The 72,089-nt window shown below is 38.7% G+C and overlaps 1 protein-coding gene across 6 annotated transcripts; it reads right to left on the reverse strand.

The window, feature by feature from the left end:
- Positions 1 to 1,519: 1,519 nt before the first annotated feature.
- Positions 1,520 to 53,393, reverse strand: GPCPD1 (glycerophosphocholine phosphodiesterase 1). 6 transcript variants are annotated; one of them, XM_080814546.1, is made up of 21 exons: positions 53,199 to 53,393; positions 47,875 to 47,951; positions 45,064 to 45,160; positions 40,394 to 40,478; positions 34,550 to 34,625; positions 32,610 to 32,651; positions 30,674 to 30,797; positions 26,031 to 26,262; positions 24,180 to 24,342; positions 23,728 to 23,860; positions 22,736 to 22,790; positions 19,420 to 19,512; positions 16,897 to 16,974; positions 16,160 to 16,199; positions 14,005 to 14,066; positions 11,955 to 12,020; positions 10,088 to 10,224; positions 9,455 to 9,590; positions 8,784 to 8,944; positions 3,948 to 4,019; positions 1,520 to 2,731 (listed from the first exon to the last, which is right to left on the reverse strand). In XM_080814546.1, exons 2-20 carry the CDS (start codon positions 47,921 to 47,923, stop codon positions 3,995 to 3,997), a joined length of 1,854 nt encoding a protein of 617 aa, XP_080670672.1. In that variant the 5' UTR covers positions 47,924 to 47,951; positions 53,199 to 53,393; the 3' UTR covers positions 1,520 to 2,731; positions 3,948 to 3,994. The 6 variants fall into 6 exon arrangements, with proteins under 6 accessions (XP_080670672.1, XP_080670669.1, XP_080670670.1 ...); XM_080814543.1 differs by lacking the exon at positions 3,948 to 4,019; XM_080814544.1 differs by lacking the exons at positions 3,948 to 4,019; positions 53,199 to 53,393 and adding an exon at positions 49,465 to 49,682.
- Positions 53,394 to 72,089: the final 18,696 nt, after the last annotated feature.

The following is a 72,089-nucleotide window of genomic DNA, read 5'->3' on the forward strand; positions in this document are numbered from 1 at the left end:
CATCAACAAACTATTCCAACTGTCAAAATGTAAACCAAAGTTTACCTTCTTAGTAAACATAATTAAATCTCTTAATTCAAAAGGACATTTGATACAAATTATATTATCCCAACAAGTCCAACATTTATTTTCTACCGTGTTACACGCACTGTGGAAATAGAGAGTAAGACGAGTTCCCTGCCCTTGAAAGAGCCCGCAGCCTGGTAGGTGAGACAAACAACTACGCCTGCTTAGAATGTGCTAGGACGCGAGGCATGATCAAGGTATGAACGTACGGCTGTGGAGTAAGAGACGGAGTCACACCCTTCTGCATAACTTTCAGCAAGAACTCGAGAGAGGCTGACGGCTCAGGAGAAAGGAGTGTGGCAGGGAGAGAGTGTCTGTGGGGAGGAGAGGGCTTCCAGGCAGAGGGCACATGGCTACAGACAGGGCATAGTGTAGGAGCATGGCATGGCCAGGGCCTACCATGGGTATAATGTGGCCGGAGCAGAGGGTATAGGGCAACAGTTAGTGATAAGGAAGCCTAGACTCAGTCCTATAGCAATGGGGAGCTACTGCTATGCTTTAACTGTCTGCTAACCCTGGTTTGCAAGGTTGGGAAGGGACAGGAAAGAAAGGGAGCAGTGAGGTTCTGTCTGGGGCATAAGCAGTCCTTGTAAGTTCTTCGCAGCAAATTACACTGTTTGGGAAACTCCCCCCTCTCCCCATCACCTCTCCTTTTCTTTAATGATCTGTGAGTCTTCAACATGGAGCTGCATTGCCACTGGATGGAAAGGCAGAGGGGAGGAGAGCAAACAAACAAGATCAGAAACGCACACCTATGGCTAATCAAGTTACCATAAGGTAATGGTCACTGTATTGTACAAAGGTCTACAGACAAAGAAAATGAACTCCTTTTTAGGAGTTTTCTAAAACTGCCTAACTCACACCAAAGCATGGGAAAATCTCAATCAACATGGGAAAAGTATATAGAACACTTGCAGAAGACTGCATTTCCTAAACTCTTTTCCATTAAATAATGGTGTTACAGCCCAACACCACAGGAGTTCAAAGCCTGTCTTCACACAATTAAGACTAAACCACAATTGCATTGTTTGGCTTAAAAAAATAAAAAGATACAACATGTAATTCCAAGTCTTAGGTTCTCAGCTAGTACTAAAATATGTCAATGCATGAATAAGTTGCCTAGTGAAGAACATGCAGTAAAAAGTAGATGCAAATAAACCATCACTTTAGGGTAGGATTCCAATTCTTAAATTCCAATTTCTCATAATAATAGTATAGAATCAATTCTATAAAAGTAATACCTTCTTGAAATTTTGTTTTATAAGGAAGAAAATAAATCTGTATATTTTATTTAACATTCATTCTTAAGTTACAGTTATGCCAAAACAATCAGCATCTAATGAAAGAAACCTTAGTATAATCCTAAAAACACGCATATACATTTAGAAGGCTCCTCTACATTTCTAAATAAATTACATGCCTCATATACATTAACCAATAAAGAATACCAATATGAGAATTCAGGACATTTATTTTTCTGCATGGAGATTTAACTACTGTACAACACACACACAACAAACCCACAAAGCAACGGTGTGTAATAGGTAGTGAGAGACACTTAAAATAAGCATACTGAAAATGCCTACAAACAGGCTTTTTTTTTTTTTTTTAGCAACAAAATATTTTCAGTCCTTGACACCTTCTCACACTCACCTAGCACCACAGATGCAAGGACTTACAGTAAACGCGTACAATCTCATGCTTAAAACCTAAAGCATGCACTCAATAGGATTTATACATTATGATCTACTCTATTAACTATATAGACATACTTCTAGTATTTTATACATTAAATTACCCTGCAGCATTTTAACATTTATGCAAAACAATTTGAAAGACTTATGAAACAAGTTTTCAAGGATCACCTCCAGGCTGTTTACACAGGCATTGGTTTGGTTAAGTGGGAGAATGGCAGCAGCCTCAAGGTTCATACTGAATGGAAATGTTGTCTGTGCATGTCAATCCATGTAAAAAATACATATATACATACATGGCACAAAGATTTGTGCAGTTGGAATCACCAGTGCAAATGCATGCATTTGAGGTACTTATTTTTTCCACGGTCAGGTATAATTATGCATAGTCATGTTCCCCAAGTGCTAAATGTTTCAGACCTGATCAAATGAAAGCTGTAAGAACTGTAAATATAAGATATTTATATAGTTAATTTCAAAGCACTATGCTTTTAATGAACATCTGTTTAACATTATATGTTTATATATTTCATTTAATATGTTTGCCAACCAATAAATTTTCTCATTGGAAAGAGACTGACTGGTAATTATACCTGGCCAAGTGATTTAAATAGCATACTTGAAATTCGAGCAAGAATTGTAGTGAAAAGAGTAAAATACTTCATTATTGCTTCATTGGACTGAGAAACCTAGAAGGCATAGATAAGACGATGCTCGACGATGAAAAGGGAATACCCAGAACAGTGGTGCATGCCCCCAAATGGCCTCTGTCCAATAAGAACTAAGCACTCTCAACATTATCGATGCCATTGGCATCCACATGGATATCAGGCTCCCCACACAGAGATGAGGGAACAAAGCGGCTAACAGTGGGACACAAACAGCTCTTAAGCTCTGGCAATTCTTGCTTCAGGCGTTCCAACTGCTCCACTTGGAATATATTTGGCTGTTCAGGCATCCAATCATATATCCTATGATGAAACAAACACAAAACACAAAAAATAGTGTAATTTTATGGTTTACTTAAGATCCGTCTGCCTTAACCTTTTCAGGGCAATCTGATTACAGAATGCCTGGAATATCCATTGTACAAGAGCCCACCTCCCTTTTAAAAGATGTAAGTTATCAGTTCAGTTTAAAAATACTTCTCTTCCATCTTTCCAACAACACAGAATAGCAGCATTTCCTTTTGTGCCCATAATGAAAAAGAACAGATTACAAAGCAACTGAATCAGAAAATGAAATAAACCTGTAGTTTACTAGTGATTGATTCGTCAGGTATCTTCTCTCCAAGCCAAGCAACCGGCAATGCCGCATTTTACCAATGGGAAGCTATTAAGAGGCAGAGTTGGAATTCATACCCAGTTGTGACTTCAAAGCACTGAAGATATGCACTGTGAGAACTGTCCTAAAGTTGTGCAGCCTAGGCCAAGGTACCTCTAGTTGAAAGGCCAGAAAAAGTCCCATGTGACAATGGCAGCACTGCACTGCCCATCAGCAGAGAGAGGATGGCCTTTCAGGCCTAAATGTGAGGGCCAGGCAACTCATGCTACAACAGAGGTCGTTGTGACATCATAGTAGGAAAGAATTTCTAAGAGAGTGAGAAGTGACCTCTGGGTCAAGATATCAGACCAAAATCAGAAGCAACTATATGTTCTCTGTATATCCCATTAAAAAGAAAATAAAAGGATTAAAAAAGAATCCATGCGTATGGGGGGAAAAAAAAGAGACACACAGCAACAAAATTTTGGAAGCCAGAAAACAGATGCATAAGTAATAACAAAGTGTTTCAGTTAGCAGAACAGAAAAGGCCAAATCATAAGCCAGTAGTGGAAAACATGAAAAGGCTGAGTTAAAAGCAGCACCAGATTCCCCTAGAACTGGGGAAGGAGGAGGGTGGCAGCTAAAACAGGGAGGACGAGTGAAGACTCTTGAGCAGCATTAAGCATCTCCCTTTCTTCTAACTTCCTGCTATGAAGGCTGCCCGGCATCCCACTCCCCCACTTAGGTTGATTTGATTTCGAGAACTTAACAGAAAACCTCTTGGAATGGAGGACTAGAAGACCAGGTGAGGGTTTGGGCGTTTTACAAAAGCCACCAGCACCAGGGGAATTAGAGACAGTCCATACATATAACACATGCAAAATTCAGAGACATGCCCTCCCTTCCCCAGCTCTCTTCCCTTACCTGAATCCCAAGAACCCTGGGAGCCAGATCTGGGTCCTCTAGGTAGTTTATATAGACTCTTCTGTGAGGAATCTGGTCAGCCAAAAAGTAAAGTTCTAAATCTACTGACAGTAGAACTATGACCAAACAGGCCACCCAGATCACCCCTCAGTGAAATCCAAGTTAACAAGCCCCATTCACACATTCAGGAGCCTCCAACAAGCATTTAGATCCCAGTTTCTTACCATGAGAAGCAGCCAAGGATTTCCCAACAACCGAGGAAAGCTTCTAACATGTAAGATAGTGAGTCAAAGAGAAAAAAATTCCAAAGACACAAAAAAAGTCCTTGATGCCTTCACAGAAATAGTTCACTGAACCCAAACAGGATGTTATACATAGAAGAAAAAAGAGCATTCAGAGAAAAAAGACAGTTCTTAAAATTAAAGACAGAAAAAACTCAATAGAACGGTAGATGATAAGGTTGGCGAAATCTTTCCAAGTAGAGCAAAAAGACAAAGATAGGAAATAGGAGAAAACATAAGAATTAGAAGTCTGGTCCAAGAATGAATAGTATGTAAACTAAAGGATTTCTGTAATGGGTGGGAGGGGGGAGAACCCAGAAAAACAGAAGAGATAAAAATCAAAGGATAATTCACAAAATCTCTGCATCTTCAAAGACACATATCAACAGATTAAATGGGCTGCTGTGTGCCCAGCACAAGGGATGGAAGGAGACCCACACCAAGATCCATCTCTATGAAATTTTGTAACACTAGTGACAAAAAGAAGACTCTGTAAGCTTCCAGACAGGAAACAAAGAAGTCACATGTGCAGGAACAAGAATCAACATGGCTTCACACTCCTCAATAGTAACACCGAAACTGTGAATGTGATGGAGAAATGCTTTTAAAATTCTAAAAGAAAATTATTCCTAACACTAAATTTTATGCCCAGCCACAATACTTCCAGACATGCAAGACCAAACATTTACTTCCACGTCTTCCTTTCTCAAGAAGATACTATACTAAAGGATGTGTTCCATAAACATGACAGGAAAGGGGAAAGATCCGGACTACAGGAGATGGGAGCTCTGGCACAGGAACAGTCAGGGAGCAGTCTTCACTCAGGATGACAGCAGTACCCAAAGAAGTCAGTGAGTCTAGGAGCAGTCTGAGTAAAAAGAAAGCGTGTGGGGGACTACCGTCACTCCAAGAGGGCCAATGCCACTGGACCAGCATTGTACCCTAAGGACAGAGCGCCCTAGCAGGCCTGATTCAGAATCCTACTTACACGTGGCTTAACCATGTGTTGATGATAATAAACTGTCAGGTAGACAGTTTGTTATGCACTGGCCTCCTCCTGAGAACTGGTAGCAGGCTACAATGGGTACAGAACCAAGAATACAGAACCATCCACTCCACAGGACCATAATCCTTACATACTCTTCCAATACATAACCCACAGACAGACACCTTACAATGGGTTGCAAAACAACTTTGTTTTTTTGTTTTTTTTTTTAAAAGATTTTATTTATTTATTTGACAGAGGTCACAAGTAGGCAGAGAGGCAGACAGAGAAGAGGAGGCAGGCTCCCTGCTGAGCAGAGAGCCCGATGCGGGGCTCGATCCCAGGACCCTGGGATCATGACCTGAGCCGAAGGCAGAAGCTTCAACCCACTGAGCCACCCAGGCGCCCCGCAAAACAACTTTGGAAAGTTAAGGCTAGCATTTAAAAACATGAAGGCCAGTGGCAAAATGGACTAGCATTTCAAAAGTACACATACAAACAGAAAATGTCCGAGGGCCATTATTTTTAAAATTCTGTTTCGGGTACTTACTTGTAGATATCTGTATCAATGTGTGCACCTGGTCGTAATGCTGAATGCATTTCTAGCTGGGTTGGGTCAAGAAGGTTTGAAAGTCATTGGCCTAGAGAAACTCTATACATGTATTCTAGAAGGCCTGGTTCAACAATGTTTACAGCAAACACTTGCAAAAGCAAAAACCTGGCAACTACCTAATGTTCTCATACAGAATAAATTGTAACAGAGACATAGCCATGATTAGCTATTATATAGCTACAAAGATGAACAAATTATAGGTATATACAACAAATAGATCAATTTTAAGAACATTATCACAAATGAGAAAAAAGTACAAATAAAGTTTAAAGATAGTATATTATTTAGTGATAGAAACAGAATTTAAAATTTTTACAAAGAGAGTAGTAATTTGATAAGCAGTTATATCTGAGGGAGGAGATAAGGGAATTGGATTAGTGAGAGGCATATGGGAGACCTCAAATCTAATGATAACATTCTTTACTTTAAACCTGGGTGTTTGTTACTGGATTTATTTTTTAATCATTTGAGCAGACACAGTAATTTTTTTAATAAAAAGAGGAAACACTGCCTAATTATTGAGGCAGTATTTTCCCCATACCAAGATGCGACAACAACCAGTTGAAAAAGGTAAATTTAAAGGTCATCTTACTCTTTATCACAAATGCAAAAATTCCAAATATCAGCAAATCAAACATAGCTCTTTATATGAGATAATGTACCATAAAACCATGATTAAATGTAAAATCTATAATATGTTACTGCCTTTGGAAAGAAGAGAAAAAATCAGTTTTGATCAACTAAAACACCCACTCTCATCAACAATTCCCCCAATGTAAAAGAGATCAAAGGCTCCAAAATCATGAATCATTCAAAACCTTCCCTGTTATGTCTAGATTTGACAATAAGAAAAATAATAGCATAAACACATTATGTGCCAAAAGAAACAGCTAAAAAAAACATTAGGGTGGGGCACCTGGGTGGCTCAATTGGTTAAGTGTGATTTTGGCTTAGGTCATAACCTCAGGTCATGAGACAGGTTTCACACACTGGGCAGGAGTTTGCTTAAGACTTCCTCTCCCTATGCCCCCCACTCCGTGCCTGCATGTGCTGTGCACTCTCTCTCTCTCAGTAAAAAACATCCAGGCACAAGAAGTCAGCTAAAAACAATGAAAGGGATAGGCATAGGGAACTGCTGGTTTTTACTGTAAACCTTGCATACGCACACACTTCTTTAATTAAAACATTTTAAAAAAACCCCAAACTTTTGCATGTAAACACAACCTTAACAGACCCTAGCAGAAGCCCCGTCCTAGGCTATCTCCTCAACGTCTTCCACACCTTCAACACAGTCCTGCCCTGAGTCACACTATTCCTTCTGCCTAAAACTCAAATCCTGTCAAAGCAAACAGCCACTCTCAAAATCCAAATCCAGGCTTCCTCTTTAAAGTTACTCTTACTGACCCAGGCCAGAAAGAGCTCACTTTCTTCAGGGCCTTTAATATCGCAAAGTATCTTCCTATTCTCCATTACATGTCACAATTTGGTTCCAACCAAGTAAGGCCCTTCAAAGGATCTGCCTAAAATCTGTACGTCCTACAAAGTCATACCATAGTAATAAGTCTCACAAACCGTTTTCTTGCCTGAATATACTTGCAATCATTCCTTCCTCTTCCTCCAAGAAAAATCTTCAAAAATTTTGCTAAAGCCAGCACTTCTTTCAAATGGTTACTGTGAAAATTTTATCTTCTTTTAATTAGTTGGAAGGGTCTATCATAAGTGGTATTAACTACACAGGACAAACAGTAAAGTGAACTAAATTCAGGGAAAGTATTTTTTAAAGCAGGCCTGCAAGAATTTCATCACTTATTCTTTATATGATGTTGCTCAAGTATTACGAAGCCTGCTAATCCCTTAGCAGACTAAATGACATCCCTCCTAATCCAAACTTTCTTTATATTAAGAAATCTTTTAATCTCTCAGATCAGTGGCTCTCAAACTTCTATCATAAACACCTAGGGAGCTTATAAAAAAAGGAAAAAACTTTTGTCCAACAAATATTTGAGCCCCTACTGCGTGTCACACATTGTTCTAACTTTTGGAGATACAGAAGTGAACAAAACAGGCAAAGAGCCTGTCCTCATGGAGCTTATGTTTGTGTGGATGTGTTGGGGTAGGAGATGGAGGAAGAAAGACGTCAGTCAGCTCACATGGGGCCTTGGAAGGACCTTGGATTTTACTCTAGGTGACAAAGAGAACTGTGGGGAGAGTTTTAAGCAGTAACAGGATCCGACTTCAGTTAGAACAGGCTCCTCTCTGGCTGCAGCGCCGGGAACAGAGAGCAAGGAGGCGTAGATAAAGGAGTGGATGGTAAGCAGACAGACTTCAATAAGCCACATGAGAAATGAGCTTGTCTTAGCAGACAGTGACAGTAGTAAATACGGTGAGTGCATACATTCAGGTTCTATTCTTAAGACAGAATCAAAAAGATTCTGTCTGACTGGTTTTAGAGTATGAGTTTAAGAAGAGAGCCACAAAAGTTTCCAAGGATTTGGAATGAGAAACCAGAAAGAAAGAGTTGCCATTTATATTGAAATCAGGAAGTCTATAGAAAGATTAGGTATTGACAGCTGGATATAAAAGTTTAGGCAGTCAGGGGAAAGACACAAAGGTTGGAGATTAAAAAAAAAAAATTGAAGAATAAAGGTATGAAAGGACACAGAACTGGATGAGATCCCCAAGAAAGTTGGTGCAGAGAGGTCTGGGGGAGACAGCCCCCCAACCCTCAAGATGACAGTACATCTGGTATAGAGCCCAGTTACTCAAATGTTTAATAAGCTTCCCACATGGCTGTGTTATACTCCAGAGTTTGAAAAATTCCACTGACAAATGTTAAGATAAACCTCAGGCTAAACTACAGAATTTTAACTTAACTAAGTTTAATACTATTTTTAATTTTATAAAACAACTATTTTTTTTCTAACAATCCATGGAAACTTTTCATGAAAAACAAATACCTATCATAAATTAGACCATTAACTCCAAGTTCCTTCAGTTTCTTTCTGTTTTCGGGATCATTGGTATCATCACCCCAGCAGAATATGACTAGTCCCTTAGCTTTTGCCTCCTGAATATAGGACGGGTTTCTGAGCAGGTCTTCAGTATGAGCATTGATCCCCTAAAAGAAGAAAAATTAGTTACTCATGAAAAAGTAACTTATTAACTGCAAATGCTAAATGGTCATAATCTACATCAGTGTTCCCCAAAGTAGAGTGAGTAGAGAAAAAAAATGTTAGAACTTTAAATTTGATAAAATAAATTGGAAGAAAAACTTCTAACATTTTTTTTCAGTCCAGCCATTTTAGATGATTCATAAAATACATTTGGAAAACTACAAAAACTCACCAAAACCCAATATTAAATGTCAACTGAACTAACGTTAAAAAAAAAAGACTGAAAGAAAAAAAAAACCTACAAAAATTTACTTAACCTAGGCCTGCAAGAAAATATTTTGTTGCTCATTTAACTGCTTTTCAGTCTGAGATCTAATATCCTTATTTAAGAAGAGCTATCAGCTTGTTATAAATGTGTCAAAACTAACCAATTAGATGTGTAAAATAACATGAAAACATATTTACTACTGCTCTCAGACATTTCTTAAAAAAAAAAAAAAGCAAGCATAACTTACTAGGAGGTTTTCAAACTGTGCAAAGCTCATTGCAATGGGGGTTGTCCGAGATCTGAGGTCCATGAGTTCAGGGTAAATATCAGATTTTCCTTGAGTCAGAAATAATATGGGGTATTTGTTCTGCTTTTGCCGAACCCTAAAAAAGACAATTTAAAAATACTTTTCTCATCAGAGAGAGAATTCTAATATATTGTTTTAGAATTTTAGGAAACTCTAAAAATATAAAGAAACCACCTCCCCGAAAAGAGCATAATCCCATTATTGAGATATAATCACCATTAACATGTATTACACCTTTCAATCAGAAAGAAAGATTTTAAATCATTCTATACAAGAGCTGAAAGATTCTCAGAATGGGCAACAAGAAAGCCTTTGAAGGCTTACAAGTTGGTAAGGAGGATGTTACATGCCTATAAAATGAAACACAGGGAGTGAGGTACTAGGATCCAGTGGGTGTAGAGTTCATTGGAGGAGTTGGGAGGGCATCCTGCACCTAAAGGGATGTGAAAACATATGTAACCTAAGAGGTCAAGTCAAGGGTGAAGTCTGGGCAACCTTCCTACCTTCAACCACAATCTTTGTACCCTAAATCCCAGCTACTATCTAAGGGTGAAAAAACTGAGTATTACTCACATTGTGCAAATATCTGCATCAAATGAAGAAAACACTATTCTCCTCTTTCCAGAATTTTCCAAGACAGTTTTCAAAATTATATCCAAAAACAGATTCATGTCAAAATACGTTGATAAGTTACCATCCCACATTCCATCCTACGTAGAAGAAATAAACAGGAAAACAAAAGTCTTTAGATACCCTAGAATCATAGTGCCAGAAAAAAACCTTGAGAACATCTAATCCAACTCTTATTTTACCTGTGGAAATCAAAGGCCTAAGAAGATTAAGTAACTTGCCCAAGACCACACAGCTACTTAGTGATTGTACAGCTGTCGTAATTCAGGTAAAGACACATATACAAAGTGATTATACCATCAATAAACTTTTGCTTTAATAAAGTTAACAAAATAAAAGCTAAAACTCTGGAACTCTGCACTCTAAAATATTAAAATAAATTAGTATTAAAAATATTAAAATATTTTTATATGGGGCGCCTGGGTGGCTCAGTTGGTTAAACGTTGACCTTGGCTCAGGTCATGATCTCAGGGTGCTAGGATGGAGCCCTGCATCAGGCTCCTCACTCAGCAGGGAGTCTGCTTCTCCCAAACTATCCCCATCCCATGTTCATACTCTATCTCAAATAAATAAATAACATCTTTTTTAAAAATAAAATATTTATATAATCTTCATGAACTGTAAGACAAAAGGACTTCATTTGCTAATTCATTACCAAAAAACCCAGGTAATTTTTTTTTTTTTTAAAAGTAGGCTTCATGCCCAGTGTGGAGCCCAGAAAGGGCTTATAGTCATGGCCCAGAGATCAAGACCTGAGTTGAGATCAAGAGTTGGATGCTCAACCAACTGAGCCACCCAGGTGCCTCCCACAACAAAAAAGCCCAGGTAATTACTAATCAATAATTAAAAGCTTCATTCTTTGGCTCTTAAAGTCATAACAAATAATAAAAATATTCTCTAAATATAGCTAAGACACTAAGAGCCCTGCTGATATTCAAATATTACATGTTTTATATACCAGTCATTAAAATTATCCTAAAACCACAGAAAACTAAAAATCACTTATTAAGAAAAATCACTTACAATGTTAACTGGGACCAGGTTATCATAAACAGCTACTTAGAAGGCAAGATTTGAGGGCAGTTATAGAGTATTCTGACAAAAGAAATCCAGGATATTGCTCTGACTGCCCAATCATACCTGAATTAAACCCTTTCAGCACCCCCCAGGCCCAAGAACCTTCTTCCCATGCATCCCAACCATTTATACATATCCCCATTGATATATTCAATAGTTAATTGTTTTCCTCAACTAGACTGTAAGTTCCAAGAAGGCAAGGTTTATTGTTTGTTCACAACCTGAACCCAGCACCCACAAAATGCCTCATTTTCAATACAAACTTTTGAACAAAAAAATGACTAAATCTGGGAATGATTTACAACACACCTATGGAAATTTCTTTTCTTGGTTAACTATTACTAGCTACTACTGCCACCTAACAGGACACTGCTTAGGGAATTATTTAAAATATATATTTAGATGGAGAATAAGAAAACAAAAACTAATCAGTTATAAAGTTAACTGTCCAGTTTTCACATTCATTTTATAAGTATATTCAGAATAATCCATATTAATGCTCACACAAGACACATGTAAACTGAAATTTATAGTACAATACATTCATCATTACTTTTAAGTACTCATATATAGTATAAGGATAAAGGATGCTTTATTGAAAAGGTCCAATAATGTTGGGAGAAGCCACAGTAAGATTTCAGCTTTACTTTTCCATTAAAACAAGGAGAAGGGAATAAATGCATTTAAAGAAATGAGGGGGAGAGAAGAAGGCATTACATCAAGGATTACTTACCCTCTGTTGGCAGATCCATTTTATTTCTATGTTAAACCCTACATCTTCTGGCAAAGACTCTAAAACCTAGAATTTTGTTTGTTGGAGGTGAATTTTGTTTTGTTTTTGGTGAGATGAATAGCAGAGTAAGAGAAGAAAAAAAAGGAAAAGAGAATTATTACAAAAAGCAACCTATAGTAAAACATATCACTAAGTACGGATAAAATGTTTTGTGCCTTCAGCAGAAACCACTATCTTTTCTCATACCCAAACTGACAACCTGGTTGATGATTAAGTCAAATAAGAAAGTCGACAGAAATTAAACAACAAAAGCAGCAGTCCTGGGTAGCGTCAGTGATGGCAGATGCACTACCATCACAAAGATGTATCTTTCACCTCAAATCCTTCCACCAGCATAGCTCTGGGGTCTATACCAACCCGCTGCATGGAAAGTACAGCACCTAAAACTGTGTACTCAATTTCATGTGGAGCTTTTTGACTTTCTTCTCTGATACCTTTAGCCTTATTTTATTTAATGTACCTACCACGTTTTTACTGGACTAATGCAACATTAGAAAAATAAGGACAATAGTGTATGTTAGTGTTGAGAGTGCTAAACATCAAATTTACTAAGATTCTCCTTTAAATCGAGACACTTAGGGGCACCCAGGTGGCTCAGTCTGTTAAGCATCCAACTCCTGATTTCAGCTCAGATCAAGACCTTAGCATCGTGAAATCTAGTCCTGAGTAGGGCTCTACGCTGAGCCTGAGCCTGCTTAAGATTCTCTTCCCCCATCTGCCCTTCCTCCCCCACCTGGCTTGAGCACTCTCTTTACCTCTTTTAAAAATAAATAGATTTTATTTGGTCTTTTTGGTTTTAAAATTTCTGTGATTAAATTATAGTGACAGTGCCAAAGTACATGAATAAAAGTGTGTTCAAGGTATTTGGCTAAGTAAATGTTAAACCGTTAATACACTTTTTTTTTTTTTTAAAGATTTTGTTTATTTATTTGACCGACAGAGATCACAAGTAGGCAGAGAGGCAGGCAGAGAGAGAGAAGGGGAAGCAGGCCCCCCGCCGAGCAGAGAGCCCGACACGGGGCTCGATCCCACCTGGGATCATAACCTGAGCCGAAGGCAGAGGCTTTAACCCACTGAGCCACCCAGGCGCCCCAATACACAATTTTTTAAAAGTTGTTTTTAATCACAAGTCTAGGAATCATGAGATTTCTCAGAACCAAATGATTTCAGATTTTTGAACCAGAAGGAATGACGTTACTTGGCTGGGCATCATAAAAATCTGGAAAATTATTCCAATCATGTTTTACGAGCTCTCTTATGCTTCTTTTCTGTTGTGTAAATAATCACGATGAACTGTTGCCTAAGACATCTAGTACCTGACATCACCAGAAAAAGGCAATGGAGAAGAACAGAAGTTAGAAATGGAGTCAGTAGGAAAGAAAGCAGACGCAGCATGTGCAAGGAGTGCCTGGCATCCACAGGGACTTGCCTGATACTGGTAAAGGGATTCCTGTATGAATTGTGTCTAGTTTTAAAATCTTTATACTAGTATTTGTTATACTTTTTCAAGTGAATTCTTGATATTTGTGTCTCATTTTGAGTAACAAGGGTAGTTACTTTCTTTGGCTGGAGAATCTCATTTCTCTCTAAGAGCTAAGCAACAGTTTGTTTGTTTGTTTTCCAAGTTTTTATTTAATTAAGTAAGCTCTACACCACCCAAATGAGGCTAGAACTCACAATCCCAAAATCAAGAATCATATGCTCCTCTGACTGAGCCAGCCAGGTGCCCCAGGGACAGTTTTAAATATTGTAAAAATGCTCTCTTACCATCACTAGTCCCTCCCACCCCTTCTTCTGAGCCCTCTATTTCTTGTTTATATACAGAAATATGTGAATTTCCCGTTCTTATTAAATTAACCCATTGAGATGGAGTCTTTTTAGTGCCCATCTAAGAGACTAAATGTAGTGCCCATCTAAGAGACCAAAATAACGAATTCAGTCACAACAGAATTAATGAGACAGCCTTTGCTAGTTTCCCTAAGGAACTTACCATCTTAAGAGAAGGAAACGGCTGATTTTCAGAAAAAGAATTTTCTTCCTCAACCACAGATTCTGAAAATTAAAATTATAAAAATTCAGTAGATAGGATACTATTTTATCACTAAGATCTTATCCTAAACTCTCAGGACAAAAAAAAAAAAAAAAAAAAGAGAAAGAGAGATGTCAAGGTAATTATGAGATCCCTTCATATGCAGCATTTTTGAAGGAAATAAGCATCCTTTATGAAAACCAGTTTACCACATTTCATAGAAACACCAAGTTTGAGGCCCCAACAGTTGAGTACTTTCTTATAGACACTGTAATACTACTTTTTACAAAGTAGTCACCAGCAGTAATTCATTATTTCTCAATGGAATTAAAAGCTGTGTCCTTGTGATAAGGCTTCTTTTTGAAATATTAAAATCAGCTCAGAAGTTAGAAATTAAGAGAATATAAAGAAAAGTTAAAATTGTGCTTTTGTTACCACTACCATTTAATTAAAAATAGACTATATCTCAAGACACCTAAGAATTTTTTTCAAGAGGGGAAAAAAAATTTGATATCAAACTAATTATCAAACTTTTCTTTTGTTAAAAAAAAAAACCCTGTGTATTACGAAGACTAAAGTCATATAAAAATTTCCAACTAAATAAATAATAATAAAAATAATAAATAACATTCATTTTATTATTAACAGTCATGAAATAGCTACAAAGCCTACAAAGTCCTATCAGTGCTCTGGGGATAACCTCTAGAGTCTTTAACACTTTACAATATCTTCATAAAGTCATTCCAACCACTCTGTTACCACAATTGCAGATAAATATCTAATGAGCACCTACTACATACACAGCATTATAAGTGTCTTGGGGAATACAAAAACGTGTTTTCCACCCTAGAGAGATTTACATTCTAGTTGAAGAGACAGGACATATACAGAATAAAGTGTTAAAAAAAAAAAGGAGCCATTCACAGTCGCCAAACGGTGGAAAGAACCAAGATTCCCTTCAACAGACGAACAGATGAAGAAGATATGGTCCATCTATACAATGGAGTATTATGCCTCCATCAGAAAGGATGAATACCCAACTTTTGTATCAACATGGATGGGACCAGAAGAGATCATGCTGAGTGAAATAAGTCAAGCAGAGGGTCAATTATCATATGGTTTCGCCTATTTGTGGAGCATAAGGAATAACAAAGAGGACATGGGGAGATGGAGAGGACAAGTGAGTTGGGGGAAATTGGATGGGGAGATGAACCATGAGAGACTACGGACTCTGAGAAACAAAATGAGGGTTTTGGAAGGGAGGGGGGTGGGAGGTTGGGTGAGCCTGGTGGTGGGTATTATGGAGGGCACATATTGCGTGGAGCACTGGGTGTGGTGCATAAAGAATGAATTCTGGAACACTGAAAAGAAATTTTTAAAAAAATTAAAATTAAAAAAAAAAAGGAGCCATTAAACCTCAAATGAATGGCACAAACTATGAAGTTCTATGAGAGTGCCAAGTAAAGTACAATCACAAAGGGATTTTACAGGCAGGACAAGTTTCAGGGAAACTGAGGGACAAACTGGTTAAAGTAAAGAAACCTGCCCAAGGTCACAGCTGGTAAATGTCAGAGTTGGATTCAAACTCCTGGCTCTAGAGCCAGCTTTCATACTTTATATATCGTCCACTTTGTTCTTTGGTTAAGAATGTTTGGAAAAGGGGGGCCTGGGTGGCTCAGAGGGTTAAGCCTCTGCCTTTGCTCAGGTCATGATCCCAGGGTCCTGCTTGGCAAGGAGCCTGCTTCTTCCTCTCCCTCTACTGCTCCCCCTGCTCATGCTCTCTCTCTCTCTATCAAATAAATAAATAAAATCTTAAAAAATATATATTGGGGGAAAAAAAAGAATGTTTGGAAAAAATGATAGGTACAAAATTACAAAGAACTTTGATCATCAAGCTAAGAAAACTCATAAAAGTAAAAACTCATAATTACTATAGACATGACATAAATGCATTTGAAAATGAATATATGTAAAGACTTCATGTCTATAAAATGATTTAGACAGCCCTATATTATATTCCTTAAAATGACCAAGGGTATGTTAAAAAAAAAAAAAAGGAAACACCATATACATATTAACTATGAAATGAAAATGGTGTCTCCATATTGGTACATACCTTTCAGATCTTTAGATTTTAGAGCAGTCACATGAGCGAGCTAGAAACACACACACAAACACAAAATGCAAGAAAAAAAGCCTTAGTTTATGAAGATATGGTTAATAGAACTATAACTTGAAAAGCTAGCAAGTTAAAGAAAACCATAAAATGTAGACTTAATCAGTTTAGTAAGAATAATCACTAATCACTATATATATTTTACATGCGCACACATACATCTAAGATCATGATCAAATACCCAAGTAGGGAAGAAGAATATAAAAATTCTTAAGAAACTCTTTATACTCAATCAACCATTTATATAGGTATCTAGTGAAAACAGGAAGAGTAATCATATAAAATTACATGGTATAAAAAACATACAAAGATCCTAGTAATGGAAGTATAAAAACCAAGGAGAGAATAAAAGGCCAACTGTAAAGCAGTTCTATAAAGAAGGGCTAATGCAGACCAGAGGCAACCTAGGACTGGATGAGAAGGGTCAGCCCCTATGGTCTACACACAGACTTACAGCCTAGCCTCTTCACATATGCAAAATCAGTGAGGTCTGTGGAAACTGTTAGAGAAGACAGATGGATTAGCACAAACCCATTCTTCCGAATAGAACAGAGAACCAAGCATAAAGTCTACTGATGCTGAATATATAGTCATCTCCATGCAGAAAGAGAACATAAACAAGGTATAAATCATTCTAAAACTAAAAGATCATTTTCATTTTATGTTATCATTACTACCTTTAACAACTGGAGTTGGTCAAATGTTAATTCCTTTACTGGAATTTCAAATAATTCAACTGGATCAGCATCAAATTTCTAAAAAGAAAATAAAGAGAAAAATAGGCCTCAAATTATTACTGAATGTTTAACCCTAGACAGGCCTAACATCCCAACTTAGTGAATGATGAGAACAAATGTTCAGAGCCCACAGCAAGCCCATGCAGGGGAGCCCCTTTAAAAAAAAAAAAACAAAAAACACCTTCCAGCTCTTAAATTCTGGTTTTTGTTTTTGATGTAAGTGGGAGTGCCTGGAAGAAAAAAGCAGCTGGGAGGAGGCTAGGGCCCTACAGACATATTGAGCCAGGAATCAGTCATTTCCCCTACTTCCTGTCATACTGCTGACATTCTGACATATGTATATCCATGCTACATGACAAGGCAATCAACATGTACAAGTACTATACAAAGATTAATTTCTGTCAATAAGTTTCTAAACTTTTCTAAACCTTTTAAACTTAAGTTTGGTTAAAAACAGCCACATTTTTTCAATGGTCATGAAAAAAAAAAGTCTGATTAGACTGAGGCAGTAATACTTAAAAGGAACTCTAATCTATTACAAATGTTTTCCCAATGAAAAAACCTGTTTTATTAGAGTTTACTACCATATCAAACATCACACTATTTAGGCACCCCTATCTTAAGGAAATGAATTAACGGACCACCAATAAATCATCAATCCAACAAATATGCTAAAATCTACTACATTTATATTCATTCACATACATATGGTATAAACCTGTACATATGGCTCTTCTAGAAGACACACAAGAAACTGTTAAGAGTAAGGGAGTGTGACCAAAGACAAAGGGGAAAGGAAGATTTATTTTTTATTTCATAATCTTCTTCAGTTTTATAATGAACATGAATTGATTTTGTTAAGGAAAATAGCAGCTTGAAAATTAAAACTAAAAATACATATAATTTTTTATTTTCATTCTCTAACTCATCCAGATTCAACTTAAGAACAAGACAAAGTCTGGTGAAAACGGGATCAGTAATACTTTTTCCACTAACTCTCATAGGATTTTGAAATTATGGCTTGATTCATTAACCTCAATCTTGGTTACAAAGATCTTTCTGCTCCATTCCTTCCTGTCCACTTTTGCACTGATTTTTTTTCCCAGGGCAAAACAATCTCCTCTTTTTCTACTAAGTTATTTTACCTCTATTATCTAAATAGGTGTATCTCCTTCCCTCTCCTAAGACTATGGACAAGAAGGGTCAGACCCTACGGTCTACCAAGAAAGAGTTACAGCCTAGCCCCTTCCTTATGTAAAAACAGTGGGGCCCACTTCTAGGAATGGAAGCATGCTTTTTCATACATCATAGCAATCTAAACCCCCATGACTGATTCAAATCCACAAGCAGGCAGGCACCTTGCCATGTACACTACAACAATCATGTCTGGTAAAGTGTTGTATGTTAGCAAATTAGCCTTAACTTTAAATCACCTCAACAGAAAATGATACCCAACAGTTTAATAGAAAATGCCAAATGAACCTAGTAAGTTCTTAAGAAATCACTTGGTTAATTTATATACTAAAGTTTAAGCACTATACAATTATCACAATTATGTTTGAACAATAATTACAATTTTTAGGAAATACCCAATTTTAAATCTCCTTCTGGACTTTCTCCTCCATCGTGCCATTCTCCATTCTATCTCCACTCTGGGCCGGCTTACTGTACCTTTGACCACATTACCACTCCCCCTGCCTCTGGTCTCTGTCCTCTTCAATTCCCCTGACATCAGGTACTTACATCTAGAGGTTTAGTTCTGAACATTTCCCTTCTTGACTCAAAAGTCTGTCACATTTCCCTAGCTCCTAAATCTACACCCCTTTCCTAAGGCCCTCTTCTATTTGCTTGAAAGTGCTTTTCCACTGTGGCTCTTCTGTTCTGGCCAAATCATACTAACCTATTAATCTGAGGAAAAGCTTGAGGCAAAACTAGAAGGGAGCCTAGAAAAAAGACACTGTGACAGCTTCCTCTCTTGCTTTACTACAGGGAGAGTGGCAGACTGATATAGAAGCCACCTGGAAGGTTCCTTTGTTAGACAGCAGAAGAAAACAAATCAGCAATACAGAGACACTACTCCAGGCAATTATTATTCCTGTCTCCTTACTCAATGTTACAGGAACTTGACAGAGGAAAGAACTGGCATTAATTGCCCAAAAAAATGAATTGGTCAACTCTAATAAATAACTATACACATATATGTAAAACAAACTTCCTAGCCTTTAAACCTATCTAACTGTAAGAGTTTAAAATGAAGGAATATGGGGGCAACAGGGTGGCTCAGTCAGTTGAGCAACCAACTCTCGATTTCAGCTCACGTCATGATCTCAGGGTTGTGAGAGCAAACCCCGTGTCAGGCTCTGCACTGGGCACGGAGCTTGCTTAAGATTCTCTCTCCCCGCCCTCCCTCTCTCTCTCTCTCTGAAAAAATAAATAAAATAAAATGAAGGAATTTCAACACACCTTTTTCATTGTCAAACAACAGGTGAGATCATGATACACCACAGGCACAAAATCTTTTGAAAGATGTACATCAAATTCCACAAAGGCTGCACCCTAAAAGAAATAAAGGAACTGAGTACTTGAAAAACATTATCTAGCCCACAATACATCTAAAAACTACAAGGACATAAGAAATTTACTGTTCACTATAAACTCACAGACCTGTACACAAAAAAACTTCCTCATGAATTATATTATGCTTCAAGTTTTTCTAAAAAGTAGTTTCTTCTCTTATAATGTTTTTACCGTTCTTCATTGTAATAGCACAGCAATTTTTTTTCCTGGCAAAAACATGGGCACACTGATCCACGTGAACACACTCCAGGGCCACTCTGTGGCAGCAGCCAGCCTGTCACCTCTGCTACTACTATAAGCATAAACGGAGCCGGCCGGAACAGGGAGCAGGGTCACCTTGCACCATATTTCCCCCAAGTACCATAGGCAGCAGACCCTCAGAGATGAGGAGGTTAAAGGAAGAAGCCACTGTCTCAGCTCTGCACCCTGGTGCACTTGGGCGGCATACCTTCCAGCCTTTCCTGGCAAAACCCCAGAAGCAGAGTAAAGAGGAAATGACAGGTGCTGCTGGAAAGATAGAAAGAAGCAAGAGGGTCAAGAATGGTGCCGCACAATCTCCTGACAGAGTGTCAAAAGGAAGGAGGATGATGACAATGAGTTAAGGATGCATTTTTCCAAGTCAGAGCCATTCTGACACAGGAATTAATCCAAATAAAGCTGAGAACATAAACTGACCCACAAAGGTGTGCATTCACGGAAAGAAAGCTGGCTGGGATCAAAGGAAACTAGGTCTGAGCATTCTGTACGTTACTGCAGCCCAGAGAAGTGCTTGTGTAAGGATGAATGACATGCTTCCACCCGTCCCCGAGCTTTAGGTCACGGAAGGGGTGTCCAACTTTTGAGGGCACATGGATCACAGACTAGAATCAAAGGAGCCTATTTCCTTGATGACTTCTGAAGCAGGAAATAAGTTTAGCTCCTTCTAGTGCTATAAACAAGACAGTAACACAAAGCATTTCTACCAGAGAACAAAACCTGCAATCCTTAAATAGTTACAATAATTAAATAAATTATAGCTCTGTAGTTTAAATGTTTAACTTTACCGGATCACCGCCCTTTAGGAAGGTAATTTTACGAACAGATAAAATCTGATCCCTAGATCCATGTGTAAGCTTTAAGAAATAAGCTAATAACATACCAGAACCCCTTCAAGGATATGTTTTTAGTATTAAAATAAACAAGCCATTAATAACTAGCATATGGCATTCTAAAATGCGACCTATACGACTTATGAAGGATCTCAACAGAACATGGAAGAAAAAAAGCTTAATGAAATTTTCTCTCAAAAAGCACAGAGGGGTGCCTGGATGGCTCAGTCAATTAGAGTAACTGACTCTTGATTTTGGCTCAGGTCATGATCTCAGGGTTGTGAGACTAAGCCCTGTGTCAGACTCTGTGCTAAGCATGGAGCCTGCTTAAGATTCTCTCCTCCCTCTCCCAACCTTCCTCTCTTTAAAAAAAAAAAAAAAGCATGGAGACACTGCAAGTTCATTTACATGATCTTCATGTGTTTACACAATAAACCAATGTATAGAATAGTTATTAGCTACCATGAAAACCGGTTCCAAATAATGAAGTAGAGCCCAAACTCATAGATTTAATATCCTTTCAACAAAAAGGCAAAGAAATCCACTATTCATATTTTAAACACTAAAATAATTAATGTAAAATGTCATGAATTATAAAATGCTTCATATACCACTAAAAAGAGGAAAAAATGCTGCCCATGATACCAGGATGCAAGGATAAGAAAGTAGTAAAACCCTTACCAATTGTAGAGATGCTCAAATATGAAAAAAGTATGTCTTGGAATAGATGTTTGCTCATATAAAGCGATAAAATTAAACATCACACTAATCAAGTTTACTTGCTGAACTATTTTATAAAAAGGCAAAAGCTTAAGGCATGAGGTGCACACTGTGGAAAAAATGAAAATAAAAGAATGAGTTGTTCCTCCATTTCCTCCCTAGTTTAACTTCAGAGCATGAAGCTTTTCAGTCAAGTACAAGGGCAGCAGGGGGAGATGTGGAAATCTCAGGTTCTTGATTAAAAATGTCAAGTTGTAGTTGCTGAAAAAAACTAAAAGCTAAAAAGTGGACTCTAACCTTTAATAAATGGAGAAAAGGAATTAAGAAATTTAACATAATCAGGGCACCTGGATGGCTCAGTGGGTTAAAGCCTCTGCCTTCGGCTCAGGTCGTGATCCCAGGGTCCTGGGATCAAGCCCCACATTGGGCTCTCTGCTCAGCGGGGAGCCTGCCTCCTCCTCGCTCTCTGCCTGCCTCTCTGCCTATTTGTGATCTCTGTCTGTCACATAAATAAATAAAATCTTTAATAAAATCTAAAAAAAAAAAAAAAGAAATTTAACATAATCAAGTTGGTATGCAGAAGATAAACTGACAGACTTAAGTGTTATATAAAACCACCATCAAATCCTTCTGTAATCATTATTTCCAAAGTATCTGAATGAGACAATATTCAGTTAATGAAAACCAATGCTTAATGGGGAATGTTTTTCTTGTCCCAATCACTCAAAATTTGTAAACTCAGGGGCTCCTGGGTGGCTCAGTCGGTTGAATGTCTGCCTTCACCAGGAGTCATGATCTCAGGGTCCTGGGATTGAGCCCCACGTTGGGCTTCCTGCTGAGTGGGGAGCCTGCTTTTCTCTCTCCCTCTGTCCCTCCCCCTGCTTACGCTCTCTTGCTCTCTCTCAATAAATAAAATCTTTTAAAACAAACAACAGAAAAAACCTTGTAATCTCAAACAAAGATGCTAATGATTCTATAGTTTTCATCACAATCTTAATCAAGAATCCAAAAACAAGGGGCACCTGGGAGGCTCAGTGGGTTAAAGCCTCTGCCTTCAGCTCAGGTCATGATCCCAGGGTCCTGGGATCGAGCCCCGCATCAGGCTCTCTGCTCAGCGGGGAGCCTGCTTCCTCCTCTCTCTCTGCCTGCCTCTCTGCCTACTTGTGATCTCTGTCTGTCAAATAAATAAATAAAATATTAAAAAAAAAGAATCTAAAAACAAATGCTCAAAGACACTTTACCTTCGCTTAGAATCATAGTCAGAACCATGCATTTTTAACCTACTTAACCTTTTTAAGCTTTTAATGGAACAGACTACCCAGGCCCACATTTCTCTACTTTGCTACCTTTGGATCAACAGTCCCAAGTTTTCAAAAAAAGAGAGGGTCACTTACATGACTAGCAGCATTTCTTAAAGAAGCAATAGTATTTTCTTGAACTTTAGCAAGCCTGAAAGAGAAGAAATATATAGATAAACAGTTATCACCGACTACAGAAAGGATAAAGAAAACAAATGTAATAAAGAAGCCAACTGGAGTCCCTGGAAGGCTGAGTCATTAAGCGTCTGACTTAGGTTCAGGTCAGGATCTCAGTGTTCTGGGATGGAGCCCTGCTGACATCAGGCTCTGTGCTTGGAGTCGGGGGGATAGTCTGCTTGTCCCTCCCCGTGCTCTTGCTGTCTCTCTCTAATAAGTAAATAAAATCTTAAAAAAAAAAAAAAAAGCCAACTATGTCTTTAACAATGGAACCAATTCAAAATTCTCTATTCTGAAGCTACTTCTGCCATCCCCCAATTAAGACTGTGACCATCACTTGGTGATGCATTTATTCCATAAAAACAAGCTCTAACGACTACAAGTACGTATAAGCCAAATATAAACATATCCCACAGCCACACATACCTCCCCCAGTAAGGTGGCCAGTCAAGGAAAACTACCTTTTGCAGTGGCATAAAGTAGAAGAGACACAGAGACTTGCTCCTTGCAATGGTGCCTCAGAGGATTTAATCCTGGCAGACCAGGAGAATGGGAAAAGGCTGAGACCCAGCAGGACAGCAGTATGGAAATGATACCAAGTACGGGTGAGGAAACCGAGACCCAGAGAGGGGAACATGCGAAAAGTTGGGACCACAACACACACACTGAGATTCAGGTTGCTTCCTGCATCAAGCTTTTCCTCCTGGCTTTCTGTTTTAATGTTCCTCTTTGCATCAGTTCAGTAGATTTTAGACAGACTGTCCAGAGTCTTTTGAGAGTTTTTCTACTTAATTTGAATTACATTAAATCCCAGGTAATAAAGGATCCCTGACCTTCAGTGGGCCAACCCAACAGAGCCTTATCGTGCACAAGCTACCAAGCACTAGATGCCACTCAAATATTCAACCTACTGAGCAGTCGTTGTCGAATTCCCTGCACCTCGGTGTCCAACGTCCAATGGTGTTCTCGGCTTCCAATACTTGGAAAATGAAGATTTCATGTCACAACTGTATCCTGGTAATGGCTTAATAATTATATAGTCAACTTCCATAGAAAAAAAGGGGAGAAATAAAGATAAAGCCAATTAAAAAGGCCACAATGAGCATCTAAATAGTATTTACATTTAAGTACTTGAACCAACTTTATCGATCTCTATCAAATAGAAAACAAGTAACAAGCCAAAACTGATTCAAAGCAAAGCTTCCAGAAAATTTCACAGATGCCCCTTGTTGCTACTGTAGTAGATAATATTCTAAAAACAAATACTTTAACACCATTCCCAAAAGCTCAATTTGAAACTAACCAAAATTTGAATCTAACCTTTGCTCATTTATAAAGGGCCCCTCTGTTTCTCTCAGCTTACCTCTCACTTTGCCTATTGTTTTTCTGGAATTTCTGCTCATTATGGGAAGAGTGAGAATTCCAGCGCTCTTCCCACTCTCAGCAATGGTAGATGATAAGAGGCATGCTGTCCCTACATGTCCAGGAAGGGCATCACCCTGAACTACATGTTCACTGAGATCTTCCTGAAATAAAAAATGAGGTTTAAAATAATCCATATTTTTACACTTCAGTATTTCCCATTTAAAGGTCAAAAAACTCCCTTAAAATTAATTCAAAATCTATTGAAGAAGATCAATAATAAATAGGAATCAAATTTATATTCAGGTAATTTAGATAGATTCTTTGTAAAATAAATGATACATTTTCTTTTAGTATATAATATTTTAAGATTTTATATGGTACTTTATTAGTCATAACTGTGGTGATTGGCACTTCTGATTCTCTAACATGTATCAGATGAATTTCAAGCACTGACAAAGTTTCTAAGTATCTTTATATTCAAAGACTAAAAAACAGCTGTAGTGAGCCGTTAATGTGTATTATACTCTCTAAAAATGCTTTCCAACAGAGGACATAAAGGGATAGTTAACTCTCTAGGAAACTGAATACTCATTTGGACATTACACTGGATATTGTATCAGCCCAGTCTATGAATAAAATAGTATTTCCAAAACTGCTAAACAAATGAAAAGCAAGTTAGGACATTTAAGAGTATTAAAAGGTATGTCCTTAAGAAATAGGAAATATTCAACGAAAACCTCACATTTGAACAATAAAGTCCCACAGATCTTCTCACTTAGGTAAGATCGAATTACAGGTTTTTTAAAAAATAAAAATTCTTTATTATAGTTTTTTGAAAGGAAACACTTTAAATTTCATACAATGCAAAGTAGCCAAAAAGCCAGTTGCAAAGGCGATGCATAAAGGCATCATCAAATTAAATAATTCAAAGAGTATAATGATTTTAATTGACAAGTGTAACATATGTTACTTGTGGGTTTAAATCCATTCTGTTTTCTGCTATTTTCACAAAACTGTGGTTGGGTGCCCTCATCTAATGGAAATGGGAGTGGAAGTACCAAAGATCAAGAATCTAAGGAAAGCAATACACATAACCACTAGCTGGGCACAATCAAGCAAGGACCTTAGTTAGCCAAGGACCCAGCAAGACTTGTGAAGATGAGAGCACTTGTACAGCCACCAAGTCAGAGGGCTCTAGTGTTCTGAGTCATGAGTAACTCTGGAAGGCTAGCAGCAGATTTCTGAACAACCTGGCACAATTTTCATAGCAACTCTTTTTTGCTACATATTCACAGTATCAAATAAAGTTGTAAAAATGAGTCCACTGTTATGAATTCTTATAATAAAATGCCTCAATAAACTACACACTTTAGTCATGAGGAGGACTCAATCATGTTGAAGCCTGGGTTGCCTATCAATAGTTACACAGTCTGCTCATCCCTCTGTTTATCCTTGGAGGCTCCTTTGTATATTATTCATTTATACTTAGAATAGGCACAGGGGCGCCTGGTTGGCTTAGTCAACAGAGCACGCAACTCTTGATCTCAGGGTTGTGAGTTCAAGCCCCACGTTGGTTTAAAAAAAAAAAAAAAAAAAAAAAAAAGAACAGGCATAAACATTAAGACATCTGGTCTTGATGTAAAACATCAATTCAACTGAGATTTTTTTATAGTACTTGAGTCTATCAACTCCAAGTTTTTTAAGCCTGCTAAAATGTATAGAAAAATAAACATCTAAAAGGATGTATGAATCATGGGTTTACACTCAGACTAAAATAAAAATCAAAACATTTAAAAATAAGCCCATGCCTGCATTCTTCCTCAACTCTCTCCATGAAATAATTACTCACCTCAAAAAAATCAAATATTAGCTCCAGGTTATCTGGTTCCATTGTCTGTATGCTGTACTCTGTCCAACGATCAGGCTGTAAGCCATATCCACACTCTGGCTGTGAATGCCTGCACTTGAACTCATTGTCGCTTATTAAGGATATCTCTAGGCTGTTGGACATTTTGTGAAGGACGGTGGGAGACACCCTATCATCATCATCTTCTTCCAGGCCCTCTAATGTCAGCTTTACCCTACACCAATGGAAAAGATAATGAAATGCAAAAAAAAATGGAAAAGGAAAACTCATACAAATGTTACCTGAACGCCAACTTTAGAAGTGCACCCTGAATATGCTAATCCTTCAAGTAACAAAAATATGGTATTATATGAGACTACACATATTACTGGTTAAGGCATTAGTTATGTTTTATAAGATATTTTTGTTTTTATCTACATGTATTTCTGCAAAGAATTAAAACAAGATAAATGCTCATTATAGCTAAGGTTATCAGTAATTCTTTTTCTATAGAGGCTTTTACTATTATCTCATTTATATATGGCTATCTCAATTTTTTTTGAAAAGTCTCACAAAAGAATATATGTATAAAAATAAGCACAATACTGAAACCATATTCTGTTAGTGTACATTACAAGACTAGAGTTGGAGGCTGTAAATTAAAAAATTTTCTCCTTTTGGGTGCCTGGGTGGCTCAGTGGTTAAGCGTCTGCCTTCAGCTCAGGTCTTCATTCCATCAGGCCCTGCATAGGGCTCTCTGCTCAGCAGGGAGCCTGCTTCTCCCTCTCCCACTCCCTTGCTTGTGGTTCCCTCTCTCGTTGTAGTGTTCTGTGTCAAATAAATAAATAAAATCTTTTAAAAATAGGGAGAGGGTGGTTGGGTTATGGACATTGGGGAGGGTATGTGCTATGGTGAGTGCTGTGAAATGTGTAAGCCTGACGATTCACAGACCTGTACCCCTGGGGCAAATAATACATTATATGTTAATAAAAATAATTTTGTAAAAAAATATTTAAAAAAATTTCCCCTTTCTTCTACCTTACCACAGTGTGTCCAGGTATTCTGTGAAAAGTACATTATTTTAAAAAAATAGTGCATTAAATGTTTATTTGTATGCATGCACTTTTTTTACATGTGTGTATGTACTTCCATGTAACTACTTTTTAAATGAAACAAATAAACAGAGCACCTGGGTGGAGTTGGTTAAGCATCTGCCTTCAGTTCAGGTCATCATCTCAGGATCCTGGGTTTGAGCCCTGCATGGGGCTCCCTGCCCCTCCACCCCACTTGGGCTGTCTCTCTCTCTCTTACTCTCTCAAAAACATAGAAAAAATTAAAAAATTACATAAAGAATAGCCCTGGATAACTGATTCTATTAGTGAACCTAAAGGAACATTCTCCACCAGGATATATGAAGAGAGACCACATTTGGACAGTAATAAATAAGAAAGGCACAAAGATAAAAATAACTATTCTGAAAACAGCAATGTTACCTGAAAAATTTTGTAAAATAAATTTTGTAAAATTTATTTTACAAAAAAATAAATAAATTCAAGTTTAAAGGGATTTATGAAAACATTTCAGTCATTTATATTAAATGTTTTCTTCAAATAGCTCTGTAATGGTTATAATCTCTTTCTACTTACGGAGAGAGTAAACTGAATGAGAAGCTTGTTTAAAACTTGGTGGTAATGAAAAAAATTTTTTTAAAAACTTGCTGATAATGAGGGACGCCTGGGTGGCTCAGTTGGTTAAGCTGCTGCCTTCAGCTCGGGTCGTGATCCCAGGGTCCTGGGATCGAGTCCCACATCGGGCTCCTTGCTCAGCAGGGAGCCTGCTTCTCTCTCTGCCTCTGCCTGCCACTCTGCCTGCTGGTGCACTCTCTCTCTCTCTCTGACAAATAAATAAAATCTTTAAAAAAAAAAAACAAAAAAAAATTGCTGATAATGAGAAAGAACAGCATGTCTAGCATTTTATTTATTTATTTATTTAAAGATTTTATTTATTTATTTATTTGACAGATAGAGATCGCAAGTAGGCAGAGAGACAGGCAGAGAGAGAGGAGGAAGCAGGCTCCCTGCTGAGCAGAGAGCCCGATGCAGGGCTCAATCCCAGGACCCGGGGATCATGACCCGAGCCGAAGGCAGAAGCTTTAACCCACTGAGCCACCCAGGCGCCCCTAGCATTTTATTTAAAATGCATAAGCTGTTGCTAAGTTTTTAAAGTCCTGATATTCTTGCAGACCAATTTATTTCCTACCCCATAAAGGTTTAGTTTATCACTAAATATGAGTTTGGGAGGAAAAGGTGGTCAGAACACAAATTTCTAGTTATACACAAATTTTAATAAAGTTTATCACCTTTTTTTTTTTAAAGTAATCTCTCCATCCAACATGGGGCTCATATTCATGACCCTGAGATCAAGAGTCACATACTCTTCAGACTGAGCCAGCCAGGTACTCCATACACAATTATTTCAATAGCAATCAGTTATTTAATTTGTAGAGACCACCGAAGTTCGGTTATACAAAAATATTCCAATTTAAGCCTGATTAAAACAATAATATATACTAACACTCAAAATAACTTCTATATAAACAAGAATGGTATAGGACTCAGTATGCATTTGCAATCAGAAATCTGCAAGCAGAACCCCAACTATTAATTATCTATTAATTTCTTAACTAAAGTCAAGAAAAGAAAAAAATCCTCGTAAGCCCAAACAACCATCTGGTTTATCTTCTATAGTTATTTCAAGGTCTTACTTTTTTTTTTTTTTTTAAAGATTTTATTTATCTATTTGACACAGCGTGAGAGCACAAGCAGTGGAAACAGCAGAGGGAGAGGGAGAAGCAGGCTCCCCACTGAGCAGGGAGCCAGATGACGCAGGGCTCATCCCAGGACCCAGATGACGCAGGGCTAAAGACAGATGCCCAACCATCTGAGCCACCCAGGCAACCCTCAAGGTTTTATTCTTATTTTAAGAAGACCCTTTATAGTTGTAACACGATTTGTTTCTTCTCACATGTAAATAAGAGATTCAATTATGTTAAACACTCCACCCCAAGCACAGAGCCAAATCTCACCACCAAGTGAGATCAATACAGGAGCCAAACTCAAGAGGCTTAACTGACTTAGTGACCCAGTCTGCCCCTCCGCCCTAGGTGGGGGGTCAGGGTGGGTCTCATGCGGGTGCATTCGAGCTCTCCCGCAAAAAAAAAAAAAAAAAACTAAATAAATAAAGTTTAAAAGAAAAAAGGATTCAATTATGTATGAAAAAGGCCTAGAGGGCACCTGGGTCGCTCAGTGGGTTAAAGCCTCTGCTTTCGGCTCAGGTCGTGATCTCAGGGTCCTAGGATCGAGGCTCACATCGGGCTCTCTGCTCAGCGGGGAGCCCGCTTCTCCCTCTCTCCCTCTGCCTCTCTGCCTACTTGTGATCTCTGTCTGTCAAATAAATAAATAAAATCTTAAAAAAAAAAAAAAAGAAAAAAAGAAAAAGGCCTAGAAACACTATGAGCAAAGATAAGATACACCCAAAACCTTTCACTTCTCAGAATAGCTAATGCAAAGGACTTGGAAATGCTACCCACTCTGTCCCTTTTTAATTTTATGACTGGGATAAGTACTACAGTATTTAAGCAGTTATTACAAAACATTTATGAGTTATTACCTACAGTATCTTTTAAGTCTTAGTATAAAGACACTAAGTATTGTATTATTAATTACTTCAGTTGCTGAAAATGGCCCTTTCAACCCAACCCTGACATTTTGTCAGAAAAGGATGCATTACATACCAAAACTTACAACTCTCAGTCCCTAAGTTATAAAAACTCAAATGATAGGGCTGCCTGGGTCACTGAGAAGCCAGCTCACTTAAAGGTATATATGATGGACACTACAGAAAAATCAAGTTACCCACTATGTAGCTATTTACACAAAGCTTGAAATCTATTCCTAATACAGAATTAGGAAGAAACTAATCTGGAACTGCCATGATCACTGTTACCTTTCTTCATGAAAAAATTTTCATTTTCAAGCCACAGGAACACTTTAGATCACTGAAGGATATTTCCAATAGTCATTTTTCTCTGTTTATACCATTATCCCCTCATTTAGCACAAATTCATTTCTGTCATATCAATTTTAAAACAAAATATTGCTACACTAAGAAATTTTAAATGGGGGCACCTAGGTGGCTCAGTTGGTTAAGTGTCCAACTCCTGGTTTCAGCTAAGGTCATGATCTCAGGATCATGGGATCTCTGCAGAGAGTCAGCTTGACCCTTTGCTCCCTCAGCTCGCATTCATGCTTTCTTTCTCTCTCTAATAAATACACAAAATCCTTAAAAAAAAATTCTGAATGGTAGAAACCACAAAGATATATACACTTGGAAATCACTTACCTAAATAGAAAAATTTTCTGCTTTCAAATTTAGCAATTAATATTAAGAGAAGTATGTTTAACTGGAACAATCTGAGTCAGGGAAGCAGTTCACTCTCACAAGACCCTTCAATAAGAAAATGTAACCTTATCTATATGTGTGCTATGTTCTTAGTTTATACACTGAAAGGCTAAAAGCGAATGGGTCAGAAATCTACAGCATTAGTAAAAATGAACAGGTTAAGTAACAAATACACATGGTCATACCTAAATCTAGATTTTTTTAATTTTTTCTTTGTTATTGAGACAGGAGGTTTTTCAGAATAATGCAAACGTAATCGTATTTCAGTCTGACATGTCAGCCATCCAGAATCCAGAGTTTCAACACCATCTAGCAGAGTAAATATGAAGAACAGTAATTATTATACACACTTTTCTGAAACAATCTGGTAAGTACAACATACCTTTGACAATTCTAGTTCATGTTCACATTTGCATACACTCAGTTTATATTTCACTGGAACTTCTCTCCAAAGCAAACACACATGTAGTTTTAAATTTATCCCTCAAAAACTTTTATATGAAGTCAGGCGAAAAAAGTTAAATGTTAACAATCAGCCATATTTAACCACTTAAGTAAATTAAAATTTCTTAATGAATCCATTATCGAGGTAACAGCATCTATTTCTGAGAGAATACCACATTCCTCACTGGCTCTAACCTAGTAGTGTTTCACTGAGGACCACTATCACACTTCCAAAGGGTCACATGAACTACTCAGCGGGAACCAGTTCTACCACTAAAGCTGGAGCTTGAGACAGGAGAAGGTTAAAACCAAAACTGTGAGTCAATTCTGTATTCTTGCATTTAGAAATTCCGACATAAATAAATGGCAGGATTGTGATAACACTGTATTAGCGTTATTTAACTTGAAGTTTCCTTCTAACATATGTCATAAAATTTTTATAAATACAAGAGAGCTGTCAGCCATTTTGGACCTAAGTTTTTTACCAACAAGACTCAAAAAAAAAAAAAAAAAAGAAGAAGTTTTTCTCTTTAGGTATAACTTAGGTTCAATAATTACTAAATTTTAAAAGTAAAGAGAAACCATTATCCTCTCTTAATTTTAAACTGTTCTCAGAAATGGACAAATTTGGAAAGACAGTCTTCCATCCTGACAGCTAACTTAAGCTGAGTTTAAGAGAACAACTACAAAAGAGCAAAGAAATGCCTGCATTTGTAACTATGCAGAGATATTAACATACAGTAGAGGGACGTGACCTGCCTTATAGTTAGGGACATGAGAAAACTACTTCTCCATCCAGCAAGCTCTCTAAAACATGTAGCATAAATATTTGTAAATAAAGAGAACAAGACTCTATAACACTAAAACTAAAGCTATGCAAGTATTTTAGACTACCTTACAATGTAATATAAGTCATCCCAAATGAAATTAAGGAAAAGAAGTAAAATTCCTATCCAAACACTGCCAAAGCATGTGTACATTTCTCAAGTGTATAAACATAGGTGCCTTGTATCAGCAATTTATCTCTGGTTCACGGTCAGTGCAAGCACACCTTTTGCTCACCCCCTCTGTATCTTTGACCAGTTTAGGGTCTAAAACAAAAATGCAGTTTAGCATCATAACACTATTATACTGTGAGAATCCCAGTCACCAAAGACAACTTGAACCCTCAGGATAAAGTATTTAGTGAAGCACAAAAATATATGAATGCATGACATTTTCAACATATTCAGAAGTAAAAGGTTTATCTACTCCACCATAAATTAATTGTTAAAGTCTCAGGAGAATTACTGGGACATTTTGTTTAATCTGGATTTTACTGTAAGTGCATATACACACAAACTGCACAAACCTCGCTTAAGAGTCTAGAATGCTTGGAAACATTAACACCAAACACTGGGGTTAAAAGGGGATGATATATTAACAGTTAAGTATAATACTCTTAAATTAAGTATAGTAATCCATACATCTAAGTCACCAGTCAAAAACCAAAAGGATAAAATTTTAAAACTTAAGAATTATACTGGAAACTATTATTTAACACAATGTGGTTGTTTCTTGGATCTAGTCTCTATTTTCAATATCATACTGTCACATTTCTCTGTGCTGTTTCTAACGAAAAGTCAGGTAACATCTCAGTGGTATCAGTACAGACTGTCAAAACTCAGTCTCACTTACTGTGGATTCCAAATTGTCCATCGTCAATAACAATTTCAGTTTCTAGAATTGAAGGAAAATAAAAAAAACCTAGTTAAAATTCATGATGTATACAGAATGCACAACTGAGAAATTACCCACCTTAAGGATTTTTAAAATATGAAATCTAAAATTTAAAAGCAGCCCAAAATGAATAAGCATATTTATTGTAGCCCTCAATAAAGAATTCCCTTTTAAGGAGGTAATCAAACAGTAGAAGTTCTTACAAACTTGGTGATGATCTGTGGTGTTACAAGGAAGGGAAAGAAAACTCCTCAGAGACGCCCTCTAGAGGCACTGGGACAAACCTCTACACCCACCAATTTATGAGACAGGCTGCTGGACAACAATATCTCCTGGGTGATTTTTTTAAACCAAAGGTCTTGGCACAATTAAAATGCTTATTCTTATGTAGTGCATATTCCGAACTTATCTAAAACATAACTCTCCTCGAATCCCAACTATTCTCTATAGCCAGCTACAAGCTTCACAAACAGCAAACTTACCTGCATATACAGAGCTGTGAGGAACTACCAAAAGAATAAGTGCTAGCACATTCCTTTCTAACAGAAATTTCAGCTAAATAAGAAAAGCTGGTAAGCCCCACCCTCTTCAGTAAAACAATAATGATCTTCCCTGCTACTTCCTTTCCCAGTTTAACTTTAAACGTTGTCTGAAATATTTGTCAAAATAGGTGTGATAGTTCCCAATAAAGATTCTTGGTAGATTTCACGCAGCTCTTAAGTTTAGAGATTATGCTTTCCAAAAGTATAAAATTAATTTTTAAAAGACCAGAAACATTCATTTCTTACAATAAGGAAATATATTTAACTGCAAGATGCTTTCAAATGCAAATTATTTTTGAAATGTTTAATACCTAATAATTTCCAACCTCAGTATGGGACTATTATAATTCTAAAGTACGCTATTCATGAAAACTTTAAATATACTATCAAAAATGTATTAAAACATAAAAGAAAATCCAATAAAGAGGATGGAATGAAGTATCTGTTTAAACAAGACATGTCTTTGCCACAGGGTAAAGAAGGATCTCTCACTACTTTCTAATCTAAGATAGCTACTAGCAAGCCATTATTATCTTTAAATTCTAATTTTCTCTAGAAAATAAAAGATACAGTTCTCAGCACAAGTGAATTTACAGATGAATCCAAGTGGGTAATTTATGCATATGATATGAACTTCAAATTTTAATCTCAGTAAGGAAAAAGAAATTAAAAAATACTTGTATGAAGAGAAATGCCATTTTTTTGGCACAAGAAAACAGAATGATGTTTTGGGGGGAAAAAAACAAGAACAAAATAAAATCAACTATCTGAGTATCAATTTTAACATAGCCAGCAGGTATTTAAGTAAATCAGGAGGAAAATATGTCTGCTACAACCAAGAAATCTGAATGCATTCATACAAGTTTATTCAAGTATTTACTAGTTAAAAAAAAACAACAACAACACAGAATAAACAGGATAACTTATTCTACTGCTCTTACTATTTAAAGTTAAAAATTTAAGAATTTTTGTTTTGGATTAACTCTTTCCTCAAATGTTCTCTAAGCTCTCTGAGCAAGTAATCAAATAAAGCCGTGGATGCTCAGTCAAGAAGAATGTTATTTTACAAACTTTGTTAAATACTCCAAATGAAAATAAATATTCCACAATAAATTAATCAAATCCCCCCCAAATAAAAATAACCTGGCAAGCATTTCTAACAAAGTTTATAAAGAAAGGCAATTAAGAACTGTTTAGTTTTAAAAGATCCATGATATGCTAAGTGAAATTTGCAGTACTGACAATGCATTGACCTTAAACTTTAGAATAAAAATTTATTAAATCCCACTACGCCATTGTGCAGCATATTAGTAACTTTATGCATATGCCTCAAACAGATGCAGTTAATGCCCATACCTAAAGGGGTTATTGATCGTGGTTGTAGATGAGTCTCCCACTTGTGAACTATGACTTGGCATGGACCACCGATAGTCTGCAATTTAAAAGTTAAACGTCTGCAATAATTTCTTATATCTTATTTTCTACCCATGACTCCATTAGATGTTTGTGGCCTAAGTCTTATACTAAATATGAAACCAAAAGATTCATCTTGTTATTTATCAATATTATATGCCAAAAATCAGGATGTACCAGGTCACAAAACATGAGTGCTGGAAGAAAAGGACGATGAGGCAGTAAACAAGAAAAAGGAGATGAAACTGGCACATAAAATCATCTTAAACCCTTTCTTAAATCTGCCTATAGTACTCCTAATTAGCTGGTAAATTCCCATAAATTAAAGTTAACACCAAATATACTTTATGCCTGGTTGTCAGTGGTCAGTGAGGTATTACTGAATAAAGTTACCTCAAGTAACTCTCCAACTGTTTGGGAAAAGCCTATATGATAGTAGGAATAGTAGGTACAAGTACTTCAAGATCAGTGATCACAAGGAACTAGAGGGCATAACAAGCTTCTTCATTATAGTAAGTAAATAACAGGAAGAACATCAAATTTCTTGTATTATAGTAACCATTGTTTCTAAAAAGTACAGGAAAACCCTAAAAGAAAGTACATGTGCATGAGTAAATTCGAAGAATAAGTCTGACAAAAAGGGAACTACCATCTAGTTTTTCTCTTTATGCCCTACAGTTCATAAATTCATACAGGGTGAAAACTAATACTGTCTTCTGTTATCAAATTCTCTTACTAAAAGGGAAAATAAAGCTTTATGTGTTAACATCTACAGCAATTTAAAAATAAAAATGAACTGTCAACTAAGATTCCCTATGTATACCTAAAGGATTGAACTACTAACTAAATGCTTCCTAATTTTAAATATTTAAAAAAATCAACTGAACTTATGTGCCAAAATAAAACCATTAAATACATATTTTAGAAGCAAAATTTCAAACTGTAACATTACAAGGTATTTTATATTTCTCTTCACATCTTCAGAAGACATTTAATAAAATACAAAGAAGCAAAAAGAAAACACAAAAATCATTCATTATCACACCACTTAGGGATAATCATTACTGATATTTTCATACGTAAATCTTCAACCCCTTTTCTAGGCATATATTACATACTCTTAAAAAGCACAGAACATATAAGCTCTCTATACACTGTGTATACCTTTAGATGGTATTAAATACTCTTCTATATCATTTTATAGCTTTCAATATTAATAATAATGTGCTAAATGGTAATCGAGTATAAGATAAATTAAGCACATTAAGTAATTAAGTGCAAGAGATATTCTACTTAAAAATAACCAGAGGTTGAAATTTTTAAAACTTGCAAACTTCTGAACTTTGAAAACTAAAATAGCATTTGCTATTCATTCAAATCATAAAGCAAATGGGATAATCACCAAATCCTCATTTTCTCTTGCTGAATACCTCCTTGTTTTAAGGGTTCAACTTATTAGTTAGGTAAACTGGGCAGATGTTTTTAAAATTTTTCTTTACTGTGAAACTGCTCATCTTAAATACAGTGAATTTCACTTCCTTTACACTAAAACATAGAGATAGTTTTATTCCTATATCTGTTCGATGTTTTTTATCACGACTTTCCTCTCATTTTTGAATTTCTTAAACATGAAACTTTCTGATCCTCAAAAGATACAAATATATACCTTAAAAAAAAAAAGTTTCTTAGCAATAGAGAGTATCCAGAAAGATCTAACCTATAGTCTTTCCCCATTCCTCTCATGTCCCCTGCACATCCCCCTTCCCAAAAAAATAACCCTCTTTGCTACAAAGATGGTATAGCTAGCTCTACATTCTTACAGAAGTTACTAAACAAAGGTGACTTTAAAAGGTGCCAGGAACATAGTATTAAATACCAGCAAGGATAAGAAGTGGACAGAAGAAAGGAGAGTTTGTTTTTGTTTTTGTATCAATTCAGTGTCAGGGGAACTTTACAAAGTGTTGACTACAATATCTACATCTAATGTCAGAATAGCCCTGTGGATAAAATATTTGGTAGAAAATATATTTTAATAGTATTTTAATAACTCCACCCTCATCTGCTTTAGTAGCAAACCTACTCACAGCATAAAACCACCTAGGCTTGAACTGAATGGGGCATTCGAGGAGCAATCCAAAGAGCTGATTCAACAGATGACTTCTAATTGGGTATATAAGCGTTCACACTACAAATCATGTTTGTTGGTACAACAAAGTGTTAAAATAAAATAAAAAAATTAACGAAGTTTTAAAATACAGTGATCTTTCAAAATGGTACTACTTTGTCAAACTCTAGAAGGTAATCTTAAATTTTAGCTTACTAAACTTCTTAAAAAATATTTAAGCCCTGAGCACTGGGAGATTAAAAATCTCAGTAATGACTCCAAAACCTGCAATCCTTTTTAACAAGCTAAATGTAATAAACTCATTCTTCAAGATCTTAGAAAAAAGAACAGTTTCATTCCGTAAAAGGATGCCATAATTTTAAGCACTTTGGAGTCAAGTGCAAGGTGGATCTTTGAAGAAAAAAGTAACATCATCAGTCCAAGACATTATTCCATTAATAGTATTGATAGAGTTGTTTCATAATTTAACATATATTAAGTCAGTTGATTGCTAAAATGTATGTTAAACTGTGAAACAACTCTATCAATACTATTAAGCATATTAAGAAAAATACAAAATAATCTATTTCTGCAAAGAAAGAAAAGCATAATGACTGCTTTCTTAAGCAGTGATCAACATCACTGAGCTACATCAAGCCCTGAGAGAAACAACATGTAGACTGAGGTTTTTGGTCTGTTTTGTTTTGAACAAAACATGTAGCAAAATCATCAACTAGTCAAGTCGTGTCACTGCTTTCAAATATCATGAAAAATAAAACTTCTAAAATTTTACTGTTGTCTTTCCAAATTTTGAAAAAAGGTGGGGGACATGTAAAAGGGGCTCTGAGGAATTTGCATCTATGATGGCAAGGCCAGACCAACAGTCATTTAAAAATAATGATTTTGAAAAAGACTAATAAGAAAAATAGTCACGTATGGGTAACTAAAGCGTGAGGTGAAGAAAGCTAGGCAGACAGATATCTGTGAGATGGTTTAAGTCTGAGGTTAACAGCTTAGGGTATTTAGCATCCAGAAGAATTTTATTAAGAAAACCACTCAACAAAATAAGATACCTGGGCTATTCTATAAATAAACAATGATCTGCCTATCACAGATGACTGATTCTTTTGTTAAAGGATTTAAACAAAAATCAAGGGAGATTAAGAACAAAATAAGGGTTTATAACAAATCTAATTATGAGTGAATGTGAACACCTAGAAAAATTAGAAACAGAAGTTACTAAAAAATAAAGAGCTATTTCCATTGAAATGAAGGGAAAATCACAGACAACATTATTATAAATTGGCTAACATTTCATCAGGTTACATCACTAATTCTGCCCACAAGTATAGAAGGATGGACATGGACTTAAAAAAAAATGTTTTAATTGATGTTCACACTGAAAAATTATCTCTGGTGAAGATGTGAAATTAATGGACCATCTGCAGACTCCCACCTGCGTTTTCATTCCAAGAATATCTACAACCTTTGTTTGCTATGTTCAAGATAGTATTTGATTTGTCACCTGTAAAATTATTTTAAAATCAACATATTAACACCTCATTCTAATTCTACAGAGTAGAAGACAACAGGTAGTTATAAAAAGTTGAGAAAAGGGACTCTTATAAACTAAAAAGAATATGCCAGAAAGAGCAAAAAAGGAGGAGAAAATACGCATGGTAAAATTTTATTTATTTGCAATAAAATTTTCACAGTGGAAGGGACCTAAGAAATCTATGGTCCAAGCCCTTCATTTTATAGGTAAAAAAACTGAAATATGAAGGTCAATTGACAAGACCACAAGATTTTTAGCTTAAGCTCTACAAATGCTTGGGTAGACTACCTCAACAAAATTAATCTTATTACTCATTTCAGCTTTTCACTGTATCATAATTACTTTGCTTTCCTATCATTCTTTATATTTATAAAATATATATTCCAATAATTTCATTTTACAATTTAAGATTCTTTGCACATTAGTTTTATCATCTGACAACACACAACTGAGACAAAGTTTCATAATTATTTCTATTTAAAATTAAGTGTCATTTAAAGAGCGCCACCAACTTTTAAAAGAAAAGAAGTGTCACTTTAAGCTGGCATGTGGAAAAAAAAAACCTCTAGCTATATGCATGGGATTTTATGTAGCTATTTACTCTAGTCCATGAAAAACATACTTACCATGGCAGCCCCTGCATCACACGGTACATGTGTACACGATACAGAGCACCTACTTAAAGAAACACACTCACCAACACATACTGTAAACTTTTGCAAGTATTACAAGGGGAAAAACTTGTTTTTTACTGTAAGCAGACTTCTTGCCAATTTTTTCAGAAGGCAGTTTGGACTAATTTGCTGCTTTTGGTTACACTTTCAATGAAGAGGGAAAATACTGTAGGTTGGCTTAATTTGATCTATGTTGACAATAGTCTTACTTTAGAAAACTATGCCCAAAGGATTCATTATGATTTTTCTTCTCCAAATGCCACTTTAAGTAAAATTTAGTTGACTTCACATATTACAAATTTCACAAACCAGGATCTTTAAATTAACTTTCAATGTCATGAGTGCTATGACCTACGTATCACTGCACAACTGTTCAATTTAAACTGAAAAACTCTGCCACAATGCACAACCCTTAAGTCAAATAAATGATATTAAGTCATTAAAATGAGACTATTGTCAAGATAAGCCAACACAATGATCAACCATAATGTAATTTTAATTACTGAGTATTTACAATATATTGTTGGAATAAGAAACGTAATAGGTGCAAAAGACAGCTGAAGTGGCTTTGTCAGTTTTTTCTCTTCTATAATGGTGGCTAAGAGAATGAGGTAACAGTGGCTGCTTGCATTTTTCACATGTAACAAGTATTCAATGATCCCAAAGGGAAATAAAAATTTTAAAATGGTTTAATCCACGTTTTGCTTCCTAGACGCCTGCCTAAACCCCTGCTCACATGCAGCCTAAGTGTACTCAAAGATAAAAATCTGAAGGAAAAGAATCCTTTCAGGAAATAAGCATCTTTAAAATAAGAGGGAAAGAATCACTTTTTTCTTTTCTAAATATGAAAACAATCCCAAAATAATAAATCATTGTGAGCAAGCAGATTAGATTTAACAGATACTCCAAAGGCCTTCAGAAAAGATCCTACTCTATCAACACCATGGTTGAAAAAAAAATCTAAGAGGAATTACTTCAGTTCTGATAGGAGTTAAAACAAATGCAGCCACTAAGAGATGGCTTTTATGAAATAATTTTTAAAAATAATTACTCACTTAAAGCTGGCTATATACTCCTTCAAATGTATTTATACCACATAAGAATTAAAAAATGAAACAAAAAGAAACCCCTTTTAACTGGTTACTTCACAAAAGTTAGAGAAAAAGCACAGCTACTGAGAACACTCATTTATCATTAAAACCGATTTCATAACAAGAATACTGCAGAATATACTTACTATTAGTCTTTTAAAAATTCCACTGCAGACATCGTCTGCCTCTGAAGTGGCTACTTGCTTGCTTTTTAGCACTAAAATATCATTAATCTAGAGTTCTGTTTCCCTTATTTGATCAAAAGAAACTCGCATTACTTTCAATGTCTCCAAACTTAAATTAGTTGCTTTTGAAAGAAGTAAGTTTGTTAAAGAAACTGGAAACGAGATAAAGAAAACATACCTTTGGTTCTAGAAAGCACCCTTTGAAATAGCGATACTGAACTGATACTCCTCTAGTGAGTACAATGGTTGCTTTCCATAACATGCTGTGAGGAAAAAGAGCAGAAGCATTAATATCAAACTACAATGCATAGACTTCATAATGCATAAAACCCCTCCAGCAAGGTCTGTGACCAACACCACTTGTTTATTCCTACACAGAATTATACTCCAGGCCGACCCTGCATCAGGCACTGGGCACACAGTGAAGAATAAAGCAGAAAGAGCCCTGTCTTCAAGCAGATTGCTTTCTGGTGAAGGGAGACAAATAACCAAACATACATAAAAAGAGCTATTTGCCTTTCTGACGTGACAGGAAGTTTTGGAGGAGAGGCCTCAATGAGGAAGAACAGTCTGAGCGGAGTCCTATGTAATGAGAAGGAACCAGCCATACAAAGACAAGGAGAAGTATTTTAAACAGAAAAAGTAACACAAAGGCGAGAGTCAGAATCTTTTCTGACTTTCCAGTTAATTAGAGATGTTACAGGGCTGCTAAGAGGCTTTGGGGCTGAGGCAAGTGATATACTCGCATTCCCAAGTGTCTCTTATCCTGCTTTCTTCCCCAGCCTCTGGCTAATCCCCTGGCCAAACAATTGGGATCTATATCTTACTTGTTTCAACTCAATGTCTTCCTCTGAACTATGCTATGCTAACATAGTCTACTGCTATTCTAAAGCTTTGACTCAACTGTGAAAGCAGTCGCTACAACTCATGATTATAACTGATTTTTATTACCTTCCAATCACACACCAGTGGCATCCAAAGTGTAATCCAAGGACCATGAATATCACCCTGGAGACTGTCAGAAATCCAAATTTTCAGGCTACACCTAGACCTACTATAGAAACTCTGGGGGGGGGGGGGGAGAGTCCAGCAATCCGTAATTTAACAAGCCTCCAGGTGACTCTGATGATGAACACTTAAGTTGGAGAGCCGCTGTCATAGACCATTACCCAAACATTAATTCAGCATGAATAGTTTAGTGAATAAACAGCAGCTCCAAATGTTCTTCCACGAAACCAGATGGCTAGCACTGTTTCCCACCTGGCTCTGTCAAGGCAGGCTTTAGGGCATTATCCTCACTCGGACTCAATCCTGGGTTCCCAACAAACTATCCACAACCACCTGTCACCCCTGGTCAACAATTAGATTAATCTAGTAGTAATAAAATACATATGCCCTGGTTCCACCCTGGGAAACTCTGATTCCAGAGGTCTGGGTGGAGCCCGGTCATGTGGAGTTTGCACAGGATAGGTGAAGACAGAAGGCTGGTTGAGGGCCACTGCTGTAAAGCAAGACCAGCAAATGCTCAGCACAGGCGCCCATACTACTTTTCTCTGATAAGCCTCAGAGTCCTTTTCAACACAGCATTCCAGGCACACTCTACCAACTCTGAGGTGAAATTATTTCCCATCTCTGCTACAAAAAAAATGGCAAATTTCTAGTACTATTTCATTCATAAATCGGTCAGCCAGATAATGTGAAGCCAGCCTCAGATGTGAACAGCAGAATTAGCAGGAAGCTCTGAAAATGTATGGGGTCCCTCTCTCATGCACTATTCCTCATTCCCCAGGGGTAGGATCTAGACATATGTATTTTTTAAATCCCTCACAAGTGGGGTGCCTGGGTGGCTCAGTGGGTTAAAGCCTCTGCCTTCGGCTCAGGTCATGATCCCAGGGTCCTGGGATCGAGCCCCACATCTGGCTCTCCGCTCTGTAGGGAGCCTGCTTCCTCCTCTCTCTCTCTCTCTCTGCCTGCCTCTCCGCCTACTTGTGCTCTCTGTCAAATATAAATAAAAAAACTTAAAAAAAAAAATCCCTCACAAGTGAGTCTAAGTGAGCCCCTGGTTAAGAACCACTAAATGAAAAGAGATGCAGAGAGCAAAGCAATGAGTTTTTTTTTTATTCTACCTTCCTAAGTAAATGTTGCAAAGTTAAAAATGAACTGGAACTGTTCAGTGACATAAAAAATGAATATAATCTGATGAAATTCAAGAAAAGTCAGGGAAGAGGGGCAATAAGGCTTAGTGCACCTGCTTGATTTTGAATGCCCTCATACCCTCCCCCAAAATACCATAAAATCTACAAGAAGAGCAAATAAAACCATAAGTGACCCGCATTTTCTGCATTACTAGAAAACAATACCACGACTTTCAAATTATCTGTAAGTTGAAAAAAAAAAAAAATCCTGACAGAGCTCTTGTCACTATAAGCCTACAGGTATGGAGAAGCTTAAGAGACTCTGAAAAAGAGCTCTGTACAAAGGGCTTAGATGCACAAGACACTGAAATCCAAATAGACACAATTCTAAAACACAAGAATGGTGTCCAAGGCAAATGTTTTTTGTATCCTCTTGTATCACCTACTTCCTTTCTCCGTGTGAAACACTGTTTATCTGCCATATGTGAATCAATTACATTTCAGTGCATGTCAGCAAGGTAAAGTGGCTGGTCCCTTCAAGTTATGTAGTTAAGTGTTATCTCATCTGTTCACATAACTTTGACCAGGCTAGCTGAAATGGACTTAAGACAGGTGACAGGGCAGCTCAAACGTTCAGAGCAAGGTGTGTTTTAGGAACAAGTTCAGAAAGGCATAAGGTTTCACTTCAGACAGCAGTGGCTGATCTGAAAATGGGAGGAAAAAATAGCCACTTGAAGGGAATAAACATTTCATTCCTCTGTGATTCCAGTATTATCAACTTCACTTATAAAAACAGCTGCAGGGGCACCTGGGTGGCTCATTGGGTTAAGCCTCTGCCTTCGGCTCAGGTCATGATCCCAGGGTCCTGGGATCGAGCCCCGCATCGGGCTCTCTGCTCAGCCGGGAGCCTGCTTCCCTCTCTGTCTGCCTGCCTCTCTGCCTACTTGTGATCTCTGTCAAATAAATAAATAAATAAAATCTTTAAAAAAAAAAAAAAACAGCTGCAAACTGGCTGAGAAAATATGTCACAATGATGACAAGTAGGAAAAGGATGTTCTATAGACTTTTTTTAAGATTTTTATTTATATTGTGAGAGAGAGAGAAAGAGCACAAGCAGGGAGAGCAGCAGGCAGAGGGAGAAGCAGGCTCCCTGCTAAGCAGGGAGCCCAATGAGGTACTTGAGCCAAAGGCAGATGCTTAACTGACTGAGCCACCCAGCTGTCCCTGTTTTCCTTTCCCTTAATTTATGTTATGGTACCGTATTTGTTATTTTCTTTTGCTCTGTCATCAGTGCTCCTCAAGCTATCTGCTGCAAAGGACCAGTTTTTGTTTGCTTGTCTGTCCTGTAACCAACACTTCTGATCTATGTATCCAGCACAAGAGATGAGTCCACGGTGACATACATGAATGCCCTAACAATCTCAAAGTGCTATAAACATTTCTAAATGCTTGCTCTTAATTTATGTATTTCTCATATAATGCACTGATTATTAGAAAAACTAAAGTTTGTTTGTTTTTGTTTTTTTTTCCTCTAGCACTGGCCCACAGGCCACATTTTCAGTAGCCATGCTCTACATGGAAAACAATTTGAGCTTAATAATATGTAATCTGGTGTTTCCCCCTAGGGGCACTGCACGTATTTGTATACTATTTAAGATCTCCTCTCTCCTTACCTCCCACATATATATCTTGACAACCCATAATGCCCCAAATATCCCTAATATTCACTGATTTTGTCCTAACCCCTTTATCCTGCAGATGAGGTAACCCAGGCCTAGAGAAATCAGATCTGCCCAAGACTGCAGTTAACTGTGGAACTGAAACCTGCACCCAGGCCCTTCTTTCAACAGTGCAATGCACCAATACACCCACACGAAATTTAGCCTTCTATTTAATGTCAGTTGCAAACTCATTTCAGTATATTAGCTAAAATACTTGTTTCACACTCTGCTCTAGAAAAATATTTTATAGGCTACAGAAAAAATCAGATCTTTTATCAAGAATATGTATGGAGAGGGGCTCAGTCAGTTAAGCAACTGCTTTCGGCTCAGGTCATGATCCCTGGGATAGAGCACCACATCGGGCTCCCTGACAGGCAGGGAGCCTGCTTCTCCCTCTCCCTCTGCCCCTCCCCCTGCTTTCTCAAATAAATAAAATCTTAAAAAAAAAAAAAGTGTCTGCCTTCAGCTCAGTTCATGATCTCAGGATCCTGCGATCCAGCCGTGTCAGGGTCCCTGCTCAGCAGGGAGTCTGCTCCTCCTTCTCCCTTTGCCTCTCCCCCACCACCGCTGGTGTGCTCTCTCTCTCTTGATCTCTCTCTCAAATAAATAAAATTTTAAAAATAAATATATATACATATAGATAGGTAGATATATATATACACACACACACAAACATATATATATAAAGCTAAAAGATAATACCTTTAAAAAGCTTAAAAAAATAAAAAACAGCAATATAAGCCTGTTATTTAGAAATATAGTGGTAACTACCAAAAGAACCAGCCAGAACTTGAAAATGGTTGAAGTGGGAAATTGAGAAACAGAGAAACTTTTTTTAACAACCAACTTTGTACAACTACTTCACTCTATGCACACGCAAGAACTATCATAAAAATTAAAAGAGAAAAACTACATGAAGGTATCTTAGAAACCCTCCAAGTTTCTAATCTGGGTGTCACAATCATTCTGTAACCTGTTATTACCCTTCTTACCTTTCACCTGTCTCATTTTCTGGAAGAAGAGCCACAGCATTCTGAGGACTCCAGTTTCCCAAAGCATCACAGCTCCCACATATGGCATAAACTTCTCCTAAAGAAACAGAACCAGTTATAGTGGGCTAAGTAAGGAAGTTTCAGATTGTAGTTTTAGGAAGCCAGAAAAGAGCAGTCAGTTGCACTAGTTCACCTAGATGCAGAGCCCCCACTAGCAGAGACGGCGGAGCCTCACTGAGACATGTGTCAGACCTAGGTACCACACCAACACCTGCCTTCTTAAGTTGACCTACCTCTACAGAACCAAAACCAAACAAAAGGAGGGATGGATAGGGATGAACTTACTTCATTTGTTCAACCACTTAAGCGAGCTAATAACAAGCACCAAGAAGACAAAGTGATCATGCCACAGTTCCTGCCTTCAAGGCAGCTTCTGATTTAATAAGGCACACACTAGGGGTGCCTGGGTGGCTCAGTGGGTTAAAGCCTCTGCCTTCGGCTCAGGTTGTGATTCCGGGGTCCTGGGATCAAGCCCCAAATCGGGCACTCTGCTTGGCAGGGAGCCTGCTTCCTCCTCTCTCTCTGCCTGCCTCTCTGCCTACTTGTGATCTCTGTCAAATAAATAAATAAAATCTTTAAAAAAAAAAAAAAAGGCACACACTAAATGCAAAGAAGTATTCTAGAGAAATAGTTAACCAATATTTTCCAGGAACTCAAACAGTGGCTATTAAAGCAAACTAAAGATTAAGAAAATTATCAATGGGACAACAACAACAACAAAACTTCTTCCAAAGACTTAGTGAAAAATCTAGTTCTCCTTACTAAAATAATGACTATTGTTTTACCTGAACGCTTCTTGTCAATAGACAAACCAAAATACAACTGTCACCTGTATTTGTTGAATTATATGCATTCAGCAAAAGTCTACAAGGTGCCTGGGTGGTTTAGTCAGTTGAGCATCTGACTCTTGGTTTTGGCTTGGTTCATGTTTGGGCCATGGGATTGAACCCCGTGTTGGGTTCCACACTGAGCAGGGAGTCTCCTTGAGGTTCTCTCTCACCCTGTCCTCCACTCCCCCACCCCAGCTTGCACATGCTCTCTCTAAAATGAATAAATCTTAAAAAAAAAAAAAATTCTTGGATAGAAGTATGGAGAAGTCTTTGACTTACAAAGCAATATATTCTGAATTACTATAATTAAAATTCGTGGAGAAAAAGATAATGAACTGATGCCAAGTGAACAAAGTTCAAGACAAACTCCTCCACATTCTGAGTGGCTTTTAGGCACTACTCTAGTAAAGCCAGAATTGTAGTTGGCTTTAACCACCCTCATGAGCACTTTTTAAGGTTGGACTATCTAAAATTTAACTGAAATTTCAAATGCAACAATCACTCAGGAGTTTTGGGGGTTCTAAATATATGTGTGTCAAGAATGGAGTGGTTATATATAGAGATTTCATGTTAAAATATTCACCAATTCTTTAGAGCAACCAGATTTTGTTTTGTAATTAGGTTATCACTACCTTCTCTGATTAAAAAGAAAGATAAAGGCTGTTGCTAAATACAAATATTCATTCCCAGAGTCAAACACACTGCTGTGCACACAGTCCTCTCTTATATTCACATCCACCACTATCTTCCCTCTAGTCCTTGAGAGTAAGACCTCATCAAGCTCACCCTTCTAGGGCTAATTTTGTGGTTGGTCCATATGCCTGACATGGCCAGCTCCTTCTACCTTAAGTTGTCTATGTACAATTCCCTGAAAGGGTATGATACAGCTCTGCAGTCTTCTCTCCACAGAGAAGGCTACACACTGGACTACAGGTGAGCTCTTGACCCCAGTGAGCCAACCTATCAGCTGACTAGCAATTTTCAATCTGCAGAATCCTGCCCAGAAATGAGAGCTCTCTACAAGATCATCTTGGCTAAGAATTTGAATTTGGACAAATATACACTCTGTCAGCCGCTCTGATGGCTGCTAGGCCAAAGATGCTGGACATACAGAGTTAATCATTTATTTATTCCTTGAACACGTAATTACTCCTGCTCTGAGTCAGGCACTGTGTTAGGTGCATGCACTCAGCATGACAAAATAGTCACATTTTCACAGAGCTGACAATCTATCCATAAACAAAATTACTCAAATAATTCCATAAAATCTGTAGGTACTACAAAAAGTCCTGGAACCCTTAATTTCACAGGAATCCTAACCTAGCTAAATGCAGGGCTGGAGTTAAGCAGAGTTAAAGGGAAGAAGGGAGGCCACAGATCTAGACAAAGGAAACAATTTTAAGAAAGGCCCAAAAGAGAGAAAGAATGCAACAAATCTGAGGAACTGGCCAGTTGGTGAGTATATTAAATAAGGAGATACATACCTCAGGCCTGATACTATTCTGATATGCTATTTACCCTAAAATTACTTCACACTGTGTTAGCAGCCAGCAAAAAATAAGTCAAAAAATTTACAAATAGGGAACAAAGTTATTTTAACCAAATACTTCACCAACTTCTTGCACTAGCAAAATTACCCTCACTTTCATGGTACTTAAAAATCATAGTCCATAGTCTTCATCCTGTGCAAAATTAAATTCACAGCCTTCTTGGAAAATATGAGACTAAGACATTTACTGTTTGGGGAAGTACGTTTTTCTTTCTTATTATATTCCAAGCACATTTCTGAATCCAGGTAAGTCCTAAAGATAGTTTCATCTAAAAATGAGGCCTACTGTAATAACAAACAGCATATTTAAGACAATCAAGATAGGAAAAATACTCATTTAAAATTCTGTTTTAAAGTAAAACTTTACAATACCTGGTAAAAGAGTTCCTCTTATTTCGAAGGTAACCTGAGAAGGTGTCATTCTGATGGATTTATTTTACAATGTTGAGCTAGGAAGAAAAAGAGAAGATGTCATTTAAAATATATAAAAATCTCAGCTCTAGATAGCTGCCACCAAGAAACAAAAATGAAACAAACAAACAAAAAAACCCAAAAAGAAATAAATCAAAACTATGAGCAAAAGATTTCAGAAAACTTACATATAAAGGTTGAATTATTTAGGAAGTACCTAGAAATTTTTAAGACCTAATATTAAAACCTATTCTGTGTGTATGGACCAGAAAAAATGCAAAACAAGTGTGTCCAAACACTTTTTTTTAAGGATTTAAGATTTTCTTGTTACAAACTTTCTCTTTTGATAAGCAGCTGTTCCAAACTCGACCTATCTTTCCCAACCAGGTCATGTTATGATGGAGGAAAAAAAAGCCAAACAAAAACAAAAACAAAAACACAACTACAGATAGAAAAAAAAAACTTGGCTCAAGAGAGGATTTCTACTTCAGTAAGGTTACAAATTTAATAACAAGGAAACAGCTGAAGAACTTAAGTACCATTCACTGAAACAAACTAGTTATGTTCTGCAACAAGATGCAGGTTCTGCTTCTAAGTAATGTAACTAATAACTTACAAAAAAAACCACTCCCCCATAAACCACTCTTTTCAGATTTTCTCTGTATTAACCATAGGACTTTCATTATCTAGTTCTGTAGACTCAAATTTAAAGTCTCAACTCTGCGATCTATTACCAAACCCTGTTGATTCTAACTGATCCTACATACATATCTTTCTTTGTACGGTCTGAATTTCAGTCAAAATTCTAAGTATTCTAAGCTATGTTTTGGATTCTAACTGTTTTCCTAATAATACATTTTATGTCAGTTAGAATATTCTTCCTCAGGGGCACCTGGGTGGCTCAGTTGGTTAAGCACCTGCCTTCTGCTCAGGTCCTGAACCCAGGGTCGAGGGATCGAGCCCTGCACTCAGCAAGGAGCCTGCTTCTCCCTCTGCCTGCTGCTCCCCCTACTAGTGCACTCTCCCTCTCTGTCAAATAAATAAAATCTTAAAAAAAAAAAAAAATTCTTCCTCATGTCCCTGACATGGAATTACTTCCATTACTTACAGAAATCTAAACCCCTAATCCTTGATTTCTTATTCACATTGTCTCCATAGCTGATTTTTCATTTCTTGGTTGTTTTCCCAGCCAAAACAATCTGTTTACCACTCCCTAATTTAAGTACTTGAGGGAAGATAACAGATTTTCTTAAAAATATATACAGTATCAATTCTAAAGAATGCTATATAACTTATATATAGAAAGAACACACACTCCACACAAAGAGCAGATTCTACATAACTTCTCCAAACCCTCCCCCAAATTTTGTGCCCCAATTCACCAATATTCCTAAAACAATTCCATTGTCTTTACCCTGCATCACTTCATTAAGTTACCAGCTTAAAGGTTATTTGTATTTCTACATTATTTCAAAAACCATAAAGTAATTTTTATAGCTATTCCTTCTTCTATTTCCCCTTTGCTCCCTTTCCCTCCCCATGAACACATACCCAACTCCGCAATGACCATTCAACCAACACTGCTGCTCAGGTAACTACACTTCCAAGTCAAGGTAATCTACAGCAGCAGTTTTCACTGGGGACAATTCTGCCCTCCAAGGGATATTTGGCAATGTCAGGAGACATTTTTGGTTGTCGCAACTGGGAGTGATACTGCTGGTATCTAGTGGGTACAGGCCAACAGAGCCGTTAAACACCATGCAATGCACAGAACAGCTCCTCACAAATAGTTGTCCAGCTCCAAATATCAATAGGGCTGAGACTGAGAAACCTGATCCACAGGGGCTGCTATGAGGGCCAAGAATCCAGACTCAATGTTTGCTACAAACCGTTTATCATCCCACTCACATCAGTGATAAAATGTAAATGTTGAATATTCATATTAAACAAGACCACCAGTCAATGTGGTTTCATATCACCTGAATATAGAAGTCCCCATTTGATAACTCTACCATTTCAGTTAGAAAACCTAAGACTGTGCACTAGAGAAAATCCTGTCCTTGATCAAAATAATTTGTGTCTAAGAATAAACATGATCTATTTAAAGCATATACATCCAGTTCTAGCACTGCCAAAGAATGTTCTAAATCTAAAAATAGCTGTAGACTGTCAACCCCCTCATTAAGCAATCATTATCCAAGTATCTTATTAGTTCTCCTTTAATATGACATCTGATAGGAATCAGAGTACTAATTCTAAGAAAAGGAATTATTTCCCTTCTAATAATTAAATAGTTCACTTAAACACCCTACTCTAACATTTACTTTATGTTATATGAAGAAACCTCAAGACTAGCAAAAGAGCTTGGCTTTTATATAACTGAATTAATTTTGAGACACAGCAAAAAGCCCCATCATCTGGCAAAACTGCTGAATAACCAAGCTGAATCTCAACCTACAACTTCTACTTTCACCCAGTATTTACTGTCACAGTTTTCAACAAAGGACTACATAATCTCATCTGCATAATTACACAGTTGCTACTCAACTATTTTATGATCAATTTTAAATAGCTATTTTAGCCAATTTTAGGGAAATCAAATGTAATTATTCCTAGTATTAAAATCAACAATTGGCACAAAATTACCTCTAAATTTCTACTGCATTAAATGGGAAACTTATACAAATTCAATTGATTATTAAAATTGACTTTCATTCTTAAGGTTGCTTGTGAAAGTGGCTATTGTAACTTGGAAACAGCTATAGTAACAACTGCAGTAAATGTACTGTACAAAACTATATACACAAGCACAAAAATACCCCCCGCCCCCAAAAACCTTCCTGGATGTCAACAAAGCACCATTTTCCACTTGAATTGCCAAAAGTCCTATAGTCTGGTTTAATTTCCTGCCGTCCTCCTCCCACAATTTAATACCATACCAAATAAAAGCCTGGGGAGCTGCTCCTACACCAGTTTACTTGATCGTGGACAGAGGCCAAAATTCTGGTGCAGGACTGGCATGCACAATTTTGGCACCCAGCTACCACCAAAACAGTAGTGACAAAGTAAAATACTGTCCTGTTGCAGAATGCAAAATTTACACACCCACCAACACTTCCTCTTCTTTCAAACAAGCCAAAAAAATCATCATCATCACCATCATCATCATCATCATCATCCCAACTTGGACTGGGGAGGTCTTCCAGATATAAACAAAACAAGAGTCAGATGAAAAAATCTAGCCATTTTCGTGTACATGAGCTGATAGTAAATGTAATTTAGCCATCTCAACTTGTTTTATATATGACTTCCATTTTGTGCTTTTTGAAGATAAATATCAAATAGGATTCTCATCTGAGATACTGAGTAGCATCTAACTGTATCTTAACACTTTCTTAAAGACTTAAGCAATCAGTAAAATATGACATTGTAATTTACATTCAAGAAATATTTCAGAGTTTACACTACCTGCCGAAATAAACTTTACTTTATTTTTGTGGTCAGAGAAACTATCCCAACACATGACCTTACTGGTTTACCAGCTTGAGGAACAAAAGGGGGTATTTAAGCAAACGAAGGTACAGGAACATTTAGTTTAGAGCTAAATTGAGAGCACAGATATTTTTAGCTAAAATGTGTTTTTCTGGCCAAAAAGAACATCTCTGTCTTCCTTCAAATTTTTTCAAAGAAAAAAGCCATTTCCAAGTCTTGCTTTTTCCTAGACTCCAGCAGCTTTGGTCCTCATAACTGGCTATAAGGAATATGAAATGCCTACATTTTCCTGAGTTAATTTCTGATCATCCTTTTGGAGGATCGTTATGACCCCACTATTCTGACCCCAGTATACTTGAGCCAGTATTTTAAACAAATGTATGCAAAAATGAATGGATTTTCATAAAGAAAGCATTTCTGGAGATTTCACTAAGCCAGCTTTATTCCTGGTTCAACTTTCTAAGCAATGCGGTAAAAGTTTTCCAAATGTTTTCCATTTCACTTTGTCTTGATATTATTTCATGTATAGTTCATAAACTTTCCCTGGTTAGGTTACATACAAGGATTTGATTCATCAACCTACTTTTTGTAGGTATTAAATTTTACTCTGTCACTATGAGATTCCTTTTGTGGTCATTATTTTTCTGAACAGAACTTTCCTAAGTCTTATTTTGTCTAGAATACTGGTTCTCCCTAGTTCTTAAGCCCAGAACAGATTAGGCCGTGCGCCGTTTTACCCGTTTGCTTTATCCTGAATTATTTGTACCCAGACCATCAGGAGTTGAAAAAAGGACTGACAGCTTGTATTTACTTCTTAACTAAGTCACAACTGTCAAAAATGTAGCAAGAGGGAGAAACACGAAGAGGTAGAGGAGAGGGTAGTTAGGAGGCAAGAATAGGGAGGGTCAGAGAACACCATGAAGAAAACATCAAGTCTAAACATCCTGCTTGGTTCCTATCTTTTTCTATGTCTGCACTACACGGACTCCACAGCTGCCTCAAAATGAAAGAGTTCTCTACAATTCATGACTGAATTCATGAACGATTTCCTTTATAACGGGGCAGTGGGGTGAGAGGGGGCTGAAGCCCCTAACTGATAGAGGCTTTCCCCCCAGAAGTCACCAAGGCATCTTCAGAGCCTTGGGCCAAGTGCAGTTTTGGAGAGAAGATGCAGATTTCCCAAAATTGCATGGAGAGCGAAGATGTCTATTGCTGGGACCTCTCCTTAGGATAAGAAGGGACTTCGGGGTTTTTTTTTAGAATAACTGAATTATACAAGCATGCCTTCAACTATGTGGTTAGGCAATTTCAGAAAATAAGCAGTTGCCAAAACACCATGAATTACGCATAGACGGAGCGAGTAGGGGTAGGCGAGGGGCATGCTGCGGGCTAGGGGTGCACGAACGACTTCGGTGGCAATTTTTGTTTCTTCGTTCCCGAAGTTCGCGTACTCGTGGCGGTCGTACGCTCTATGCATTCTGGTACAGGGAGAATCCCGCACTTGACAAATTTTTCAGAGGGGAGCTAAGCACCAGGCAGCCCAACGGGATCGTGGCAGCAAACAATAAAAGTGGAAATAGATAGAGGCTGCCCACCGACGGACCGGCGCGAACGTCCAGGCCGCTGGTTCCCGGGGGGTGGGGGGGGGCAGTGCCCGCGGGAGCCGGGGCACGCTGCCCACCCCTCGCCCCGCTGCGTCCCCGGCCGGGCCGCCCTGACAGCTCGGCCGCCACGTGAGCTGCCGCCGCGGCCTCCGCACCGAGCGCCGGACCAGGCCTGGCGGCCCGCCTCACCTGCCGGGTCCGCGGGTCCGCGCCGTCGTCGTTGTCGCCGCCGCCGCCGCAGCGCTCGAGAGCGAGGGCCGCGGGCCGAGAAGCCGGGCACCCGCCGTCAGCGCCTCGCCAGCGCTCCCCCAGGTAGCCCGCGGCGGCGCCGAGCGGCAGGAAGCGGCTCCGCTCAAACCGGTTTCAGCTGCTCCAGACCAAACCGCCAGGCCACCCCGCGGGGCGGGGCCGGAGGGGAGGGGGGCGGGGCCTGACGTCACGCCGGCGCCTCCTAGCCAATCGGCGACCGCGCGCAGGGGGCGGGCCCGCGCGTTCCTGGAAAGGGCTAGCGTCGGCGACCGGGGGCGGTAGGGCATCCCCGGGGTCTCCCCCGCCCGTGCGTGTTTTCCGCAGACCCGGAGTCCAGCTAGGTGCAGCGCCAACACCCGGGCTGGGGTATTAGACGCATTCCTTGGTCCCCAAAGCCGCCTTAGGACGACCAAACGTGGAGGCCGGAGCTGCAGTTCTGAATCGCATTTTTTGCTGTTCAAAAGTGAGGGAAGATAGCAGGCTTAGTGTTTTCTGGGAACTTTCTTTCGTTACAAAACAGCAAGCACATTTGGACCAAGTCTTTTAAGTTGAAAACGAGAATTGAGTGACCTAAGATGTTGGAGCGCTTATACTTTTGCTGCACAAAGTCTTACAAGGCCGGCAGCATCACCTGGGAGCTGTCAAAATTGCACTCCCAGGACCTTTTCAGACCTGCCTAATCTAATTTGCATTTAACAGGACGCCCAGGTTGTTTGTATGCAAACTGAAGTTTGAAGGAACTTTTCTGAAAGCAAGACAGACCCTCACAGACCCTCTCTGCAAATGTACTTTATTATTTTGTGGGGAAAAAAAAAGTTTTTTCTCTCTTTTGAAGGTCCCAGAAAATTAATCAGCATTTGCCACTTACCTAACTTCAAGTGTTACCTTCCCAGCGTCAAAGTGAACGTCTGGTTAACCTCTAATATAAAATTACATTATCAATATTTCATTTAAGTGAGATCCTGAAAATTAGAGAACCACCTTTTTAGTGGGTGTTGAAGAACTCTTGCAGTAAGAGCTCCATACTGCGAATTGGTTGAAATGGGCTTACTAAAAAAAGCATTTGTATTAGATAAACACTAGATTTAGAGTTTCTAGTTTTATAAATCAAAGCACTCACAAGCAGTCATAACTCACATGATATTTCAGCTTGGATGAGATCCCACAGCATTTCTGACAATGTCACCCATTCAGTTACTAAATAATTATTTAGTGCATGCTTTGTGCCAGGCATAGGATGCAATGGTTTTTTGATGGCACTCCTTTTAATCCCAAATTTCTTAAAGAATTAAAATTTCCTCCCAATTATGTACCATTATCTGCTCAAGTCTGCTATTGTACATTTCCTAATAGCTTGGAGTTTCATTTCTCTGTTGTTAGTCATACTTCAGTGATGGATTTCTTCCCTTCGAGTTTGCTTCCCTTAAATATTTATAATAGATCTTTATTTTCCTGTGATCACCACTTAGTCAAGCCATTATTTGTCTGATACTCATAGTTCAAGGTGATGGACCCAATCCCTGTTCTTTCCTTAAATCCTATTGAAATTATAGAAGAATTATACATATTTGAAAGATGTCATCAGTGGGTTGGAAGCTGAGGAACTTCTTCAAGATTTAAAACAAACCAGTAGCGTTAGATGATAGGAAGAATAATGAGAACAGAGAAACATGGACCCATACAGGGGAAGAAGATACTCCGGGAAATGCCATTTTACAAAACTTTGCTTAGAATCTCTTTAATAGTGCAACATACAGATAAGTGACTGCCTTCAGCTCAGGTCATGATTCTGGAGTCCCAGGATCCAGTCCCGCATCAGGATCCCCACTCAGCAGGGAGTCTGCTGCTTCTTCTGATCCTCCCCCCTCTCATGCTCTCTCTCTCTCTCTTAAATAAATAAAATGTTCAAAAAAATTAGTGCAACATATTTAGATTACAACTTATATGAGATATTGAGATACTGAAATAGAATATAGAGAATATATTCTTTCCTCCTGTCACTTCTGTGGAATGTTATAATTTTTCAAAAACATGGTTAATGCGGTTAATTAACTTGTAATTTCCAGAGGGGCTCCATATGTATTGAATTTTACAAAAGATTAACATCTTATTTGATTACATAATGAAATAGGTTATCTCATTTGCCTAAAATCAACACGGCATGATCTCACTTTATACCTTAATTTTTTTTGAAGGTGGTAATGTCGCCAGCTAGACTCCAAAATCTGATCTTTACAGCCTACCTGCTTATACTTGCTGTCGTCTTTTATTTTCTCTTAAGTTCTTCCTTCCAGCTTTCCTCTCAACTCAGGCAAATGAAAACCTGAAACCACGCCTTAGGTGATAGCAACCGCCTTAACAAGACTTCCCTGGCCCAGAACACCCAGACCTTTTGAGCTAAACCCCAACTTTAGCCTGTGCAGAGGGACCATGGAGTGATCAATGAAATGACTTACCATTACTTTTACCTCATTATAATATTAAAATCTCTGGCCAAAGAGGAGCCTCAGCCCCATTTACAGGACATAACAATGTACCTATAGGCATGTTTCTTTCTTTCTTTTTTTTTTTTTTTTGAGATTTTTATTTATTTATTTACTTGACAGAGAGAGAGATCACAAGTAGGCAGAGAGGCAGGCAGAGAGAGAGGGGGAAGCAGGCTCCCTGCCAAGCAGAGAGCCCGACGCGGGGCTTGATCCCAGGACTCTGAGATCATGACCCAAGCCGAAGGCAGAGGCTCAACCCACCGAGCCACCCAGGCGCCCCAAGGCATGTTTCTTTAAGGCCCATATTCTACCTTATGCCTGACCCTATACATGCTGCCAAGGCTTCCCTATCTAAATATTCATCCTAACCCTAAACATAAGGTACCCATTCACCCATTCTTAGGGAGTCATGACTTTGGAAGCTGTCCTATGTCATCTCCTTATTTGCTGCAAATAAAGTTTTTTTTCCTTTGTGCAACAACTCACTTGGTGTAGTTTCTGTGGGTCACCAAGAAACAAACTAACACTAGCTTGGTTACAATAATGATATCGATGGAAAAGCTCCATATTTCGAGGCCAGACCTAGACTTGAATCCTGCCCCTCCCCATCTCTGACATTTTGAGTATAAATAATCGTTTTTCATAATGGGGACGTCTTCAATTTGATTTTGACTAAAGTAACTTTTCATCTATAAATAAGGCATCTGTGGGTCCCATTGTGGGTCACTAACCAGCCCCACAGAGGTGTTAGCTCAAATTTTCATATTTAGAGTAATAGGGTACTACCTATAGATGACCAATACATTGGTAAAACCAGATATGATGAAACCGTCTCTGAAGAAAAATGACCACGTGTAACATAAACGTAATTACAACTCCAGAAGGCATCTGTCTTACTGGCTGAAGGAATGAAGACGTTGTAAAACTAAGAAGTACAAGCTACATCAGAAAATGCTGAACTGAGCCATTTAGTTTTTAGCCTTTCCCACTTATTATTTTTTGTCTTTCCAAATGCCTCTCAGTCTTGTGCATTCTGCATTAAAATGGACTCCCCAAGGGAATTCCCATTACTGCTCAAATTGTTCAACAGTCAACTGGCTACCATTTTATCATTTTAGTGAAACTATTGATGACTGTCCACAGAATGAGCTGTTGTCCTCTGGGCATACCCTTACTCTGAACAAAAGGACTCTAACAGCACCACTACCACACAGCGGCCTCAAAATCCCAGCTGCTCCCTCCCGGCTGGCAGAGCGCCAGGGAGCCGGGAGGGAAGTCAGGAAGGCAGAGGTTCTTGGCAATAGTGATGCATTTATTATGTGAATGATTTAGATGGGGGAGATTAGAGGCAATGGTTCTGCTCTCTGTTGTACTCCCAACTTGTTGGCTTACGCCGTACCATTGTTATTTTTCCTATAAAACAAAAATGAGAGTGAGAACTAACACTTGATTGCCTTTATCTGTTATGTCTCTACTTTGCCCTCCTATCATTAGGCTCTCAAGGGCAAGGACTCTGTATTATTGATCTGCATATCCCAGCACAGTGCTTGGCACAGAGCAGGTATAAACATGCTTATAGAAATCACTGAAAATTTCAGGAAAATGTATGAGGCAAGTGTGTCAATTCCAGATGTGAACATTTAATACTAAGCAATGTCATGTCTACCCACGGGGGAAGCAGGGATTCATGCTATGGGTTCTGTGGTATGGTTTCCCCTCGCACTCACATCACTTCGTCTTAGGAGAGTACTGCTCTGGCTATCAACACTGACATTGAGTTAGATGACATTCTGACCCACAGCCATGGACGTGTGGCTCACATATCAGTGTTGTTGTTTTAAATTTAGTTGTGAATACACACCCTCGTCCAACATAGACCCCACCACTCCCTGTTACTCATCCATTGTCCTAATCGTACATTTCACATGTCCTTTCTGGCCCAGATAGGCCTCTGAGTTTGGATTCCAAGGCAACAGAACAAACTGATTATCCTAGTCTAGCTAGGCTAAAGAGAACCTTGTCTTCCTTTCATGAAAATAAGTGTATGCTGTGGCTATGCTCCTTATTGCATTTCCTCCTAAAAAAGCAATTGTAAGTCCCAACCCAAGGGGGATGGAGAAAGGGTGAGAATCATCCAAACCACTTGGGATTCATCCACCTTATGCAATCAATTAATGTGACTATACATAAAAATGCTAAACCCTCAAAAATTAAAATAATCAAAATATTTTCCTAAAAAAGAGGAAAAAGACACCAAGGACCGATGAAAGTGATGGCAGTTAGAATTAGGGGGCCATCTTTTTTTCTGAAGATCTAACTACTAAGCTGGGTTTTTAAAATCTGATTAAGAGGGGCACCTGCGTGGCTCAGCAGGTTAAGCCTCTACCTTCAGCTCAGGTCATGATCTCAGAGTCCTGGGATCAAGCCCTGCATCAGGCTCTCTGTTCAGGAGGGAGCCTGCTTCCCCCTCTCTCTGCCTGCCTCTCTGCCTACTTGTTATCTCTCTCTCTGTCAAGTAAATAAATAAAATCTTATAAAAATTTTTAAAAATCTTATTTAAATGGCCTTCCTTTATTTAATACAGACATCATATCTATGATTCATGGTTAGAGGACTAAATTCTAGCATGTGTAGTCAGCCAAAGTCCATCAGAAATGGAAATCATCTCCCTGTTGATTTTCTTACCCAGCTAACAGCAGAAATGAGCATTGATAAATTCAACTATTTGGCTTTAGAGATGTTTACTTTATTTAGTCTGGGGAAAGAAGACAGATATTATAGTTTATTATAGAAGAATTCTACAAGAAAATGGCCTCTGAGCCTGAGAAAGCTTGTCATTAAAATCAGTGGTTATTTCCTTAGGTATCAGGTCAGGGCCCAGAGAAGCCACTGCGAAGTCACCAAGTCACCATTCAAATCATAGAATTATGGTCAAAGCAGCACCCATTGTGTAAGGCAAACAATCCAAATTGTTCTGTAGATAAAAACTCATTTTGGAAATTTTAAGGAGTTCAAAGACCTAAGGATCCTGCAATAGCCAAAAATCTCTTTCTGTCCTCAAAATAGTGCTGATTTCACTGTGTGATAAACTCAGCCAAACCAAGATTCCCTCCAGGATATCTATTCATCTATTTAAATATTGTTGGCATATGTTGTCTGGGTTGTATAGGCCAAGTTTGTGTCAGAAACTGTATTATTATGAATCTACGGTTTTAGAAGTCTTCCCCTTTGCTTGCATCAAGTAATTCTCCAGTTATATGGAGTGATGATGATGATGATGATGGTGATAAGGAGGAGGTGGAAGGAAAGGAGGAGAAAGAGGACAAGGAGAGGAAGAAGAATTCTTAGAAGAAAATGGCTAAGAAAGAGAAAGGGAGGAGGTCAGGAGATTTATTCTCCATAGTCTGCTTCTCTGAATTAGATTCCACCACCTCCCCCAATTTATCCCTTCTCTTTTTAGTACCCCAATGGCTCTCCACCATTAGATAGTTTTTCTTTAGCTAGTTCCCACTACCTCTCCAGTTTTATTTCTGACCCAAGCCACTTCTTTCATTCCCAGTCATTCTAAAGTATTCAGGGCCTCCTCAGTCTAGATCTTTGGCATTCAAGGTTCAATGTGTGGTTTTTGAACCAACGGCACTGATATTCCTTGGGAGCCTATTAGAAATGCTGAATCTCAGGCCTTACCCCAGACCTGCCAATTCAAAATTTCCATTTTAACAAGAACTCTGGGGATTTGTATGAACAGAAAATTTGAGAAGATCCCTTAAAAAACCCTTCTTCGGGGTGCCTGGGTGGCTCAGTGGGTTAAGCTGCTGCTTTCGGCTCAGGTCATGATCTCAGGGTCCTGGGATGGAGTCCCACATGGGGCTCTCTGCTCAGTGGGGAGCCTGCTTCCCTCTCTGCCTACTTGTGATCTCTGTCAAATAAATAAAATCTTTAAAAAAAACAAACCCTTCTTCACTGGCCACCCACCAACCCACCCACTTGAACCACAGTGAAATTATCTCCAAGAAGCAATCAAGTGATCTGGTGCTCATCCTGGAAGCATTTCCTTGTAAACACCCTCCTCCCTTCTTCTTAGTTCTTCCATTATGGATGTGACAAAACTTTCTGTGGGTAAATCTGCCTAAGTAGATGTCCCTCACAACCTGACTGAACTCTATGGAAGGTATTAGTTTCTGGTTTTCAATCTCTTCTGCCCTTCCCAACAGAGACTGTAACCTCCTTGAAGTCAAAAACCTTATTTTATTTTTATTTTGAAGTCCCAGTGCCAAGAACAATTCCTAGAAGATGGCCCTGATGAATTCTGTTGCCTGAGGAAGTAAAAGATTGACTTTTAGAGCCCATCCTATCTTATAATTAGACTCAGCCACTTAAAGGATCGTCTAATCTTTAGTAGAGTTTTAAGGGATTTCAGAATCACAAATCTTGAATCTCACATGACTATTTAAATTTGGCACAGGTTGAGCACTAAACTCTTCTCCATCCTGTTTCCCCCGTACAAATTTGCTCCCAATCCTGTTTCCAGTACAAGAGATGCCCTGAGCCAAAATGAAGCGATCTGTCACCTTACTATGCCACTCTATTGCCACAACAGGCATACACTGTGTGCGGTGCTTTGGTCTTTGAGGTTTGAGGCCAAACATAACTCTCTTCCTCCCAGGCCCCAGGAGAGTCCCATTTGACTCTGGGTCCAAAGACTTCTCCTAGCACCCCATGGAGCAGTTACACCCAATCTCTAGTTCTGTGGCCTTCAACCACTTCAGTTTCCAAGAATCGTTAATAAGGAGGCAATCACAGAAATCATCTGTTTCTGTGATAAGGGTTTATAGTACCCATTGTTGGAAGGATGTGAGGAAATGAGTGCTCTGGCATGTTAATCCTTATTGAATTCATTGATAACCCTTTTTTTTTTTTTGGAGAATATTTGGATCACAGCTATGAAAAATTTAAGTGTGCATCATTTTCAACCCAGAAATTGTACTTCTAGAAATGTATATTTACAGAAATACTAATACAGGCACATAAAGATATACCAAGAATATTCATGTAGCATAGTTTGAAATTGCCTAAAACAACCCCCCTCCCACAAAAAAAAAACAACAGAAACAAAAACCAAAAGTAAACAGTAAAGCAAGGTAAACATCTGGCAATGGGAAGGGTGACAATGGATACATAAGTGATGCTTATTTATTTGCACATGAAAGACACAGCCACTGAAAGGATGTGATTACTCCTCATGTACCCACTTGGAAAGATGTTCACAGTCTATTTTTAAGTTAAAAAAAATGGTAGAGGGGCGCCTGGGTGGCTCAGTGGGTTAAGCCGCTGCCTTCGGCTCAGGTCATGGTCTCAGGGTCCTGGGATCGAGCCCCGCATCGGGCTCCTTGCTCAGAGGGGAGCCTGCTTCTCTCTCTGCCTCTGCCTGCCTTTCTGCCTGCTTGTGTTCTCTCTCTTTCTCTCTGTCAAATAAATAAATAAAATCTTTAAAAAAAAAAAAAATGGTAGAGTGCATATGATCCCGCTTTTTAAAAAAGTATATGTTGATAGATAGACAGGTAGGTAGATACACTTATAGCAATGGATGCTGCTATCATACTTTTTAAAAGGCTGAAGCAATGCACAAAAAGGCAGTGGGGCTATATGATATTGTGGCTTTTTTGCATTTTTCTCAGTTTTTCAAAGATTCGATGTGAATAAGTATTAATTTTTTAAAAAATATTTTATTTACTTATTTGACAAAGATCACAAGTAGGCAGAGAGGCAGGCAGAGAGAGAGAGGAGGAAGCAGGCTCCCTGCAGAGAAGAGAGCCTGATGTGGGGCTCGATGCGGGGTTCGATCCCAGGACCCCGGGATCACAACCCGAGCAGAAGGCAGAGGCTTTAACCCACTGAGCCACCCAGGTGTCCCTGTAAGTGTTAATTTTTTTATTGTGCCTGAGAACGATAGGAAAGATTTTTCATATATAAGCACTCTAAACTACAAGCCCATCTTCTAAATACTGAATTATGGTAAAAAAGAAAACAAAAATAAAATGAGGCTGTAAAATTTGGGGAACAAAAGAAAAGTATCACTTCTTGTTTCCACTGAAGATCCTCAGTCAAATCAGGCAGAGAAATGCCATCTACCAAAAATAGCATATCCTTGGCATGCAAACCGCAAGCGCCCCTCGTATGTCCACAGTAAGCATTATGCACACATAGCTCTGCTGTACCTCTCAGAGGAGAGGCCCTGCTGTCCTTTGCAACATAACGTACAACATAGGGAACACTACCAATGACTGGGCTTGGAAGAAACACATTAGCTTTCCCTAATAATAATTTGTCTGACTTTGTTCTCTCCCCATCGCTCTTGCAACATTCATGGGGGTATAATTTTTAGCCACTGTGTGTTTTCATGGGTGTCCTGACTCTGGGCCTTGGCTGCATCTCCTTTCTTAGGACTCCCACTCCAGAAAAAAAAAAAAAAAAAATCATAGCACACTCGAGTGACAATGACATTATTATTATTCCTCTAATTTATTTTAAGATTTTTTTTTTTTTTTGACAGACAGAGATCACAAGTAGGCAGGGAGGCAGGCAGAGAGAGAGGAGGAAGCAGGCTCTCCGCGGAGCAGAGAACCCAATGTGGGGCTCCATCCCAGGACCTGAGATCATGACCCGAGCTGAAGCAGAGGCTTTAACCCACTGAGCCACCCAGGCGCCCCTCTAATTTATTTTAAAAAGTCATTTGCATACATCGGTATGCAACCTAAGCGCCCATTATGATTCAAACAAAATTGCACTCAACCATTGCTCAAATACTTCATCACTGGTAAAGTATTTCATATGCTCAGCCTGCCCTATCCAACTCATGGTTCTGCAGAACCAGAATTTTGCACCAATGTTGTTCACAGCTAATATATTTTTTTAAGATTTTATTTATTTATTTGACAGACCAAGATCACAAGTAGGCAGAGAGGCAGGCAGAGAGAGAGGAAGGGAAGCAGGCTCCCTGCTGAGCAGAGAGCCCGATGCGGGGCTCGATCCCAGGACCCTGGGATCGTGACCTGAGCTGAAGGCAGAGGCTTTAACCCGCTGAGCCACCCAGGCGCCCCCGCAGTTAATATTTTAAATTAAATTTTAAATTTTCTTCTTTTTTGCCGATTGGTACTATCTAATGTTCTACAATGAATATGTATTGCATTTGAAATAGGGAAGAACTGCATACCAGACAATGTGCTAAGAATTTTACATGCATTATTTTATTAAACCCTCCCAACCATCTTGGGATACTCATATTAGCCCACTTTGCAGCAAAGGAAACAAAGGCCCTTGAGTTGAAATAACTTGCTGAGTTCAGCTCCGCTACCTGGCTTTATATGAACGCCTCATTCTTTTAGGCACTCAGTTTTATGGCCTATAAACCTAAGATGTCTTCGACCTCATCAAGTATAAAGATTAAAAAAGAATGTCGAATGTGAAGGAGTTCTTACGTGAAACACTCAGTCCAAAGAACACATCGTTTTAAAATTTCTCTACAGATGTCAAGTGTAACTATTAAAATAAATTCCTAAGCAATAGCAGGCAGGAGCTAGCTCGTGAGTAGGTTGTGCACACCTCTTCCCAACTTCAAGTTCACTGTCTTTAAGGTTGGTGACTTGAAATGAGCCACGGTGGGAGTCGGAAACCAGCAAGCACTGCAGATCAGAGCTTTTCCCTCCCAAGAGTTGGTTGTTGGATATTTACCTGCATGCCACAACACCTAGATTGAAAGATAACGGATTTACTGGTTTGGCTCAAATTCAGGTTTTATTTATGTGTTTAGGGAGAATGATTCATCACTTGGCTCTGCATGTCATGAGGTCTGTTTTCCTAGTGCAATGTGAAGGAATTTCAAGAATGGTAAAAAAGCCCCAGAAAAAGATTTTTCCTATTTCAGCTGTTTCAATCTGATTAGAGAAACAATACACCACATACAGTATCTTTGGATGTTGATGTGGGCTTTTTTTTTCTTCTGAATTTCTATCCTGCTTGTTGCTGCCATAAAGGGCCCAGATTAATATTTTTATGAATAGCCTGGTTTTTTTTTTTTGTGGCATACTCGTGCCTTGGAATAAGCAAGCTCATTAATCAGACCATATTTCTTCTCCCATGGACCCATATCTTGCAAGAATGCCTGGCATGGAGAAATTAAGATAGTTTATCAAAATAAGACAGTATTGGTCAACATTATTTTAATGGTTGGTATTCAAACCCGGAAAGCTTCCCTCTCCTCCATGATAAAAGTTCGAGAGCTTCTCAGTATGGCTGCAGAAGTGAGAAATTTTGGGATTCTTTGCCCCCTCCTGAAAGCAAAGTTGCAAGCCAACAAAGACAGAGAGTTAGAGTCTTACTTCCTTGTCCGTGTCTTCAAACCACTGGCCACACTCCCTGGCCTTTCTCCAAGTGGGTCCTAGACTGCCAGCCTTCCTATATTAGACATGTAGGTCAGACAGCCCCACTCACAGTTACTCAGGCTGGGAAGCAAAGCTGACCTCTAACAGGACCAGGGTTAGACAGCCAAGCAGCTTCGCACAGCGACTTTAGCTGGGACACTGTGATAGTTTCCTAGGACTCCTGTAACCAAGGTCCGCAATGTCTGTGGCTAAAAACATCCGAGACTTACTGTCACAGTTCTAAACACCAGAAGAGCAAAATCAAGGATCCAAGAACCATGCTGTCTCTGAAGGTCCTAGGAGAATCTAGTCTATGTTTTCCTCTTCTGGTGTTGTAGCAATCCTCAACATTCCTCGACTTGTAGATGGATCGCTCGCTCCAGTCTCTGCCTCCATCCTCACATAGCATTCTCCCTGTCTGTCTGTCTTTGAGTCATTTTCCCTCTGTGTGTGTCTGTCTCTGTGCTTCTTCTCTATCTCTAAGGACACCAGTTATATTGGATTCATGCCAACCTTAATGACCTCATCCTAACCTGATTATGTCTGCAAAGACCCTTATTTCCAAGTAAGGTCACATTCACAGGGACGGGGTTTGGACTTGAACTTATCTTTTGGTGGGTCACAGTTCCTCCCATAACAGACACTGAGAAGGAAGTCCTCTGTAAGTGCTATGTATTTAGGCCAGTAGGTTGTAAATAATCAGGGCAAGTCTGAGATGAGTCAACAGGGGAAGGCAGTAGGAAGAGGAAATGACAAGCAGAATAGATGTACAGAGGGAAGCAGAAAAAAGAGTCTCTGAAAGATGGATGGTGTGATCTCCAGGCTTCCTTGCCATGAAAACATTCATTTATTTATTTTTGTTCACTTCAGAGACTCTTTGGATAGTGTAAAACCATTAGAACTCTGCCCAGAAGAGTGATTTCCCCAAAGTCAGTGTGGACAAGTAATGATTCCTTGGAGACATGTTCACTAGCCAGAAGAGAAATGAGAAATACAGAGGAAATGCCATAAATTCCCCCACAAAGCCAAGTTTATCACATAAAAAGAGATCCTGTAATAAATACTATCTATGTTACTTGTTAAAGGTTAAAATAGCCATTAAAACTGAAATGAGGAGCGCTTGGGTGGCTTAGCGGGTTAAGCCTCTGCCTTCGGCCCAAGTCATGATCTCAGGGTCCTGGGATGGAACCCCGCATTGGGTTCTCTCCTCGGCAGGGGGTCTGCTTTCCCCCTGCCACCCTCTCTGCCTACTTGTGATCTCTCTCTCTGTCAAATAAATAAATAAAATCTAAAAACAATAATAATAATAAAATTTAAAAAGTAAAACTGAGTTGACAGTGGTTTGTTTTGTTTTATAATTTTTTTTTCCTTAGGCCACTGGTAGGTTGTTACTACCGTTTAGCACTATGGAAGCTGAGGCGTAGCGAGGTCAAGTTCACCTGGCTAGTAAATGGCAGATATTTTATATGTTTATATTATATATGTTTTATATGTTTTGTTTGGCAATATTAAAAGTTGGCGATCCTCTTTCTAGATCCAGAATTTTTAAAAACTTGACTTTGTTGGATTAAAATTTCTAGAAGTCTGATAACCACTGACCCCATGCTGAAACCCATGAATTTCACACACATAATACCCACTAGCTCCTCTGAGTAGGAGATTCCATTCCTTTCTCTAATGAATTCCACAACAGCGTCTTTTCCCCCAATGTCTCCTTAGAAATAAATTTTCACCAATCTGAGAGTTCTGTCAGGCCTCCCTTGCAGCGACTACGGGGCTCACAGCAATTCCTCATTGCTTGGAAACTGCACTCCCTAAGGGTAGATACGTGGTGACAGCTTTGCACTAAGAGGCCCAGCCTCCTTGGCTGTCGCTAATTGATCCAGAAATGAGCAACGGTATAAGCTCGGAAAAACCAGATTTTTCTTTCCTGTCGTTTTAGTTTGCATTTCTCTAAAAGCGAACTTGAAGACAAAAGTATGTATGCAAGTATCTTATTTGCATGGTGATCTCAGAAAGTATTTTGAAGGAGTGAGGAAGGGGACAAGGAACAGAGAAGAGCCACTAAAGGATGTGTAAGTCCATGGTGTGATGGTAAATGTTTAATAATTCACTCTCCAGGAAAAAAAAAATCTAATTTGCAGCATTTGCCAATTTCCATGGTACCAATACTCCCACTATGGCCATTTTTCAGCTGCTAATACAACATCACTGAATGCTGAACGGTGGTGAGATGCATGATTGTACGCCACTATACAACATTTCTACCATGCAAATATAGCAGGTGTAACTAGCCTTAAGAGCAAGTAGGAAGCGAGTTTGCGTATGTATTATCTTTGCTTTTTTTTATTTTTTAAAATTATTTTTATTTTTAAGATTTCATTTATTCACAGAGAGCACAAGTATGGGGAGCAGCAGAGGGAGAGGGAGAAGCAGGCTCCCTGCTGAGCAGGGAGCCTGCTGTGGGACTCGATCCCAGGACCCTGAGATCATGACCTGAGCTAACGTCGGACTCTAGACTGAGCCACGCAGGTGCCCCTTACCTTTGTTTTTAATATGATTTATTTTAATAACTGCTCTGAGCCTGCACAATTTCTGAAAATTTAACAAATGCCTCTTGGGAGCCAGTATTGCATGACTCCAGTGCGTTACACAAGAGGGAGTGACCACTGTGAGCAACCAAGGCTCATTCCTCCTAGGGCACATGAGAGGCTGTGTAGAACACCATGCTGTCCTGCTGAAGGGTGAGGAGTCTGAGGCACGTATCTACCAAATCCATCTCTTATTCTACGAGGACTACTTCTGGGGGCATGAACTTTGCATCCCTGCTGGCTTGCCTCACTTGAGACAGTGGCCAGAGAACAGCTCTGGACCAAGAGAAGGTGTGGGAGGCCATAAATATATAAGAGAATGGTGCACAGGTGATCTTCAGGGCACACTGAGGGCCATGGTTGGGGCACCAATAGAAACTACTTTACTGGGAACCGGGAATTTTGGATTTGGAGACTAGAGTTGGGGAGCACTTGTGCTGAATCTTCTTTCATTTTTTATAATTAAAAAAATTATTGGGGTGCTGGGTGGCTCAGTCGGTTAAGCATCTGCTTTCAGCTCAGGTCATGATCCTGGGGTCCTAGGATCGAGCCCTGCATTGGGCACCCTGCTCAGCAGGGAGTCTGCTTCTCCCTCTCTCTCTGACCCTCCCCACTGCTCCTGCTCGCTTGCTCTCCAATGAATTTTTAAAAATCTTTAAAAAAATTATTATTGAGGGGCGCCTGGGTGGCTCGGTGGGTTAAAGCCTCTGCCTTTGGCTCGGGTCATGATCTCAGGGTCCTGGGATCGAGCCCCACATCGGGCTCTCTGCTCAGCAGGGAGCCTGCTTCCCCCTCTTTCTCTGCCTGCCTCTCTGCCTACTTGTGATCTCTCTCTCTGTCAAATAAATAAATAAAATCTTTAAAAAAATTATTATTGAAGTATAGTTGACCTAGAGTGTTATATTAGTTTCAGGTGTACAACATAATGATTTGACAGTTCTAGATATTACTGCTCACCATAATAAGTGTAGTCCCCATCTGTCACTGTACATTATTATGGTAGTATATTCCCTATGCTGTACTTTTCATCTCTGTGACTTTACGCTAAGTCTTCTTAACAGTGGACTCTAACAGGAAGTGTTGTGTGCTCCCACAGCTCCAGAGTTACCCTGGGTCTTGCATCTTTTTTTTTTTTAAGTTTTTATTTATTTATTTGATAGACAGAGATCACAAGTAGGCAAAGAGGCAGGCAGAGAGAGAGGAAGGGAAGCAGGCTCCCCGCCGAGCAGAGAGCCCGATGTGGGGCTCAATCCCGGGATCCCGGGACCATGACCTGAGCCGAAGGCAGAGGCTTTAACCCACTGAGCCACCCAAGTGCCCCCTGGGTCTTGCATCTTAAGGCTTGCTTTGCACCTCTTGCCAGCTCCTTGAGTTTCCTGTCCCACCTCACATCAGTTCTCACTTAACCACGCAGGTGAATCACCGGCATATCTTGTTAAAATGCAGACTACCGTTTAGTAGTTCCAAGGTGGGGCTTGAGGTTCTGCAGTTCTCTTTTTTTTTCCAAAAATGTTTTTAAGTAGGCTCCACGCTCAACATGGGTCTCAAACTCACAATCCTGAGATCAAGAGTCACGTGCTCCTCCGACTGAGCGAGCCAGGTGCCCCAAGATTCTGCAGTTCTGACAAGCTCTTGGGTGATACTGATGCTATTGGTCCAGGGACCACACTTTTGAGAACTGAGGCTCTAGTATATTCTAATATATTTGCTTTCTTATAAGGTAGGGAGAACAGTTTTTTGTTATTAGTAGCCCAAAGAATATTACCTACTACCAGGACCTATGCTTTCTTTTTTTTCTTTTTTTTTTTTTAAGATTTTACTTATTTATTTGACAGACAGAAGTCACAAGTAAGCAGAGAGGCAGGCAGGGCAGGGGGGACCAGCTTCCCCGCTGAGCAGAGAGCCTGATGTGGGGCTCGATCCCAGGACCCTGGGATCATGACCTGAGCCGAAAGCAGAGGCTTTAACCCACTGAGTCACCCAAGTGCCCCTGGAGCCTATGCTTTCTGATGAGTTTACTTATTTCCTTCCCCAAGACACCACCTAAGGGGCCAGTTCTGGGCCATGACCCCTATTGAATTATGTCTGTTGAGATGTGGCCCCCCACGTTTCCTGAATTTCCTGAGTCCACGCCCTTACCTGAAAGGCAGACTATTTCCACTACTGCACAGAACTTTTTGGCTCTTCCACCCAGGGTATGGAAAATATTTTAGCCTACAGCAGAAGGAGTATTGGGATGGAGGATCTGACATTTTTACACTGAGTCCTTGGTCTCAATCCTGTGAAAACATTTCTGGTGTGAGCTTGCTAAAAACTCACCGATCGTAGTTTAGAAAAAAACACAGGCAGAAGGACATATTAGCCTGGGGAGTGTTCAAGCCTGAAATAGATCATCTGAACCTAATTATGAAAAAGTCATGATTGGTCTCTCCTGTTGCAGAATGTCACCTCATCTTTCTTTGTCTTTGGCAGACAAAAAAAGCTGAGGAGATGTTCCAAATTAAAGGAAATTACCAAGACACAACCATCAAATAGAACATGTGTTCTTGGGGGCGCCTGGGTGGCTCAGTGGGTTAAGCCTCTGCCTTCCGCTCAGGTCATGATCTCAGGGTCCTGGGATAGAGCCCCGCATCGGGCTCTCTGCTCCGCAGGGAGTCTGCTTCTCGCTCTCTCTCTGCCTACCTGTGATCTCTGTCTCTCGGATGGGTGAATAAAATCTTAAAAAAAAAAAAAAAAAGACCATGTGTTCTTGGGCTGGACCCTGCTTCAGAAAAAAGTTCCTATACATGACATTTGAGGGCAATTGATGAAACTGGAATATGGACTACATTAGGGAATAGTATTCTACCAACATTAAATTTCTGTGATTTCATAAGAGAATATTGTTTTTTAGAAATATACACTGAAGTATTACAAGTAGAGAAACAGGACTGAGTGTTGGTTCCCAAGGGCTGGGGGATGTGGGAAACAGGGAGGTATTAGTCAAAGGGAGCAAACTTCCAGTTATAAGGTCTAATGCATACGGGGACCTAATGTACATCAGGGTGATTAAAGTGAACAACACTGTATCATGTACTTGAAAGTGGCTAAGAGAGTAGATCTTACCACAGAAATGATACTTACACATGGGATAGAGGTATGAGAGCCAATCTAGCTATTTATTTATTTATTTATGTTTATTTTCAGCATAACAGTATTCATTGTTTTTTCACCACACCCAGTGCTCCATGCAATACGTGCCCTCCCTAGTACCCACCACCTGGTTCCCCCAACCTCCCACCCCCCGCCCCTTCAAAACCCTCAGGTTGTTTTTCAGAGTCCATAGTCTCTCATGGTTCACCTCCCCTTCCAATTTCCCTCAACTCCCTTCTCCTCTCCATCTACCCTTGTCCTCTATATTATTTGTTATGCTCCACCAATAAGTGAAACCATATGATACTTGACTTTCTCTGTTTGACTTATTTCACTCAGCATAATCTCTTCCAGTCCTGTCCATGTTGCTACAAAAGTTGGGTATTCGTCCTTTCTGATGGAGGCATAATACTCCATAGTGTATATGGACCACATCTTCCTTATCCATTCATCCGTTGAAGGGCATCTTGGTTCTTTCCACAGTTTGGCGACCGTGGCCATTACTGCTATAAACATTGGGGTACAGATGGCCCTTCTTTTCACTACATCTGTATCTTTGGGGTAAATACCCAGTAGTGCAATTGCAGGGTCATAGGGAAGCTCTATTTTTAACTTCTTGAGGAATCTCCACACTGTTCTCCAAAGTGGCTGCACCAGCTTGCATTCCCACCAACAGTGTAAGAGGGTTCCCCTTTCTCCACATCCTCTCCAACACATGTTGTTTCCTGTCTTGCTAATTTTGGCCATTCTAACTGGTATAAGGCGGTATCTCAATGTGGTTTTAATTTGAATCTCCCTGATGGCTAGTGATGATGAACATTTTTTCATGTGTCTGATAGCCATTTGCATGTCTTCATTGGAGAAGTGTCTGTTCATATCTTCTGCCCATTTTTTGATATGATTATCTGTTTTGTGTGTGTTGAGTTTGAGAAGTTCTTTATAGATCCTGGATATCAACCTTTTGTCTGTACTGTCATTTGCAAATATCTTCTCCCATTCCGTGGGTTGCCTCTTTGTTTTGTTGACTGTTTCCTTTGCTATGCAGAAGCTTTTGGTCTTGATGAAGTCCGGGAGCCAAGGCTATTTTGACGATCGTTTTGCAGTATAGAAATGTATCAAATCGACAAGTTGTACACCTTAAATGTACACAAGGTTTTATGTCAGTTATCTCAGTAAAGCTGGGGAAAAAAAAAAAAAAACAACTCCACACATACTCAAATCCAAGAGGTGGTTAGCCCTTGTCAGTTCTCCCTATAAATATATATTTTTAAAAATTACACATAAAAAATGATTGGAAAGATAGCTTAAAATCTGGCTATTTGTTCTCAAGGATGATGGAACATCTAAGCAGGCATAGAGGAAAAACCAAACAAAATCCTAATTAACTCTAAGAGTGGAATTCACGGACAAGGCAAGATTTTAATACTACAAACTTTGAATTTCTTTTAACTTGTTAAGCAATCAGTACAAATAATCTCCAAAATCATAAAACTCAAATCACGAGCCTAAGAAAATAAAAAAAGGGAGCGGTGGGGGTAAGGGGTAAAATAGATATAGCCTTCTGAGGTAATAATTCATGAGTGTGTTTGCATATATGTACAAAGAGACAGAGAGCTAGCAAATATTGTCAAATGTTAAAAATGGTGAATCTGGGGGCACCTGGCTGGCTCAGTCAGTAGGGCATCTGACTCTTAATCTTGGGGTTGTAAGTTCACACGCCATGTTGGGGGTGAGGGTAGAGCTTACTTTAAAAAAAAAAAAAAGGTGACTCTGGATAAAGGATATACAGAATGTCCTTGCATTGTTTTTGCAATTTTCTTGAAGTGTGAAATTCTTTCAAAATAAAACAGTAGCAAAAGAAAAGGGGCAGAATCCTGATGCTTTGCCTCCTGTTCAGTAACTTCAGTAAGTGATGAGATCTCAGTGACTGACGGCAGGCTAGCAGAGGAGGGAGGCAAAACTCACACTTTCCCACGTCCACCTGTATCTCCCCTCCTCGCTCTGCTCCAACTCGGTGGAGAGACCCATCACCACCACCTTTCCATACCCCTCTTTCAGCTCCTTTATAGATTCATGCTCCTTGTGGTTGGAATTATTTGGCTTTGCGAATACACATAAAAGCACATGAGTTGAAGGTCTCTATTTCCCTAGCATATGTTCTAGACAGGGAGAGAGGAGAAAAAGCAGAGAGGGAGGCAGGGA

This window comes from Martes martes, assembly GCF_963455335.1.
Source record: "Martes martes genome assembly, chromosome: 9".
NCBI classification, from domain to species: Eukaryota; Metazoa; Chordata; class Mammalia; order Carnivora; family Mustelidae; genus Martes; species Martes martes.

Excerpts from the sequence above, each read along its gene's own strand:
- GPCPD1 (XM_080814543.1), bottom strand. The coding sequence starts at position 47,923 with ATGACACCTTCTCAGGTTACCTTCGAAATAAGAGGAACTCTTTTACCA. Across the intron at positions 34,626-40,393 it reads GGTGCTTTCTAGAACCAAAG|ACTATCGGTGGTCCATGCCA; the intron begins GTATGTTTTCTT and ends TTTAAATTGCAG. Across the intron at positions 2,732-8,783 it reads AATGGTCTAATTTATGATAG|GATATATGATTGGATGCCTG; the intron begins GTATTTGTTTTT and ends GTTTCATCATAG.